Consider the following 72,089-nt stretch of genomic DNA (forward strand, 5'->3'; position numbering starts at 1 on the left):
TCAAAAGGAGAATGGTTCCTTTTGCTTCAACAACTTCCCATTAATTTTTTTTCCTTGATTTTTAAATTCTTTTTAAAAAGTTCCAGTAGAAAATGCTTACAGCTCTTTTTTTGTGGGTTGTAATTGCTCTGTTTAAAATATAAAATGAAGAGGCAAGAGGAACTACTTAAGAAATCAACAACTTTTTTCCAAATAAATCTGCATAGAAAAATGAATATAAAATGTTCTAAGCATAATGTAAAATATTTGTTAGAACAAAACTTCTTTACATTTTTTTTCAAGGGCAGAGAATTTAAAATATGTAGCATAATAGAATTTACTTTAGGAGATTTAACTTTGCTTTTAAGAAACAGAGATTATGTGACATCTTGGAAAGGCCACTAAAATTGTATTCAAAGAAATAGAATTAAAACTTGGATTTGCTACTGATAAATTGTGTGTGAATTTATTATGCAAGTCATTTAAAGCTCTATGCCTAAGTATACTCATTTGTTAAAAAAAAAAAGGACTTCATGAAAAAGTATGACCTCACCAGAATTATAATAATTGATGAGGAGTGTGCCAAAACAAAAGGATTCTATATATTTCTGAATAATGCCAATCAAAAAAGGCAAAATATTTTAGAAAAAAGCACCCAGTATCTGACAGAACCTGACACATCAATCTGCTTGACAAATAGCAAACTTCTCTGTAGTTTGCCAACATACTTATCACTTGACCCAACCAATTATTTGAAAGAATTAAGCTTCTAGACACACTAGGAGAAAAGAAAAGTTTGAGTGAGGAAAATCTGTTGATGCAATTATGACAGTCCCGGGTACCAGATTTTGTTTACTTTTTAGTTGAAATCATTATTTTTCTAATGTAAAAAGTATTTTTCTCTAATGTTAAGAGAGCCACTGTTAAAATGCACATCACAATATGAATTGAATGCTAGTTATATGAGAAGGCCCACAAAAGTTTATTTAGGACAAAATTTGTATAGTTTGATTTGAAAATATCTCATCCTCTAAGTTCAATAACATTTAAAACTCTTCTTTGTTTTGTGATTCCTTCTACCATTTGTGATTTTATCTCGCAGTATGATTAGAGCAACAACTCTGACACTGTAATTCATATTTTTTATTTTCTCAATCTCAAGAAAGACCTAAGCCATTACAGCTACACTTGACCTCCTTGTGATTTTTCTAAAACAACAACAAAATTCATAGAAAACATGATTTTATATACGTATATATATATGTGTGTGTGTGTGTGTGTGTGTGTGTGTGTGTGTATATATATATATATTACCTGTGCATCTATGTATGTGGGTATATATATATATATATATATATATATGTATATATACATGCATGCATATAATATGAATATATCAGAAACCTTCTTCAAACCAGAACACAAATGTGCTGCCCAAAGTACTTAACAGCATCCCTCTAATTACCTTGGGTTAATTGCTAGAAAGAATAAGTCATTAAAAAAAACAGAGAAGGGACAAAATGTTAAGGACACAAACCTTTTGCTTTTATTTTCTAAATCCTATCTTTGAGCTTTTCACAAGGTTTATTTTTGAATCAAGTTCCAAAAATCTTCCAGCTCTTTCAGGTCCTAGATGGTTACATTTTGCATTATTGGTTTTTCAACTCTATAACCAACTTAAAATATATATATATTTATGTATATATGTATATATATTTATACATTGCAAAGTGACATTTATATTTTTTTATAAAGGCAGAGTGTAAATATGAAAATTTCAAGTTTAAATGTTTAATAATGGAAGGCAGCATATTAATATAATAGCTAAGGAAGGCCTATTTTTTGCTATTTGCTCACAAAATGGATTTCATGCTACTTAGGAAAATGTGATAGCCAAATTCTTGTTGCTTATTTTTTTTAACAAAGATTTTATTTATTTTGAATTTTACAATTTTCCCCCAATCTTGCTTCCCTCCCCCTACCCCCCACAGAAAGCAATCTGTTAGTCTTTACATTGTTTCCATGGTATACATTGATCTAAGTTAAATGTGATGAGAGAGAGCATATCCTTAAGGAAAAAAAAAGTATAGAAGATAGCAATATTATATAATAAGATAATGTTCTTTCTCTGGATACAGATGGTATTCTCCGTCGTAGATATCCCAAAATTGTCCCTGGTTGTTGCACTGATGGAATGAGCAAATCCATTAAGGTTGATCATCTCTTGGTGCTTATTTATATTAATAAATTGATACTAAAATATTAAGTGGTGAAGAAATAGAAAATATGAAATTATAGGGTTTTTTTCTTTACACACACTTTAAAAAGGTCCCTTTAAATAAATTAGGGGAGAGGACTAAGAGAAAGCAAAACAAGATAATTCCCCACTAAATTTCAATTTCTGATTTTTTTCTTCATCTCTTTTAAAGTTTAGAAATGGATTAAACATAAAAAACAGTTGTCAAAATTTTATATAGATATGATAAATATATATGATTATTTAAACTTGAAAGGAAAAAAAACACAATACCTTTTATAAAGCTCATTTTGTCTCTAAGAACTTGAAAGTCTATCACAAACTGATAAACTCTGCTTAAAGAGGATTGACCAGATAGGCAGATTGTATTGTTAAAGTAGGCATTGATAAGACTTATATCCTTTCCTTATGGATTTATCAGATGAAGATTAGCTTTTCTATTTGCAATTCAAGAAACAGAAAATCTGGGGATCATGTATTCTGAAGGTAAGTTTTGAACTTCTCAAGAGAATATTTTGATTGAAATGAATTTGGCTTATATAACCAAATTATTTACAAGATGGTTTTCAGACTTGTTACTAGTTCAATTGACTATTCCTATGTTCTTTCACATTTAGACACTGAATTGCAAATAACCGGGTCATAAACACTGAATTATCATTCATGTATCATTAGAGAAGGGGATCTTAAGCTTTTTGTGGCATGGACCCCTCCTTCCACCTTTGACAGTTTGGTGAAGGCTATGAACCCCTTCTAAGAATAATATTTTTAAATGCATAAAATAAATGGGATTGCAAAGGAAACTAATTATATTGAAATCAAAATGTATTTTTCCAAGTTCAGGAAGATCCTGAAATCTATCTATGAAGCTTTGTGGAAGTCAGGTTAAGAATTCATGCACTAGAGAAGTTCCTCTGAGAATGTAATAAATATCAACAGTATATTTGAATGAATGCTACTCAGTGAACATCAATAACAAGTTCAAAGAAGTTCTATTAAAATGATGATGGCTGGGCTGTGACCTTGGCAAAGCATTATCTCTAACAGATTCCACTAAACTTCAAGTACTGACCAACTGATGGTTTCTTGGGCTGACCTCTCCGGGGTCAGTCAGTTTTCAGTTTTGCTCATCACCAGAAGGATGGCCAAGAGGTGATGACTTTCTTGTCCACAGCAGATCACGAACACTATCAAATGGGGAATGAAGAGTCCTGTTAGTGGAGTCAGTCTTCATCCTTCCATGTTAATGAAATCATGAATTCCTGAGGTGTTTTGCTCACTGTAGATGTTACCACTAAGAGTACTAACTGGATATTAAAAGCACAAGTAGAAGTATATTCTGAGGTTTACAGTAATGTATGAGTTTTACATGAATGATAATGCTGTTTGACTCCCTCACAAAGGAAATAAGTATCCAGTATTCAATCAATATGTAAACTATTTAATAAATTTAAGTTTTATTGATGTTTTAAATCACTTTCACTTTCCAATGACTCCCACAACCCCCATCCAAAAAAAAAACCCAATCCCAATCCTCTAATTTTGTTTTTTAAAAAAAGTCAAACATTGAGGGGCGGCTAGGTGGCACAGTGGATAGAGCACATGCCTGGAGTCAGGAGTACCTGAGTTCAAATCTGGCCTCAGACACTTAATAATTACCTAGCTGTGTGGCCTTGGGCAAGCCACTTAACCCCATTTGCCTTGCAAAAAAAAAAAAAACTAAAAAGAAAAGTCAAACATTGGCCCTCTTTGGCAATTGTTGAACTCATTCTACATCCATAATCTTTCTGTACTCAACCAAGAAAAAGGAGGTATGTTTCACCCCTGGTCATCTGAAGTCAAGAACTATCATATACCAACCAGAGTTCTGATGTTTTTCAACATTATCTTCCTTTAAATTGTGGTGGTCATAGTGGAAATTGTTCCCTTGGCTCCATCACTACCCTCTAATCAAAGGATGATAGATTTAGAAGTAAAAGAGTCCTTAGATGTTATCTGGTCCTACAAGCATATTACAGATACAGAAACTGAGGCTCAAAAAGTTAAATGGTTTGTCCAAGGTCATACATGTAGCAAGTGACAGCCGCATCTGAACTCAGTCCTCTGATTCCAGATTCTGACCCCCTTCCATAGTATCACACCACCTCTAATGTCTCACCTTTCTTTCAAGTAGATATTTCATATGTCCTATTTATCCCTGAAATGTTAGCAGGAGACAAGTGACTTGACCAAAATAGAGCTGAGAAAAAGAGTTCTCATAACACCTTCATCACATCATACTCTGACCCAAAGCATGCTGCTAAAAATTCAAAGAGATTTAAAGAAAAACAAAAATGGAACAAAATAACAAGTACTGCCCATTGCCTAAATCTACCTATTGTCTCTATCATAGCTGGTAATTACTGGACCTGCAATGGTTTGTAGGTACTTAGTGTCCCGAGAGAGTTGGTGCAAATCTTGTGAATGTCCAAGGATACACTTAAAAATAATGGAAGAAAAGTTTTTGCTCAGTAGCCAAGAAACAAAGCACCAAACAAATGACAAGTAAACACTCAGCCACAGGAAGCCATTAACCACAGTGGTCCCTAATTAGGACCCAGCAGGTATTCCAACACCACCCGCTGCTCTGGCCCCGCCCTTCAGGCTTTGACAAGGTCCTCACAAACTCAAGCTTAGGAAACAACAGGCTGTTTCATTTACTCACCAATTTGTAGCCCCAGAATCCTGCTGATAGGCCCATAAACCTGTTTGTAGTCTTTTTCTGTTTCCCTTCAAGTTTGTGTCATTAGAAACTGCAATTACTGTTAACCCAAAAACGTATACTTTAGGGTGAAAGAAAAGAAAATTAGGATTCTGTGATCTCTCTCTTTCATTCTGAACATCTCTGTAGCAATAGAGGAAGGGGGAAAATTTATATTCTGAGAAAAGAAAGAATTTCCCAGTAGCATTACTTTTTCCTAGGATGATAATATTTAATACACAATCTTTTTTCCAAGAATTTTGCTTTGGGTATATCACTCAAAAATAAACCAACAATAAAATATTTCAAAATATTTAAAAAATCAGATAATTGTTAATGTTCTCAGATGACAACTGATTCATCATATATATGTGTGTGTATGTACATACACACACATATATATTTAAAGTTGCAATGCATAGTTTGTTTACTTTTAAATACATGTTTACTGTAATCTGCCTTCATTTGGCTGAGTTCCTTTGGCAACCAGACTAAGATTTGCTTTTCTCCTAGAATCATACAAACATTCTTATTTGTGTATGAAATTCTAATTAAATGTCTTTCATAATTAAGGTCTGGGTGCCTAGTTTCTAATTTAGTGATCTTCAATCAATTGCATTCAATAAAACTCTTTGATGGGCCACACCAAGCACATACAGATGCAGAAGTCTGTGGAGGTGCTCAAGCAACTCCATTTTTTTTTTTACTGCACTGACATCTCGTGGTGACCAAAGGCATAGTCCTGTTCTTTGGATGCAAGGCTGTACCTGAAACTTTGAATAATTCATTCCCTACCCTTCCCTCTCCCAGGCATAGAGCTGGGGCCCACATGAATGAATTCATGATTTCTACATCATTGATTCTAAACTCACTTCATTTCCAATAGTTTTGAAGGCTTGGAGACCCAAAACTTTAACAGTAACCATCTCCTGCTGTGCTTGCAGTTCATGTCGTTCCTAGGATATTTAAGTTATCTATCTCCTTGCATGAAGAGAAGATTAGAATAGGACAATTTGATTATAAACAAATGCATCTATGTGTATTTATACATAGGATCTGCCAAAAAGGCTACGAAATCAGAAAGTTTTAAGTGGCTTCTAGCACAGTGCCATGGCCAAGAGTAGGCACTATAAATATTTGTTGATTGACTGGTTGACTTTATCTCTTATTAAAGGACCAGTCTAGCTCAATTTGAAGAATCTTCTCTATGACTACAAGGCTACAAGATTAGTTTTAGGGGATGATTTTGGGAGTGGGGGTAGGGGAGGGACCGAGATGAGGCAGAAGAAACTGAATCATCAACTTAGCCATCCTCACAGACCACTCTGAGAATCTCTTTCTTTGAGGGTTTCTCTTTATCTCTTTAATGGTTAGTCTTGTCCTTTGGTCACAAATTAGACTTCTCTGTTTGGAGGTGCAGAGAGGGAAGAAGCTAGGTGGTGTAGTAGATAAGAGTTCTGGAGTCTGAGTCAGGAAGATTTGAGTTCAAATCTTACTTAAGACTCTTGTTTTGTGACTATGGACAAGCTAGATGATGATGATGATGATGATGATGATGATTATTATTATCATTATTATTATTATCCTCACACCTCCCCCTAGTTGAGGAAGCTATTTGAAGGCAAGGATTATTTTTGTTTCATGTCTCCACAGAAATGTCAGTGTCTTGCACATAGTAGACAGATTTTTTTTAATGTTATTTGGATTGTATTGGAACTAAGGCATGAAAAGTCTTTTTGTCCATTGAGTATCCATATTGAAAACCTACAGATTTTTACAATATATATCCATGGATTAAGAGGTGAGGGTGTTTTTAATTGTACAATTCTTAACAGGTTTGTCAATGGGAAAGGGACATATATAACAGCCAAAGTGAATACCCTGTCTTATCTTTTGCTTTGTCTATCACTGTCCTCAAGTCTGTCTTTTCAAATGTGGGAAGTAATTAAATTCAAACTTTTTCATGTATATAATCTGAAATCTGGATTTCTTCACCATGATAGGATCTTCCAGAATTTACAGTGTTTTAACTCAGCAAGTCAAATTCAATAAACATTTAACATGTATTACGTACTAGATTCTAAGGCTACAAAAATAATGAAATAATTCTCACTGTCAAGGAACTTGCATTTTACTTTTGGGTTGGGTTTAAAAACACATCTTATTATTAATATTTGAATTTAGTACCTCTTAATATAGATTTATATAAACTGATTTTTATTCTGAACCCATTTTAATTAATCTGGCGTTAAGTCCCAATAACAATAAAAAGATATGTCATGCTAACAGTACTATTTTACCATTTCCCATTTACTTTTTACTGTTATTATTTGATATCACTTTTAGAGAAGAAACTAAAACTATTTAATTTGAATTCTTCTCCAACATGATCATTACTACAATATCCTCAGTATACTTACTCTCTCCTTATCCTGATGTGTTTTCATAAGAGTTCACCACACTATTTACCTAAATCTAAAGCTGAGTGCCTATCTCTTCCACTTCCTGAAGTCATTAGCATTTCTATAATATTTTTGGTTCTAAGTATATTCTTCTAGTTTCTTTTATATTTCTTCTTTTGTAATTATTTTAGGTTTCCTTATTTGTTAATGTTCTCAATTTTTAAAAATGAATATTTATCTCATTAATACTCTCCTTTTCTATTTTACCAATATGTAGTTCTAGGAAAGTAATTGCATTCTAGGAATCCTAGAAATTTATGTATGTCATTCTATCAATATTATTTTCATATAATTATTTATGATTATTAATTTCATATGGTTATTAATTTCTACAATCTATTCTTTGACCTATTGTTTAGCATTTTGTTAAATCTTCATTTGAATCTGTCTATTTTGTCTATACTCCTGTTAGTAATAACTATTTTTACTTTACTATGACCTGTAAGGGAGATGTTTACCTTTTCTGACTTTATATTTTCTTGCAATGTCACTGGACCCTAAACCATGGTCAAGTTTTTTTTTAATTTTAAAGTTCCATATGGTACTGAGGAATATGTATATTCTTCAGCATTCCATTTCAGATATGCCATATTTCTTTCAACTCTAGTTTATTTAACAATTTATTAAATTCTGTTTTCCTTCTTTTATTTCTATTATATTTCTCAAAAAAGGAGATAAAAATTTCCTTTTGCTCTTGTATTACTATGTTATACAATTCATTTATCTTTTTCTTTAAAAATATTGATGCTAAGCCATTTGAAACATTTAAGTTTAATATTAATATTAGCTTCCTGTCTTGATTCCTTTCAGCATTAGTTTCCTTATTTATCCTTTTTTTAATGTTATGAAGATTTAGTTTTTATTTTGTCCTAACATTCATTTTTTTAGGGTTTTTTTTTGCAAGGCAATGGGGTTAAGTGGCTTGCCCAAGGCCACACAGCTAGGTAATTATGAAGTGTCTGAGGCTGAATTTGAACTCAGGTACTCCTGACTCCAGGGCCAGTACTCTATTCACTGCACCACCTATTCACCTGCACCACCACCCCACCTAACATTCATTTTTATCGCATCGTTTTCTTTTAAGTATATTTCTTATAAGCAACAGATCATGAGACTTTGTTTTCTTATCCAATCAATCTCCTTTTTAATTTTTTTTTTGGGGGGGGGAATTGTTCAATTCATTTAAATTTAAAGTTAAGAGTTAGGTTTAGATTTTTTCCTCTACTTTGTCTCTTTTTTCCTGAAATAGTAATTTTCCCCTTTCTTCTCAAAATACTTTGTTTATTCAATTTTGTTATTCAATTTACTTTAAGGCAGCCCTAATCCCAACAGTTTTTCTCCCTCATCCTTAATTTTTTCCCTCCTCAGTTCTATAACCTTTTTCATTAGTTTTGGAGTGTTGCTTAACTTATTAATTCCTTTTCCTTTCTTCCTTCTATCTAGTTATCTAATTCTTTCTTTTCTTTCAGTTAAATAGTCAGGTAAAATTTCTCTTTCCTCACCCTGTTGAGCAGATCAGTTTTCTTTTTTTAATTTTCTTTTTTTCACTTTTCTCAAAAATAAAAATTGTTCTAATAATTTTCTATCCATTTGAGACTTTCATTATATGATTCATGGTCTTTCATTCCACATTTCTCATGAAATCAAATTTCTAAGGTACCTATTTTGAATTCACACTACCAAAAAGCTTGTTATGGTTATCTTGTCCCCTACATACTATTTTCCTGCTACATCCATCATACTCTTTAAAATATCGATTCTTGAAGGAGATAGAATTATTGTCCCATGGTAAAAAGTTTCCTATGGCCTTGATTGTGGAGTCATTCATTTTTCACCATTTACCATCAAATCTTCATTCTTGGTCCATCTCCTTCATAGAATATTGTAATTCAGTTATAATCATAGAATAATCAGTTTTAATAAGTCAGTTTTTTCCAGAAATGTATCTTCCATATAAGATGACCTATGATGGTTTGGATTCATAGGATTAAGGGACCAAAGAGTTTCTCTAATCTTCATCTCTATAATAAATGAAATCACAAATCTAATTCATTTCTGGTCCTCTGCTGCCAAAAGATAAAATGTTACTGTAAGGATTTTTTTCTTTCTATCTTTGATCTCATTGGAGTATGTACATAGCGGTGGAGTTTCTTGGTCATAAGCTTTGTTGAGTCCACTGTTCTTTCCCCTACAAACTGTATCATGTGATGAATGGGAGCAGCTATTATAGAAGTCATATAGTTGCCTGATTCTGTTACAAATAGGGACAACTAGGTAATGTGGTAGATAGAGCCTTTGGGCTAGAGTCAGGAAGACCTGAGTTCAAATACAGCCTCAGACACTTTCTAGCTGTGTAACCCTAGGCAAGTCACTCAACCTTTTTTCATGATGCAGAATTTCAATATACACATAAATAAATTCATAGCTTGATAAAGCCAAATAAATTTTCACCTATATTGGATGGATCAGCTTCTCCATACTTAGTTACATCTGACTTTAGAGATCCGACAAAGCTTGTGACCGAAACTATATCTTCAGCCTTTTCAGTTCAATAGAACATGCCAGAATTTGTTCATCAGCATAACCTCTGAAGAGTCAAGATCCTCTCCACATTCTTGTGAGACATCAGGCAAGGACTTATGTGAAGGCAATAATAAATAATGCACTTAAAAGGGTCTCATCATATTAATAACAATATTTAAATTTGATTTCGTATGATGTCAAAATGTTTTCACATACATAATTATATTTGTTTAATAGAATAGTAGAAAGGGGAAACATTTAGCCTTAATATTTTTTCAAAAAAATTTTGGTAAATCTGAATGGAAAAAATGAAACAAGGGGGGGACATACTATTTCCCATTTGAGCTATTGTACAGACTTAAAGTTATTTTTACTTAAAAACCTTAAAACTGAAACTTAACATTTAGCAACAAGAATTTGGCAGAAGTAGATACAGTAGTGTGAATAGACTTGTAGGACTTGTAGTTAGGAAGGACTGCATTCAAATCCTGTGCTGGACATAAATTTAGAACCTGTGTTGCTAGGGGCAAATCACCTAAGTCATGTCAAAATAATTGTTCATTTGTTACACAGACAAAGCTCATGCCAACCCATACCACACCTACTGTGTGTGGAACATTCTACTTAACTAAATGAGATAGGAGATTGTAATTGTTTAAACATATCTGAATCCAAACAAATCTGTAGTAGCTCTTCACTGACTTATCCCATCACAATATCTACTATATTTCACTTTATTATACATTTAGGGAACTTAGAGTGCCCCTAGACCAAGATCACAAAATTTAACTGATAATGGCAATAAAAGATGCCTCCATAAATATCAAAATGTGTCAAATACATTCACCACATAAATCATTTGCCATTCTAGTTCCTATGAAACTCTCCCATCCTTTGTCTTAAGGGAGTCTTTAACTTGGCATAATTGGCAAATTTGTGATCATACAAGTTTAAAGTTTGCAATCCACTAAACTACGCAAGAGCTGGAAGAATGTATTAAAAATCATACCTATACAATAGTTACAAAGTTGGCCAAGATTAATTTTTTGCACTATTCAAGTTTTACAAATGTAGGATTTTGAACTAGGATAGGCACACTGGAAAATGCTAGAGAAAGAAAGATTGCAATCTAGTGATTTTTTTTTAAATTAAAGCTCTGATCATGCCATGTCCTATGCAATATTACTCTAAAACTAAATAAAAAGAAGTATAGCATTGCATAACATCTAGATCTGTTTCTGACGGCAGATGCCTTTCTAGGTCAACTTTTCCTAAAATAATAATGCTCTGCAATTTAACTAGACTCTTTCATCTTAGAATCTTGATGTACTTCACAAACAAACCTTAGCAACTCTCTTTTATGTATGAGAAAAAAACAAATAGCCCAAATGGTAGAAAAGAAACAATTACATTGTTTGCATAATGGTTCATATAAAATACATTAGCCAGGCCTGATTTTGAACCATCTGCTATGATTCACTTTGGGAAGGATTGGGGGAAGAGATAGAGGGGTGGTGATTAAGAGGTAGAATAAAACTGGGGGGTGATCATTTTTTATCTTGCTTTTAGGGTTTTATGATTCTACAGAGCTACCATTCTTTATATGTAATGAAGTTTTTGAATTTATGTTAACATTTAACAAGTTAATTACATCTAACATCTTTACTGTGATAGTTCCAAATTTTATTTGTTACTTAAATTGATTATTATAGATAGAATCTAAATACTAAATCTAAATGAATTAATGAGTAAAATACATAAATACAACAAAATAGTTGAAGTGGTTTTAAAAAATCCAGAATTATAAAGCAATGGAAAATACAGACAATAAGTTGGAAGGGATGAGATTTTTAGATTAGTCAGTTCTAACATTTGGAACTTGATTTTGTAAATAATGAGCATCAAAACTGATTTTTAAAAATCCAGAATTATGATTTTAAAGCATATAAATATTTCAATAGTTCTGTAACCTTATAGAAGTGGACATTCCCTCCAATAGTCTGGATCATAATACATCCAAACTTTTTTCATCCTGGGCTATTCTTGTATATATATACATATATATGTATATATATACATACACACACATATAAGTATATATATATATATGTATATATATATATATATACATATATATATATATATATATAAATTCCCATAAATCTTCTACAGGTTCTCCACCTACAATTATGAAAATCTTCCTCTAGATTATTTGATGCCTTTGGATTATGTGGATTGTTTATTATGCATCCTTCAAATTATTTCATGACCACTCCAGCACTTTTTCTTTCTCTCTGTCTCTGTCTCTCTGTCTGACTCTGTCTCTGTCTCTGTCTCTGTCTCTGTCTCTATCTCTCTCTGTCTCTCTCTATCTCTATCTCTATCTCTATCTCTCTCCCTCCCTCCCTCCCTTCCTCCCCCCCTGCATCTTTTATGCTTCCTCTTCTGAAAGCAATTCTTAACTGCATAAAAGAAGTTGTTCAAACTACCTATGAAAAAAACAAGTATATGAAAAATACTGTTGTACAGACTGGATAAACAAATGATAGAGAGCTGGATCATCAGTACATCTATCATTAGACAGTCACAATGGAGGGACAATAAATTGGGTCCAAAATAGGAGGAAGTAAATGGACTCTCCTCACCAGAAAAAATGAATATATGGAAAATACCTTTTGTCTTGACTGTATGGGCAACTCATAAAGTTGATCCATTAGTTTATACACACACACACACAGAGAGAGAGAGAGAGAGAGAGAGAGAGAGAGAGAGACAGAGAGAGGAGAGACAAACATACAGACAGACAGACAAACTGGATTGTCTTTGAAAAATCAATAGTACCTTTTTTGACCTCAAACTTCTCCCCAAAACAAAGGTTCATATTTTAACATCAATATTATTCCAGTGAAGCTATTTGTCTGTGAGTCTTGGAATACCAGTCTCTAAAGACTTAAAAATTATATGTTCCTCGAAGGGACAATAGAGGGATATATGTTGGACATGAGTAATCTGTAACTTGTTATCACCAAAGAATGCAATCATATTTAATGTTTTTAAAATGAATATAAAATGAATAGTTGAGTTCCAACTCACTATATAAAGAACTTCTTTAATAGAGATCCTGGAAGAATTTTCCTCTAATGCTTCACTCTGTCATAGAGGTAGCCTTGGGTTCTAGATTTCTAAATAAAGTTTGAGTATTATTCATATGAAAGATTAAACTTGTTTTCTGAGGAGTCAACTACATAGAGAAGCTCATGAGTTAAAAGTTGACCAGTGGATGATACATTTTATGATCCAAATGCCCAATAAAACAAATAATTTTGAAATCTACTTTTAAAACTGAATCCACAAATATTAGCTGAATGCTTAAATAAACCTTTTTATTTATCAAATTTATATCTGAACATAAAAAATAGAAAAAAATTTAACCCACAAAAATTCTCAATGTTAGAAATATCATATGTGCAAATGAATACTAGTATTTTCTAATGAAATAGCTACAAAATTGCTATTGTTCTTCATCTTAAAATTTTCTGTGTATATGTCTTATCTGAGGCAACTTGACGTATGGAGATGTCAAACATTCCAACCCCAATTCTATTGAGTTTTTTACCACTGGTGTAGTGAATAGTGTTGTTTTAAATTCAGACTCTCCTCTGGTTAGATGATCCTCAGGCAAGTCACCAATCCTCTTAGTACTGCACTCAACTGAGAATATAAATGATAAATTGGGTACTAAATGAAGAACTTCCTTCACCAGGAGTACAAAATGCCAATGAAATCACAGGTCTTGTTTACAAAAAGAGGAAAAATAATCCGCCACCAAATAAATTGGTCAAATCCTGGAGCAATTTTTTTCTATTTCTTATATCTATATAAGTACCTGGCACAGGGTATTACATAATACATAGATACTCAATAAATATTTGTCATTTTTGGTAGTTATGATAATAATAAGTACTTCTGAGTTGATTTTTGCTATATTAACAGTTTCACCTTTTTGAGTTTGAATGAATGCTTAAATAATTTTGTAGTTTCTAAAGCACTTTGCTTACATGCATCCCAAGCATCAGACAACAAGTTCAAATCACTAAGCCCAAATGAACTATATATATATATATATATATATATATATATATATATATATATATATATATATATATATATATATATGATCCCAGGGTACTAAAAGCATACATGGATGTGATCTTTGAAAGATCCTAGAGAACTAGAAGTGCTGTAAAACTAGAGATGAACAAATATTCTCTTAATTTTAAGAATAACAGGAAAGAGAATTGAAAAAATCAAAGATAATTCTAGATCATATTATTAGAGGGATGATTTGGGAATGTCCACAAAGGGAAATTCTAATATCTAAGAGATACAACAGCTCATGCCGGAGTAACTGAAGGAACATTTTTAATACATTTACTTGGCTAGTAGATACAGAAGTATAGTTTATCTAGATTTCAGCAAAGCATTTGATAAATACTACCCTTATTGACTTAGAAGAAATAGTTATTAAACAGTAGCACAAGAGGGTGGATTTAGATTTTGTTGAATGACCCAAAATTAAAATTTCCTTATCCACATAAAGAGAAATCCCAAAGAAAGAACCCCAAGGGTTCTATTTAACATTTATATCAATGTTTTTCATTAAGGTATAGATGGCACATTTATCAAATTTACAAATAACAAAAATCTGGGAGAAATAACTAACATGGATGATGAGAGAATCAGATTCAAAAAAATCATGAAAGGATAGAATAATGGGTCAAATTTAATAAAGATAAATATAAATTCCTGTTTGTTTTTATTGGTGTTCAGTTGTGTCTAACTCTCCTTAGCCCCATTTGGTGTTGTCTTGGAAAAGATACTGGAGTGATTGGAAATTTCCTTCTATGGTTCATTTTACAGATGAGGAAAAGTGGCAAAGAGGGAGAAGTGATTTACCCAGAATCACACAGTTACTAAGTGTTTGAGACTGGATTTAATCAGGTCTTCCTGACTCCACACCCAGTATGGATGATGAGGAAGCAGAGTTAGACAACAATTTATGAGGAAAGTATCTGGGAATTTTACAAACACTAAGAATGAATCAAAAGCATTATATGGCAGCAGCCAAAAAAAAAGTAACATCTTCCAGACTGCATTAAGAAAAGACAATGTTAAGAGACATAATACCTACTACTTGGCCTGGTAGTAGGTAGTGGAGAGTGACAGACCCCCCATACATTTCCATGGAAAGACCACATTTGGAGTTCTGAGTTCTGTTTTCTACATTTAGGAAGTACTCTGACAAACTGGAAAATTTCCAGAGAAAGGAGCCTCAAAAATTATGCAATACAAAGACTTGTGGAAGAAACTAGAGATAGTTGAAGCAAAGATCATCATGCATTACTAGGTCTACCTGTATCCAAAGGAACAAAGAAAAGGTCCGTTATGTACAAACAGACTTAGAGCTCTTATATTGTGGTGGCAAAAAACAAAATAATAACTGGAGACTAATCTCTCCAATGTTCAACATTTGAGGACTGGATGAATAAGGTGGTATATGAATGAGATGGAGTACTACTGGGCTGAGAGAAATGAGGAAATAAATTATTTCAAAAAGATGTAGAAAGATTTGTATATTCTGAGGCAATCAAGTGAGCAGAATGAGAACAATTTATATTATAACATCAGTATTACAGAAATGAATAATTGAAGACTTTTATACAAAGATGTGTAGCTCCATTAGATTGTGAGTTCCTTAAGAGCAGGAATTATCTTTAGCTTTTATTCTTAGCACCATACCTAGTATATAGTAGGTTAATACTGACTGATGAAAAAGGAAATGAACAGATAAAAAACAATTTTTACAAGAACAGCAACACTGCAAGAAAAAAAACACTTTGATAGTTGTAAGAACTCTGATCACTCTTGCAAAAGGATAACTGTTAACTTTCTTTGCATGTAATTGGGTGGGGGAAATGTTTGGAGTCATTAAAATAAATAAATAAACTATGATCAATACAATGACAATAATTCCAGAGGACTTATGAAACATGGTGTCTATATCAGAGATATATGACATATTTTGGGTACAGAATGAAACATAAACATTTTTATAAGAAGCCAGAATTTGATTTTACTATAAATTTGTTATAAATATTATGTATTTTTATTACAAAATTACTTTTTCTCTAATAGATTGGGGAGATGGGTGAGAGAAAATTAATTTCTGTTAAATCTTTAAAAAATAGGGTGAGGTGCTATACATTTTTAAGATAGGATTACTACATTATTAGTTTTACCTTACAATTTTACTAATTGGTAATATTGTAAATGTTTGTAATGTTCAAAACAAAGTACATCAATAAAGATGCCAGGTCTGGAGTCAGGAATATTTATCTTACTGAGTTCAAATCTGACCTTAGACCCTCACTAGATGTGTAACCACAAACAAGTCACTTAATCTCAAATTCCTCATCTATAAAATGAGTTGGAGAAGTAAATGGCAAATCACTTGCCAAGAAAAATCTCAAATGGGGTCAAAAAGACTTGGACACAACTGAAAAGACTAAAGAACGGTAACAACAAACAGAGTTATGATAGCTATCATCAAGTAAGGTAAGGGCTATTGAGAGGCAGGGGGATTAATCATTTGGTTGAATCTACATGGAAGAATAGGGAGTCACAAATGGTTCTTTGATATTCTAAAGGTAGATTTAGGCCTAAGTAAGGAAAAAGCTTCTTAATATAAAAGCTATCTAAAAGTAAGGTTATACTTGCATTCTTCCTTACTAGAAAGAAATAAGAAGGATGCATAGACCACTACTTCTTACTGATATTGTACAGGATTCTCTAAAGGATAATTGTGTGTGTGTGTGTGTGTGTGTGTGTGTGTGTGTGTGTGTGTGTGTGTGTAGTAAAAGAGAGAGACAGAGAGACAGAGAGGTATCTTTCACAGATATGGCTAGGGGAAATGATCCCAACCAAATGAGTTAGTTATAGAGGTGTTTACAAAAGATAAGGTAAATAAATTTAACCACATGAAATTGAAAAGCTTTTTCACACATTAAAAAAGTCAATTTTAATTAGGATGAGAAGAGAGCTATTGATTGGGAGAAAAAAATTTATATCACACATCTTCGATAAGGGTCTTAAAAATAAGGTATATAAGAAACATATATATATATATATATATATATATATATATATATATATATATATATATATATATATGAAACTAAGAGCTATTTCCCAATTGGTAAGTGGTCAAAGAACATGAACACAGAATTCTCAAAATAACTTCAAACTGGTAACAATAATAAGAAAAATTGCTCCAAATCACTAATAATAATAATTGTAAATCAAAACAACCCCCAAGATTTTACTTCCTATCCAGAAAGTTGGCAAAAATGAGATTTTGCTCATATTTCAAAAATTGAGAAAAAGGAAAAGTATGAAGAGTTAATATTATAAGGATATAGGATAATCATCACATGACATATATTATTGGAAGAGCTCCAAATTTATTGATCCAACCCTCCTGAAAAGCAATTTGAAATTATGATAATAATGACAGCTGACATTTAAATAATGCTTTAAAGTTCGCAAAGAACTTTTTATCTATTATCTCATTTGACCATCATAATGACATAGACAAGACAGGAAAAAGCTCAGGTCTTCCACACTCCAATTTTGGCTCTCTAAGATTGTTAGAGGTTTTAGACCATTGCTAAAGAAATGACTACAATTCCCACACTCTTTGATCCAGAGATATTAATGCTAGGCATATACCCCTAATGAGTTTAAAAAACAAAGAAGATCATATATAATAAAACATTAATAACAGTGGTTTTGCCATAAACAAAATAAGTGATTGCCTGGTAATAGCTAAACAAATTGTAGAATATGAATGTAATGAGATATTACAGCACTGTAAAAAACCATGAAAAAGGAAGAATAGAAAGAAGAATGAAAAAATATATATGCACTGATGCAGAATAAAAAATAATTGAAACTGAAAACAATATACATGCAACCCAGTTTCCACTCAAGGCTTGGAATGGGGTAAAGGGAAGGAAGTTGTGTGCTATTATATATGCAGAGGGAAATATAACTTCTAATTGACAAAAGTAATGCTGATAGTTAAATTGGTTCTGGTGTTTGGGAGACACATGGAGAAAGGGAAGCAATTAAGAGGAAAAGTACTACAGACCTTCAAGAGGCATATGTGGCTTCCATCATATTAATAATTATCAAGGTCTGACTTCTAGAGAATGCTAAAAGAGAACATTCCCTCAGTAAGATCATTTTCTTTCTCATAGTTTGAACTGAGGTTTCATCTTGATTCGAACTAAAGAGTCATTTATTCTTGTGTTTTACCTGATATAGTCTAATCTGGAGAAATTCTTTAATTTCTATTTGCTATTTTTCATGGATAAATGGGTTTCTGTATTATCTACTATTTGTGATATATGGCAATAACACTATTTGTGATTATATTCTTTTATGTAACTAGTATTTGGTGGAGAGGAACTAAGCTAACTAGGGTAAAACTACCATCTCAAAAAGAATAATAAAGGAAATCTTTTCCTTTTCAAGCCAGGTTTATATCTCTGGACCAGAGATGAATATAATTTTAGCTAGATACTCCTCTTGAAGGCTGAAAGAAAAACTGCCTAGCCTCAGGGAGTCATAGATTTTCCTGTCTCTCCTCTTGCCCAGGTATATAGGCACCTAATTTAGGCACAACCCTTTTCCCACTCTACAATGAAGCACTATTTACCCATACCATCCTTGAGTCACATCTATACATTTCGGAAATTGACTTACATCTTACACATAGGAACATCTTGAATATATCACTTTTACAGCAATGTAGATATAAAAATGATAATGAAACAATGCTGTATAATTGTAATAACCAAGTTGGGCTGCAAAGGGAGGAGAAAATGGACCCCTCTCCCTTCTCTGAAAAGGTAAGGGACTATGAATATGAATCACAGCATTTGCTGCCACTCATATGCTATATTGCTTAGTTTTGCTGAACTGCTTTTTTATTTTCTTTTTTATTCTTGAATATGGGCTAAGAAAAAGGAAAGAATATATTTGGAAATTGAATGTAATAATAATAAAAAATAAAAATTATCAATAATTTTTTAAAATTCTGTTAATATCTTATAAACTGCCAAACACCATGGTGTGAGAAGTGATCCTTCCATATTTCATGGGATTTAGAGCTAGAAAGTACTACAATGATTGGAATAGGGTCAAAAGGGTTAAGTGGTTTACCTAAGAAAAGAAATATTGTGGTGGCATGGATAAAGGTTCCAAGTTTGGAATCAAAAAGTCCTGGATTCAAGTCCTACTTTTGACATACTCTCTATGTGTTCAAGGGAAAACCAATAAACCTCTTAATGCCTTATATAACTTTTTAAAACAATATATTACAAACAAATTGCTTATTTGCTATGGTGGCCTGAGATTTCACACTTTATTAAGCCCTAAGTTCCCTCTATTCATGAAATCTCACACCTGGACAAAAGCAACAAAACCATGTGGTTCATAGCAGGGCTGAAATCTGAAATTCTCTCCATTATCCCACACATTAGCTCCAACTTTTACTATTTCAAATAATGGTTTGACAATCAAATATGCTTTTCCCATTCTGGGAGAAATTAGCTTTAGGTCAATACATACTACACTCCACAATACATTCTAAATGGGTACGTGACCTTTATATTAAAGAACAGATTTTTTTTTTAATTAGAAGAGAAGCAGGGGTGGCTAGGTGATGCAGTGGATAGAGCACCGACCTTGGAGTCAGGAGGATTTGAGTTCAAAGTCAGTTAATCCCATTGCCTTGCAACCACCCCCCCCCCCAAAAAAAAGAGAAGCAGATTATATATTTCTGACATATTTAAGTAGGAGACAGAGACAATTGTTCAGTTGTTTCAGTTGTGACTGACTCTTCATTATCCCATTTGGCACCACAAAGATATTAGAGCAGTTTATTATTTCCTTCTCCAGATCATTTTGCAATGATGAAACTGAGGCAAAAAGGGTTAAATGACTTGCTCAGGGACACACAGCTAGTAAAAATCTGAGGAAGCGCAGCTGGGTGGCACACTGGCCTTGAATCAGAAGGACTGAAATTTAAATACAGCCTCAAACACCAGACACTTACTAGCTGTATGACCTTGGACAAGTCATTTAACCCTGACCTCCTCTCATCCAGGGCCATCTCCAGTCATCCTGATTCATATCTGGTCACTGGACCTGGATGGGGCTCTGGAGGAAAAAGTGAGTCTGGTGACTTAGCACAGCCTCTCCCTTCCCTCATTCAAATCTAATTCACTTGCTTGACAGGCATCACTTTCCTGATGTCAGGGTCTTCTTCTTTGAGGACAAAGGACAAACATCAAATACCTGAGGCTGGATTTGAACTCAGATCTTCCAGACCGTAGGTGCTCTATTTAGCTGGATATAAAGCCAATTTCAAAAAGTAAAATGGATTGTTTTGTTTATATGAAACTGAAAACCTTCTGCACAAAAGTAATGCACCTAGGATGAGAAGAGAAGTGTTTGAATAAGGAAAATATCTTTTCTTCAAATTTTTCTGACAAGGATTCCATAGTCAAAAAATATTTATGTGGCTTATAGCCATTCCTCAATAAACAAATTGTCCAAGTATATGAACAAACAGGTTCCAAAAGAAAATTGCAAAGTATTCACAACACTAGGAAAGGATGCTCTGAATCACCAATAAGAGAAATGGAGGTCAAAATAACTCTGAGATTTTACCTCACAATCTGAAAATCATCAGATGACAAAAAAAATGGTACAACTTAATGTTGGAGAGGTTGTGGAATAACAGGCACACTAACAAATGTTGATGGAGCTATGAAATGGTATAACCATTTTCAAAAGCAATTTGGAATTGTACAATTAAGGTAAATAAGATTTTCATATCCTTTGAACCAGAGATTCCATTAGTGAGTTTATATCCTAAGATATCCATCAATAAGAAAGTTCCCATACACACCAAATTATTAACAGAAGCACTTTCTGTGATAACAAAGAATTGAAAATGAGGTAGATTCCCATCAAAAGATGGTGGTGGGGGTAGTTAGGTGGTGCAGTGGATAGAGCACCGATCCTGGAGTCAGGAGTACCTGAGTTCAAATCCAGCCTCAGACACTTTATAATTATCTAGCTGTGTGGCCTTGGGCAAGTCACTTAACTCCATTTGCCTTGCAAAAACCTAAAAAAAAGATGGTGGTAGTGGTTCATGGAGTCATTAAGAGCTGGATGCAGCTAAATGACTGAATAACAACATCTATAAAAACGATATATATGAAAGCTGAAACCTATGAACTGATAAAGAATGAAATAAGCATAGGTAAGGGAAAAATACATACAAAATTACTATAATATAAATGGAAGGAAAAACCACACACCAGAAAAATCAAGTAAATTACAAAGACCAAGCATGATTCAAATGAAGAGACATGAGGAGACATTCTTAACTCACCCCTTCATCAAGGGTGGAGGTCCACGGATATTGCACATTGCATACATTTTTGGACTTTTTCAATGTGTCATTCAGTTCTGCTGAGTTTTTTTAATACTGTTTGTTCTTTAGAATGGATCTTTGTGAGGAAGAGAGAAATATTACTAGAGATCACTATGATAATATAAGAAACAAAATATCAGTAAAAGTTTATTTTAAACAAAGCATAATGGCTTTCCATATGGAGCACAATGAACAGAAAGTAATAATGTCATGTTCCTATTTCTACACTATAGAAACTCATGTAAACCTTTATTGGCAATTCATCTTTATTCTATCAGTTGGTGATGATGATGATGATGATGATGATGATGATGATGATGATGATGATGATGGTGATGTTTGTCCTTCATTCTCATGACATCAGGAAGGTAATACTATGACAAGAACATGAATTGGATTTGAGTGAGGATAGGCTACGCTAAGTCACCAGCCTCACTTTCTCCTCCTGAGCCATCTGGGTCCAGTGCCGGATATGAAACAGGATAATTAGAAATGATTCTGGATGCAAGGCAATCAAAGTTAAATGATTTATCAATGCCACACTGCTAAGTAAGTGTCTGAGGACAGAGTCAGTGACTTCAGGGTCAGAACTCTACCCACTGCTCCTTCTATCTATCCTACATCATGCTTGGGGGAGAGTATTGACTGACTTTAGTGTCTGAAGCCCTGTATTCAAATTCTGTGTCTGGTACTTACCATCTGTATGATCTTATTTGTCACCTAACCTCCCTTGGCCTCAATCACTTTTAAAATGAGGAGATCTACAAGCTGGCCTATGAGCACCCTTACAGCTTTAGACCCATGACCCTTCAAACTATAAGAACACAAAGCACACGTTTACCAAAAATAAATTTTATCACAAGTCTACCTTTTCTGAATACTTATATCACTTTGCTCCTATTTTGCTTATAACACTCAGCAGGTTCAACTTCCTTTTTTGCTTACACAATATCACTTAACAGGTTCAACCTTTTTAATAAGTTTCTGGGGGTAGCTAGGTGGCGTAGTGGATAAAGCACCGGTCCTGGAGTCAAGAGTACCTGGGTTCAAATCCACTCTCAGACACTTAATAATTACCTAGCTGTGTGACCTTGGGCAAGCCACTTAACCCCATTTGTCTTGCAAAAACCTAAAAAAAAATAAGTTTCTGTTCAATTGTCTTCATTTTCTAGTAGATTAAATCTACTTCCTAAATATAGAGACCATAACTTACTCCTAATAAACCCCAATAAATATTTGATGGATTAATGAATGAATGAATGTACAACAATCTAAGGATCTTTAGAGATTCAAATTAATTATTTCTGAAGGATGATAAATAGTAGAAAGATCAATGGACTTTAAATCAAGATTCTTAAGTTCTGTTATGGTTTTGTCATTAACCAGTCATATGCCATTGAGCAAAACACATTATCTCACTTGGCCTCAGTTCCTGCATTTGTAAGATGAAAGGTTTGCACAAGACCACCTCTAAGATTTTATGATTCTGGGAGAAAGTGGGGAATCATGAGTCTATAAGACAGGACTCATTAATCCAATCAACCCTGGAGAATAGAGTGATTCCTATGAAGAAGACTGTTTGAGTTCCTACTCAGAGGTACTAAAAAGCTAACTGCCAGTAACAATGATTAAAATTAACTGAAAAATAACATTATCTGCAATCCTTGCGTTGGAAGTTTATGATTTTCTTACTTGTACTTTTGGTGTTGGTTTTTGTGCTTTCTGGACTATTTCAAAGGTGTACAATGCTTTGGGTGACAAATAAAATATTTAATGTCAGTTAGATCTCTTTTTCACTAGATCTCAAAACCAAGTAAGTAAACTCAAACTTTAAGTCTGACATGAAATTAATCTGAGTGGTTTTAGTTAACCATTTTACTCACAAATACAATATTTATATTAATTTCATATAAATTTCTTTTCAAAAGTTTTCAAAAGAGACTCACCTAAGAGATTAGAGAGGCCAAGAAAACCAACCAAGACCTCTAATTTCAGAGTAACTTTCAGGATTCAAGCAGGGAAGAAGGGGGCAATTGTCCTGCTAAATAGGGAGAGAAGTTTCTTTTAAAAGAGGAAATTCCTTAAGGAAGCTGTTTTAAGACAAATACATGTTCAGGATGAAACCAGCAAAAGGTGTGAAGGATTTCCCTTTGATTTCTCAGTTTGTGTATTTGGGCTCAGACTCAGACAACATTTTATGCACATACGAATAGAATGCTAATAAGTCTCCTGAGACAACAGTGGTATTTGACACTGAGTATTGTAAACAGAAAGATTTTTGTTGTTGTTTTTCTTTTTTTGGGGGGGGGTGGTCTTTTCTATCAAGGCAGGGAATACCTGGGAAAAAAGTCTAAGGATTAACATTTTTGCCTTTTAAAGAGGCCAAGTCTAATTGTTGGAAGGGCTTACATTTTCATATCTACATCAAAATTATTTTAATATTTTCATGGCATTGTTATCTAATTTAGTTCTTTTAAAGAATAAACCAATTTATCATAGATATTAATAATTCAAAATATTTGCATGGTTCCAGAAATCTCCAGAGAATTGTGTTATGGTATAGAAAATTAGTCAATGCACTAAGGCACATTACCATAGCTATTCTTGGGACAAGAGTCTTCAAGAACATCTAAAACCATGAAGAAAAGATGGTACCTCAGCTTATCAAGTTATTTGGGGAGCATATTAAAAAAAGAAATCATTCTCCCCATTGCTCCTGTGAGATATGAATCTCACTCACACAGGGGAAAATTATTACCTTTTTAAATCCTGAGGACATAAATATTTGATTGTTTTTCTCATTTCTTATACAGTGCTCCATTGTAGACAGGAAAAGAAATGATTTAATTAGTATATTTGTAACTGGTTAATTTAGAGCTACTTACAATAATTTATAGCAACTACAGCTAAAATAATTTTCCTTACTTTTTTATGATTCTCTTAGACAAGCATCCTTAGTTTTCAAGACCAATTTGAAATTGTATTCTACCTTATAATCAACTGTCAGATTCACAAGAGAAATCCACAACATGTGATAAAGATAAACCTTCTCTGATGAATAAGAGAGTTAGTGATAAACCTTATCATGCAACTCTTTGCCCTTACCATGCAAATCTCAGAGGCTGCCCCATCACTGCACTAAATAGAATCTTTTTTTTCCTTGCACGTTATAAACAACTTTTAAAATTCCTGCATTTGTTTAATACTATTGTAAATCTCAGACTGCATCATTGCCTGGGGGGCAGGGGTCTTAATCTGAATTGCTTTGCTTAGCACCAAGTCATTGAAAAAAAAGGCACTTTAAATTCTCATTTTGTTGATTGAGAAAATAGCATAATTCTCTTGCAATTTGATGATTTTTGCACATTCTTCAGAACATGAGGTCTACTACATGCCCACATAAATCTTAGCATTTTTTTGTAGAAACTTCAGGTAGCAAATAATCTATCAATTCAAAACTTAACATGGTCAATTTATGGGAATATTTAAAGGAAATAAAACTGTATATATTGAGACACATTTTAAATGGCAGATTTCACAAATAATTATGAAATCAAATATCTATAATGAAAAACTGTTAAGACATTTAGAATTTTAGAGAGTCCTCTCTCCCTATATCCTTTCCATAACTCTTTTCAAAAATCTATAGACCTTTTTAACTGGATATTTCAAAGAGTTCCTTCAAATTAAAGTAGAGGAAATTAAACCTATTTCTAAGCATCCTCAAAAAACACTAGAAGAATGAGTTCAAATCCCAGATTTGCCAATATTACCACTATAATTTGGGGCAAGTCATTCAATCTTTATATAGTTTCTTTTTTCTGTAAAATGAGAGGAGTGAGTTAGATGACTTGAAAGGTCCCATCCAAAACTAAATCTATGGTCCTCTGAACCCAAAGACCCAACAAGATAATAGAAGCAGCCTTCCAATAGAAAAGTAGAGAGTAGTTTTATTTTTTTTATTTTTTTTTACTTCACAAACATTTGTTGAACCACCACCTGTCTCCTCCAACACACACACACACACACACACACACACACACACACACACACACACACACACACACACACACACACACACACACAGCATAGTCCTGTGTTCTCTGGGGGTCTCAGTCCTTGGTGCCATACCAATTATCAGCAATTGGTTCATTTAAAACAATGCCCTGGAATTCTACATTCCACAGAAGAGGACAGATGGCCAACAGTAATTTATAGATGTAATCCTCACTGGACAGGTGGCTTGACTGGAGGAGGTAAACCTCTCTATAAGATTGTGATCTTCCCCACCCTCTCAATTAGAAGACTCATTTGAACAGTTGCTATCATTTTTAGTTCCCATAAACTGTAGTGCCCATTTTTGCTGTTAGAACTCAACTATCCCTGAGAAAATTTTGAAATGGGAGTTGTATGTATACTTTTTTTCTGGTAAAACTTCTCTAATCTCCTTTCCCTTCTAAATACAGTTTACAATAGCTCTACATGCCTTGCATATGTTCTGGTTGTGCCCATGAAGTTATGAATATTTCATAAATATCATTCAAGAGAACACTCAATATACTAAGTATTAAGCCAGAACCCACACAAGAAAAATGGCTCAAATACTAATTGTTACTACCAGTTATGTAGCTTAGTTTTAATTGTGAGCCCTCTAGCCAAAATCCTGAGAGAAGCTTTCAAACTACAGTCCTCAATAATGTTCTTGACATGCAATGTGAAAAATGAGGTGTATTGGTTGGGGAAGGGGGTGCTGAGTGGCAAACTACAGGAATTGCCCAGTGGATTAAGGTGGAGTTGAGGCTGATCTTACTTTATCGCTTACTAAGATGATTTTTAAAAACTGAGATATGCTCTTGCCCTTTAAAATATCTTCCTCAGAAATCTTGTAATTTTTCACTTTCTCACATTGCTTGAAATTCTACCAATTAGGGATTCATTTGGGTTAACAAACTTCTCTTTTAAAATTCAAATGCTCTTTGGGAGGTTTATGAGTCATTCACACCATAGAGTGAATTCATTTAATTGATACTGGGTACCTGGAGAACATGAAACAGAAGGTTCCAAGTGGTGGGAAAGAGCTATAGAAAGGGACAAGGAAGAACACAGGAGACAAATATCAACTACTTTAATTTTTTTTCCCTAGAGCAGGTCCACCCCAAGTCTGTAGTTTCTTGGGGAAGAGTAGTAGGAAAGGTTTAACTGATTTTGCTTATTCTGAGGAGGAATAATTGTAGGCTTAGAACCATGGTAGATCCTAAACATACTGTACAAAAACAAAGACTAAGGATAAGTCCCTGGTGACTGGACTAATAGGTCACTAAAATCGGCCTGCATCACATTTTTGGAAGGGAATTGGTAAAATTGATAAAAGTTATAGGTTACCAAATCTTATTCTGAATCATTACTCTTTACTTTCTCAAACATAAGAGTATTGTCTGAGTTACTGTGAATCATTATGATTTACTCTCTGAATTGCCTATTCAATGTGCTATATTGACATAGTCCAAAGTGTTTATTCAGGATAATGGAATTCTCAGTACTAAATATTAATCATTTTTCTTTTTTAAGAAAAGGCTAAAATAGAGATATCACTTTCTGAGATATGAAAATTATCTCCCATTCTTTCTTATTCCTGGGAAAATCTTTGAAATTTTGAAAGCTATCAAAGATGAACAAAATCCAGCCTATCATTTATTGAATTTTAGATATACCCTACAATCAAAAACTTATTTTCCAAAACTTCAGAAATGGAAGGACCTTTGAGATGCTCTAATCCACACTTTCAATTTTACTGACTGAGAAACTGAAACCCAAAGAGGTAAACTGACTTATTCAATATGAATTATTATATTGCTGTTACTATTACTAAATTTAAGACTGACTCGCTCAGTGTTGCCCAGGCTATAAGTGCAATGGAATATGGCTTTTGCCAGCTCAATTTCCAATTTGGGCTGGTATATCCCCTTCTTATGATACCTGTTTCCTCTTCTACTCTCACCAAATTGATATAGGACTTAGTATAGACCCCCAATTGATTTTAGCTCTACTGTAGTTCAGAACTCCGAAATTAAAGCAGATAACCAATCTCAATCTTCCCAGTAGCACAGGGTATAGGTGTTCTACCACATTTGGCTCAAGATGATTTTTTTTTTCAAAAAAGTAGACTCCGGATGAAAAAAATTAATTAAAGTGAAGTACTCTCTGTTAAATGATCATGAAGATATAAACAAATTTCTTATTAAATTTATCAATGACTAAGCTAGGAAGAATAGCTAGTTTGTTGAATCAATTAATAAATAAATATTTATTAAGTTCTTATTATGTTCTAGCTCTAGGGTTTAAAAAAGAGGCAAAAATCTCCTCAAGAAGCTTACAGTTTAATAAGTAAGATAACATGCAAGCAAACATATGCAAAGCCAAGCCAGAGAAAGATAAACAGGAAATAATTAATAGATGGGAGGCTCTAGAATTAAGAGTGTTTGGGAAATGTTTCTTGGAAAAGATGGCATTGAATGACAAAACCAAGACACTAAAATATTGTGACAGGTTATAATAAAAATAATCACTTCTAATAACTTGAAATTTAATAGGGATGTGTACATTCCCATACTTGAGTTCTAAAAATTATACAATGGCAGGATGGGGAAGGCACAGCTAAACAACAGTTTTTAATGAAAAAAAGATCTGCAGTTTAGGGGCAAAAATGATCAACTGTGTAAGTATGACAACAAAAACATTATAATATTGGGCAGAATTTAGTAGGAGAATGAAGAAAATGATAGTTCTGTTGTATCTTGCCCTGGTTTCCAGAATACTGTATTCATAGTACCACATTTTTGGAAGGGAATTGGTTAAGCTGGAGGATGTCTGGAGAAAGGTGACTAAGATTGTAAGTAGACCAAAAGCCAAACTATAGATGACAGAACTGGAGATGTTTAGCAGGGATAAGGAAAGACTTAAGATGACACAAAAACTTATTTTCAAACATTAGAAGGGATGTCGTGTGGGAAAAGGCTAAAACTCATTTGATTAGTCCCAGAGAAATAGGTTGGAGTATAGAGGAAGAATGTTGTAACAGTTAGAATTATCTTAGAGTAGAATGGGCTACCTTGGAGATTAAAAGTCATTCTGAGAGAGAGAGAGAGAGAGAGAGAGAGAGAGAGAGAGAGAGAGAGAGAGAGAGAGAAATTAGATAGATAGAAGGATAAATGGACACAGAGATAAAGAGATAAGTTTCTATTCCTGAATGTCCTCATGCAAAGGCAAAATAACATTAAAGGAAGATATCCCATAAATTGTACATATCCTTTGACCTAACAATATTACTGCTAGGCCTATAGGCCAAGGAGATCAAAAAACCCTAGAAAAATGATCCTATATGTACAAAAATATGTTTATCTTCTCTTATTTGTGGTGATAAAGATGCAGAAATTAAGGGCAGTCAATCATGGAGGTTTATGAGAAATAATAAGTCTGACAACTATATGTTTTTAAAATGAAATTAAGTGGAAGTAAAGCAATAACTGCTTGGTGACTCTCAACTGGTTTGTCTCCATTATGCTATTACTGGAGCTTATAAAAACACACAGTTGCACACCTCCCACTTGATCCTTGTAGGGAAAGGTCGTAAGGAAGGGAATTATAACTGTGGCAATCATCACTTCTCATTCTCTTAAAGCCTCTACCACCCTAAAAGTAGATCTCATGATAGTTTGATCTGTCTTTCCAAACTATGAAGAATGACAAATTCTGCATTTTAGAATTTTTAGGGAGGGGTTTTTTTTGGTGGCCTGGCCAGAGGCTTCATATATCATACATCGTGTTTGCACATAGTTGTTTAAATGTTGTCCCCCCACATTAAAATGTAAGTTCCTTGAAGGCTGTCTTGTTTTTCTGCCTTTCTTTTCTCTGTACTTAAGCACCTAGTAGGTACTTAATAAATGAAATTAAACTAAACTTTAAAAATTTAATTAGAGATAGAGATAATGGTGTCTGAATACAGATTGATGCATACTTTTTTTGAAACTGTATTTTTCTTGAGTTTTCTCTTTTCTTGGGCAAGGGTAGGGGTGAAGAGGTTGTGTTTACTCTTACATCATGGAAATGTTTTTCATGACTACACATTTCTAACCTATATCAAATAACTTGTTTCTCAATGAGGGGGATTTGAGATGGGAGGAAAGGAGAGAATTTAAAATCAAGGTTTTAAAAGTAAATGCTGAAACTTGTTTTTGCATGTAACTGGAGAAAATAAAATAAGGGAAAAATTTAATTAAAAAAGAAAATGTACCATTAAAGATATATTTATTATGTACTACCTTTCATTCACTTCTCAGTCATCTTGCCTCAGACTGAAAAGTCTCATGGCATGATTATAAATGTAATGAGACAAATATGAAAGCTAGTTATTATTTTATAGTTATGTTATGACAACCAGAACAAATTGGTTTAGCACAAAATCAATTATAATATAGAACTTAGAATAGTATTTTCCATCCTAAAGATAAATCCTTTAAGTTCCAGAAAAATAAGGGTGGAGAGGGATGGGTGTGGAAATGGAGAGAAGAGATATGATCGGATGTTTGTTCTAAGGATATGACAGTATGATATGATGAATAGAGCACTGGGATTGACCTAGGTGACTTCTAAGGTCCTTTTCAGCTCTAAATCTTTGCTCCTATGATTTTTTTTATATAATTGACACCTCATTGAGTGGGAAAAATAGATTTGAAAGTTGAAAACATTTCCAGGACCCCCAAATCAGGTTTTCTTTTATAGGCAATAAATAAAATCAATTACAAATATCCAAGAAGTCTCTAACAGATTTTAATTCATGTCTTTGTTTAGCTTACAAAAACTTTTGATCAATGTCAAGGCTATGGAGTATAATTGCCTTTTAAATAATATCAAATAAATAGTAAAATGGGGGAGAATATGCTACACACAATGCTTTGGATTCTTACTGATTTTTTTTTTCTTTTTGTTCTTTCTTTCAGGATTAATTGTGATTAATAAGGACCCTTCCCTTAGACAAATGAGAATGACTCGGTGAAGTATATGCATTTAAGTACAATCCTATGAATCACAGTAAGGATTCTCATGGCCTAATAAGCAGCAAACTGAAATTAATAAAGTTTTATATAATTCATTTGGGGGTTTTTTTGAAACTTAGAGGTTTTTGTTAAAGAGTTGGGGGCCATAGCTTCCTACTGATGGAGATTGAGGACTAACCTTAAATTTAGCAATACATTGAAACAGAATCTATAGTGAATTATTTCAATACTGTATCTCTAAGAAGTTGAAATTTCACCAAGAAGGGAAGTAATGTTCCATTGTGTATAGAAAGCCAGCGTTGTGGTTGAGAGAACCTGAATTTCAGATCTATCTATGATATACAGAAACTGTGTGATACTCAACAAGTTACTAAATCTTTCACTGCATCAGCTAATTCTAAGAACATAGAGAGTCTGGTGTCAGACATTATATTAAGGACTTTATAAATATCATTTAATATCCTATAAAGTGGGAGACATCATCACAATTTTGCATTTGGGAAAACTGAGGCAGACAGCAAACTACCTATATTAATGAAATCATAATTTTTGGATCAATCACCAAGTGATTTTATGTATTATTTAATTCATAAAATAAAGCTGTCCTGATATCAAACTGCCCACAGTGATGGCATTCCTCAGAATCCATGACTTTCTCTTGTATTAGAGAAATCTTTAAAATGTTTACATCTGACTCACAACCAAGTAGAGTACAATAGTTCCATTCTGCCATTTTAGTTGTATTGGAAAGAAAACAGCAACAACAAAACAGGCTCTCCTCCTTCCCTCTTCTATGTGTAGGGGAAGGGAAATGATGAGCAATTTAAATAGATGAGATAGATAGAGATAGAGATAGAGATAGAGATAGAGATAGAGATAGAGATAGAGATAGAGATAGAGACAGAGACAGAGACAGAGATGAGAGAGAGAGGGAGAGAGAGAGAGAGAGAGAGAGAGAGAGGTAGAGGTAGACAGAGAGAGAGACAGAGAGAGAGACAGAGACAGAGACACAGAGACAGAGACAGAGACAGAGACAGAGACAGAGACAGAGATAGATAGGCAGGAAAGCCCAGCAGAGAAAAAAATTGTTCTACAGTTAACTTTAAAAATTATTAAAAATGGGGGGCAGCTAGGTGGTACAGTGGATAGAGCACTGGCCCTGGAGTCAGGAGTACCTGAGTTCAAGTCTGGCCTCAGACACTTAATAATTACCTAGCTATGTGGCCTTGGGAAAGCCACTTAACCCCACTGCCTAGCAAAAACCAAAAAAAAAAAGATAATGACTTTAAATCCAAACAGGAAACAAGTATAGAAAGTTAGTAATATAAATATATGAAATGAAAATGATATTGCATTGGGCTTCCAATTCTATTTCTCAGACCTCATTTTTAAAACTAACAGAAATCTGAGAATGTCTGACACACCCTTGCTTAGAATTGTTTTTAGAAAAAAAGGTGTCAAGATTATGGTAGTAGATTTTATTTTTTTATTTTTTTAGGTTTTTGCTAGGCAATGGGGTTAAGTGGCTTGCCCAAGGCCACACAGCTAGGTAATTATTAAGTGTCTGAGGGGAGATCTGAACTCAGGTACTCCTGACCCCAGGACCAGTACTCGATCCACTGAGTCACCTAGCTGCCCCATGGTGGTAGATTTTAAGATATTGATGGTGGTGGTGGTGGTGGTGGTGGCTATGTTTTAAGATTTCCTAACATAGAGTTCAGAGTAAGAAATACATGTTAGAATTTTAGACCTGCAAAAGAGTTTGAAGATCACTTGGTTCAATCCCATCATTTAACAGCAAGGAAAATCTTCTAGAGAATCTAAAGACAAGAAAGCACATACAGAAGCTTATGAAGAAAAGAGAAAATACATAGGACCATGTCTCATCTTTGCAAAAGTAAAAAGCAACATGACCATGAGAAAAAGGTTTTAGGATATTTTACACTTGAATAACCGGGCATGTCAATGATTTCTTTAAATAATTTTATAATTTTGCTATAATTTTTTGTGCAAATATACTTTAAATGAAAATAGTTACAAGCAGATATTCTCATTTTACTTTGAAACAAAAGTTTCAATCCCTCCATTCTTAGTATATACAAAATATAACTGTCAGTTGAGGCAAACTGGTCCTTTGAGATATTCTTAAATTAAAAGATGTACTTTATAAAATAATGATGATGATGATGGTGATGAGTATTTTACATTTGGTGCTGGACCTGGAGTCAGGAGGACATAAATTCAAAAATACCTCAAACAGTTACTGGTTGTATGTTTACTGGATGCAACTAGATGGTGCAGATGGTTAGAGCACTGACCTTGGAGTCAGGAGGACAGAATTTCTAATCCAACCTCAGACTTGCTGTGTGACCCTGGGCAAGTCACTTAGCCCTGATTGCCTTGCATCCAGTGCCAGCTACAGACATCCTGATTCATATCTGACCACTGGACCCAGTTGGCTCTGGAGGAGAAAGTGAGACTGGTGACTTAGCACAGCACTCCCTCACTCAAATCCAAATCATTTGCTTATCATGACATCAGCTCCCTGATGTCATGGTCTTCTTCAAGAATGAAGGACAAACATTATGTTTACCATTTGCTAATGGTGTGACCTCTGGGCAAGAAAATCTCTATCTGCCTCAGTTTCTTCAACTGTAAAACAGCAATAATAATAATATTTACTTCCCAAGTTTGTTGTGAAGATAAATAAGATAACATTTGTAAAATGCCTAACACAGTACCTGCAATATATTTAGTGCTGTTTTAAATGCTAGCTGTTACTATTGCCAACTATTAAATGTTCTGAAACAGGGGGGATAAAGTATTAGATTTCAAGAATGAGTAGCCTAGTGACTTCCTGTTTACCAACACAAGAAAGAAATGATTAGGAAGTTAAATGTTCTAGTCAATCAGATATTCTATTTAACAGAGATATATCATGCATGAAATATGTTAATATTTTTCAAAGAATCAGGTATACAATCTAGCATTAAATTTACCCCAAACTTATTTTGATCTTTAATGATCTAGGACTATCCAGATCATTATTACATTCATCATTTACCACTATAAAATAACAATGTCAGCCATAAGTAAGTGTTTACTAACCCTGGGACAAATCTGGCAGAATGTTTTTTTTTAAATATGACTTGTTTCTATTATGCAAAAGTCAAGGAAAGAATGTATACCTCCAAACTGATTGCTTAGATATTATGATCCCTTCTATTCCCAAAGTCCTATGACTTTTACAGTGGCTCCATGAGCTCATCAGTAGGGGTGGCTCTTGTGCAATGTCAATCACAACTCAACTACCATCTTTGATTTTAGCCAATTTTCAATAAATACTCCATAGAGGTGCAACTTAACATTCTAGAAGCCTTTTTTCAGGTACAATATAAAAGAATACAATTAAAATGTATTAAACTATGAGTCAAGCACTATGCTGAGTGCTAGGGATACATATAAGAAAAAGAAAGATAGTTCCTGGCCTCAAAGAACTTTCAATCTAATGGGGAAATATAATATATAAAAGGAAACTGAAAGTTGCATCTTTTTCTGAACATAACACAATAAAAATTTTGTTCAATAAAAGGTCTTTAAGCATGAATCAAAAATTAACTGGAAACTAAATAACTTAATCCTAAGGAATGGGTAGATGAAAGAACAAATTGTAGAAACAATGAATAATTTCATTAAAGATAATGGCAACAATGAGGCAACATGCAAAAGTTTGTGAAATGTAGCAATACCCAGTTAACTAATAAATAAGATCATTCATGTTTCTAAATACCTCCACCAATGAAAGAGATAAAGAGCTGCTGAAAGAATTGGGTATGCAAATAAAAAAAGAAAAAAGAAACACCTAGAAAACGAACAGATTAAAAACTCCTTAACTACATACTGAAATTAAAATCCTGAAAACCAAAGAAGAAATTAGGAAAATTGTAAGGAAAACTGTCATCAGACTAATAAAAAAGATGTCATTGGATATTTTTTATTTTTAAAAAAGAAAGAAAAAAACAAATTACCAGTATAAAAAATGAAAAAGATAAATTCACAACCAAGGAAGAAGAAATAAAAGCAATTATGAGGAACCACTTTGTCCAACTATATGCCAATAAAACTGATCTAGAATTTCTAGATGCAATGCTTGAATATTTCTTAAACTGCAAACTGCCAGGAATAATAGAATATTAAATATATTAAATAATGCTATAGGAATGCTATAGGAAATGCTATAGGAATGTTATGGGGAAAAAAGTTGAACAAGCCACAAACTAACTCCTGAAAGGGGGGGAGGAACCAAGTGATTTGCTAATAAACAAAAAGGAAAAGAATTAAATGCTGGATTGGATGTGGGGAGAAAATATATATATACATTAATTCATTGTTGGTAGAGCTATGAACTAGCCTGACCACTGTGGAAGCAATTTGGAACCACACCCCAAAAGCTATTAAACTGCATATCCTCTGTCCTAATGATACCACTAAATAGAGTTATACCCCAAAGACATCAAGAAAGAGAAAAAAACCCAACATGTACAAAAATATTTATAGCATCTCTTTTTGTGATGGCAAAGAATTGAAAACTGAGCACATGTCCAACAATTAGAGAATGGCAGATCAAGTTATGACATATGAATGTGATGGAATATTATTGTATGAAGGAATCGATTTCAGAAAAAAATCTCCAGAAGACTTATATGAAGTTATGTAGGGCGAAATAAACAGAACCAGGAGAACAATTTATACACTAATAGCAGTATTATAGAAATAGTTAACTTTGAAAGACTTGGCAACTCTGATCCACAAAATGATTGTAAATTCAAAGAATTCATGATGAAACATGTTATATACCTCCAAGATAATTGCTAATGGTCTCAGAGTGTAGGTTAAAGTACATTTTCTTCTCTTTTTTTCTCTTTTGGACATAGTTAATGAGTTGTTTCACATGACTATATATGTATGTGTGTGTGTATATACACACATATATATGTGTACATACACACACACATATTGCATATTGTATTGAGTTTTGTCTTTTTACCTTTTCAAAAGATGGCAGAGGGAGGGAATCAGGGAACAAAAACATATTCTGACCCACCCCATTTAGGAAATACTATATTGCAGTTCAACCCTTGCTGCCTGTAATACTGATATTACTCTTCTTCATTTTCTGTCTTTAACATATTTTTAGTTATTAGTTATTGTAATTTCTTCATTACAATTAAATTTAACCAAGCTTTTATTAAGGGCATTCCTATATGAAATAATACAAACATATACTGTGTGTGTATATATATATATATATATATATATATATATATATATAGTATATGTATATACAATAATACAAAAAACCCAAAACAACAAAATTAGTTCCTGCCCTCAAAGAACTTATGTTTTGAAGTGGGAGGAAGATGGCAATTCAACATTTAAGTAGATAAGAATGAAATAATTTGATATGGAAGGGAAACCTAGCACAGAGGAACACCTGAATTGAGCCTTCTTGGAGGCTGAAGTAGAGGTGAAAAGAATGCATTCCAGGGAAATGGACCATACTGGGGAAAGAACTGTGAACAAAGAATAAGTAGATTTCTTTTCTTTCTTCTTCCTCAGTTCCTCTCCTTCTTCCCTTTTATTTTTCTCAAGCAACTAACTAGAACTGAACATACTTGCAAATTTGGATCCTGGCTGGTCAGAGATTGGCCATATCCTGATAGGCACCTAACTCATCACAGTATTAGAATTTGGTTTTCCTCATCTCTTCTGAGGTGTTGTGTGGGGGCTCTTCAACCAATTGTCACATTCCAGTCCTAGCTTCTGTGATTCTCTGACTTCTTATTTGTTAAATTTATATGGCACTTTGCTATAGAAATGCTAGCTGCTGCTGCTGTTGATAGCGATGAAACCCATCAAGAGGGATTTTCAGTTGCTACAACATAGGACATAAATCAGTTTTTCCTGTAGTAGCTATACTGCCAGAGATCACAGTGCCAGTAAAATTAAAATAGGTGACTTGTACATGTAAATACTCTGCGTAGTCTTGTTTCCTGGAGTCCTAGAGGATTACTGGAAGATGCTCAATGTGACTGGAAATGTAACATATGCAAATAAAATCATGGGGGCATTGTAGTTGCTGGCCCCAAAGTGTCAGCATATGTTAGCATTTTGAGCCAAAAACAACCTGCCAAAAATGAACCTACTAGGGAATGTGGATTGCACACTGAAATTCAATTTCTTTCATTTTTTTTATTTTTTCAAGCTAGGACTGGAGCTGATATTAAAATATATCTACTGCTGATTTCTTGATGGCTAACATTTTTTGAAATTAGTTTCCTTTCTTGATTACTCAAGTTCCAACTTTCTGAGTGACTTCCAGAAGCCCCTTAGAGGTTATATGCTACCTTTTACGTAAATAAAAATAGTCATGCTATAGCTACAAAATAAAGTAAGCAGAGTTGGAAATCATTTCACTGGGTATAATTAACAATATCATCACATGATCATCCAAAGAGCTTCAAAATCATTAAGGAAATCTGCATGAACTGTTTTTTAATCGACTGTCAAAATCTATCAAAGTCCCATGTTGTGTCCTATCTTATGTCAATTCATGTAGAGCCCCAGGACTTCGGGAACCAGCTATAATAATGCTTCTCTTGGTATGATTATTCTTCTCATGTGGGTCTTCATGGCCCACCTTAACCTGGCAAGTTCCATCTCCTAATTGGCTTTGAATTCAATTTCTTTTACATCAATGCAGCTTTTCATATACATAAACATAAGTGAACTGCATGGAGTGCTGATTTTGCAGCCAGAAAGACCTGTATTTGTTCCCCACCTCAGATCCCTACTAGTCAACTAACCCCTCTGTAAAATTGGGATAATCACAGCACCTACTTTATAGGATTGTTGTCCAGATCAAAAGAAATAAGGTATGCAAAGTACTTTACCAACTTTAGCCTTTTATAAATAGGAGCTGGTGCTAATGATCACTAGAGTCAAGTATTTTCCTGGTTCATTTTGAGGTAGAATATTTTTAGGAATTTAGCAATTTTATTTTTAGGATCTGAAGCATAAAGTTGGAAAACCTAAAACAAAATGAAACCACCACTTAAGAATGTATGGAGCACAAACCCCAAAAAGTAATGCTTTAGTTCATAAGGATCATTGAATCAATCACCAACTGATTCGCCAACAATCTGGCAAAAAGAATACTAGAACAGTAACAAAGATGATGCCAAGATAATACCATCAAATCTCCTACCATGCTAGTCAGTAGGCATTATACTGGTCTCCAAATTCAACGTGCTACTGTTTTTAAGTAGCAGATGGAAGGGAAATCTCTAAAAACAAAACCTGGTTGTAGCTTCTGAGTAGGATTTCCCTTAAAGTAGAAACAGGGTTCTTTCCCTTAAAGATATGAAATGTTCAATATGGAATCAGATATAGGAAAGTTTTTCATTTCCTTCACCCCAGAAAGTACATAACCTGAAAAGAACTTAATGAAGATGGGAAAGAAGTTACTAAAATACTCAATTTCACTTCTTTTTTGAGGTACTACAAGACAAAAATTTCTCGTTCACCTCTGACCCACACTCACAATAACATCATGCAGAACTAGGGGAAGAGAATAAGCAATTATATATATATATATATACATATATATATATATATTCTAGGCATTAAACATTATCCCATTTGATCCTTACAACAAAATCTGAGAGATAGATGGAATTATCCCCATTTTTCAGATGAGTGACTTCTCTTTAGAGCCCTTTGGAGATGACATACTACCTTTTACTTAAAAATATTCATGCTGTTGCTACAAAATAAAGACAGCAGAGTTGTAAATCACTTTACTGAGGCAGATAGAGAGGTTAAGTGACTTTCCCAAGGTCACATAGCTAGGAAGTGTCTGATATTAGATTTGAATTCAGCTCCTTCTGACCCCAGACCCACCACTCTATCTAGTGTGCCACCTAGTTATGTCTATTTGGCAATGTCCAAACCTGTATTCATTGCATGGCTTTAGTTCTCTAGCTTCAGAGTGACCCTGGTGCATTCCCTCTCTCCATGGAGCATTCTGTGAAGGAAATATTCTCACTCTGAGCAGTCAAAGCCTGACTCAGGAACTCTCAAAATTAAAATTACATATGTGATGTAAATGTTCTCTTGGTTCTGCTCATTTCATTCTTCATTATGTCATGTAAGTCTTTCCATGGTTTTTCTAAAATCTCCAACCTCACCATTTTTATTATATAGTAGTGTTCTGTCATAATCATATACCACAACTTATTCAGCCATTCCTTAATTGATAGACATCCCAGAAATTTCCAGTTCTTTGCCACCACAAACTGATTTGCTATAGACATTTGAGAACACATAGTTCTTTTGCTTTACCCTAATCATGTTTGGAAGATGACCTTGTAGTGGTATTGATAATGAGTTCTCTCACTTATGAGTGGGCTGGTAATTTGTCTGGACTTCAGAAGAGCTTTATTATTCATGTGGATGTTGAACTAGCTAAACTCTGAAGTCTCTACTCTGGAAAACTGAGTCTCTCCCTCTGATTCCTTTTGCCTTTCTACCCAGGGAAGGGTTCATTTGTCAGCCTCTTTTTCCTCTAACCACCAAAAAGCACCACCAAAAACTAGCTCCAAGGAGACAGTCCTACAAATTAAACCCTGGTTCATATATATTATTTTGTAGTCTTCAAATTCTAAAAACATCTTCAAGAATAATGTCATTTTTAAACTGAGGATAAATTCCCATCTCTCTACCACATCCCTGGAAATGGACTGGCAGGCAGTCACACAAATACGTGGTGTGACTGCAAAGGACATGGTTGATCTTCATGCCTGCCTTATGCAAAACACTCTTAATTTATTCTGATAAACCCCTATCCTTGAGACTGAATGTTCAAAACAAAGTCCTGTTGAATAGGAATTTCATTTTAGACTATCCCCAAATGCTAGAAAAAATCATCAATGAATATAGGGACAATCTATATTTTTACAGAGTTAATTTTTTGACCTTCCAATGTTGATTAAAAATACGATGGTTGGTGGATGTGCATGCTGAGAAGTTACCCAACAGATGGAGCTGTTGTCTGTTGTCCAACCTTATATTTAAATGAGATGTATTCAAAGGACACATGCCCTTTATAATTTCAAAAGAGAGTCCAAATTCTCCTCTCCAGTATTCAAATTTACACAAGCTGAAGGTAACAAGGATAATTCCAAACCCACCTCAATACCCATTAAAATTACACAAAAAAGTTAAGATTTCTAGTCAACAATTTATTAAGTCATTCAGTGCTGGAGCATGTTAAGTTGAAAAAAAACACATTTTTTTCTACCAGTTTTATACTATTTAGTAATTTTAGGTGCATTTTTAAGGTAGTTGGGAAGAAACTAACACAAATTGCAACTATAATTGATTCCTTGTGAAATTTGTATTTTGACCCAAATATTCAGCACTGAGATGAAAGGGAAAAAAATTTTTTTTCAGTACTGAACAAGTTAGTGTTCCAAGAACTGTGCTAGAAGCTTGGAATGCAAATACAAATCTGGAAACAATTTTTGTTCTCAATGACCTTAAGTTCTATCAGGAGATACAAGTACATATATAAGTATATGCAGGAGCAGCTAGGTAGCACAGTGGATAGAGCACCAACCCTGGAGTCAGGAGTACCTGAGTTCAAATTTGGCCTCAGACACTTAATAATTACCCAGCTGTGTGGCCTTGGGCAAGCTGTTTAACCCCATTCATGGCCTTGCAAAAAAACGTAAAAAAAATAAGTACATGCAAAATAAATATAAAGAAAAAAATACAGTTAAATAGAAGACAGTTAAATACAAGGTAAATAAGAAGGGTGGGTACTAGCAATGGGGGAGGTGGAAGAACACCAAAAAGAAACACTTTAGGCAGAAGATAGTAAGCTGCATCTTTCTGTATAAAAAATTTTGTCAGAAAATATTTTCAAAGTTTTTTCCCCCCAAGGATACTGTTTTGTTTTTCTCCTTTCAGCTTTATTGATATGTTTGGTTTTTACAGCACATTTATAGATTACTCTTGCAACAAAATAAAACAGTTAAATAAAACTAATAATACAGGGCCTATTATGAAAGTGCATCTAATATTTTACATCTGTAGCAACAACAGCTCTCTCTAGCATCTATATTAAAAAATAAGAATGGAAATCTTTTTTCTTTCCCTCTCACTCCATTTTTCACTGAGAAAAGTTTAAAAAATAGATTAACAAATATGCTTAGTCAAGGAAAACAAACTCACCCATATGCATGTATATGTGTTTATTTATACAAACATATATATGCTTATATGTGTTTATACATATAAATAAGTATGTGTAGGCACATGATATGTTGATATAGATATATGCCTCATTTTACACTCAAAAATGAGGCTGTAACAAATAGCATGTTCCATTACCAGTCTTCTGGAATCATGAATGATCATTGTATTGATCATAATTGTATAACTTTTAAAGTTGCTTGCTTTTACAGTGTTATTATTATATAAATAATTTTACTAGTTTTGTTCATTTCATTTTTCATCAGTTTATATTTGCAAACTGTTCATTTTTTAAATATTGCTGTTGAAGGATAAATTATTCTTCTGGTACTGCTCACTCCAGTCTACATCAGTTCATTTGAATCAGTCTTTCCTTGCCTATTTGAAATCATCTAATTTACTTCTTCATTTCTTATTGCAGTGATATTACATAATATTCAACATTTATTTAGCCATTCCACAATTGATGGACAACCTCTTAGTTCCTAGGTTTTTTGCTAGCATACATACACAAAAGAAAAACGATCATAATTATCTGGTAGTTAAAGAATCTTTTCCTCTCCTTTTGATTTCTTTTGGGTAAAAGTCTAACAGTGCTATGGCTAGGTCAAAGGACACACACTATTTAGTAATTTTGGGTTATAATTCCAATTTGCTTTGCAGAATAGTTATCTTCATTCATAGGTTCATCAACAGAATATCAGTTTGCCTATTTCCTCACATTCTCTCCAACATTTATCATTTTTCATTTTTGGCAATGTTCCCACTGATCAGTATAGGGTGGAATTATAGAATTTTTAAAAATTTCTCTTATTAGTAGTGATTCCAAAAAAAATTCATATGTTTATAAATAGCCTGGGTCCCTTTCCTTGAGGGCAATCAGTTCATATTCTTAGATTTTATAACTCTTTGGGCATAATTCTTGATTATTCTCCTAAATTGAATCAGATCATAGTTCCACCAACGGTGTATTAAGGTCTTAACTCTTCTACATACATTCCAACATTTGTCATTTTCCCCTTCTATCATTTTAGTCAATCTGATAGCTGTGAGATATGTCAAAGTTGCTTTAACTTGCATTTTTCTAATCAACAATGATTTAAATATTTTTTTCATATAATTATATATATAGTGCTCAATGTGATACTGTTTAAGAAATAGATCAATTAGGGGAACAGATTAGGTACAAAACATACAGAAGGAAATGCCTCATAAGGAGCTAATGAATACAAAGACCCTAGCTACTGGGATAAGGATCACAATTGACATAAACTGTAGGAAAATTGAACAGTATAGAAGAAAATATACTTAGACCAACATTTTACATCTCATACAAAGGTGAATTCTAAATGAATATATGAGCTTTATATGAAAGTTTACATCATAAATTAGAAAAACATGAAAAAATTATCTATCATATCTATGGATAGGAGAAAAGTTTGTGACCAAACAAGAAATAGAATCACAAAAGATAAATGGAGGATTTTGATTACATAAAGTTAAAATAGTTTTACACATAAAAGTCTACTAATGTTAAGAATAAAGTAGAAACAAATAATTAAGGGGAAAACATTTTGCAGCAAATTTCTCTGACAAAGATCATATTCCTGAGATATATAAGTAACTGATTTAAATTTATAAGAAAAATTCCATTCTTCAATTTATAAATAATCTAAGGGTATGACTAGACAGTTCTCAAGGGAAGGGACCCAAACATGAAAAAAATGTGTGAAATTATGCCTTATTAGAGAAACAAATTCTGGAGTGAAAAAATCCACAAAATTTTCCAGCCTACCACAGATTAGGTATGGGAGAAAGGTTTTTTGCACTGGGATGGAAGTATGGTTCAGCATAAGCCCATGTCCAACAAATCAGCAAAAGGTCTTGAGGGCAATTGAATTATCTGTGGAAGTAGCTCCTTTCTGAACTCTCAGCCCACAGATGGCAAATGGGTCTGACAACTGATCAGAAGGAAATTACAGGGTTTCCTTTGCTGGATCTGTGGCAAAATTCTATTGTACTGCCCATACTTGGGCCTTAGTAGCAATCCTGAGTCTTAGACCCAGGGGAAGAGGAGGAGAAAAGCACACCAGAGTTTGCAGCCAGTGGAGAGTGTGGATGTTAGTTAAATTCCAGGGCAGAAACTGGTGCTTTTAATTACTCACATATCAGAGCAAAAGCCAGAAGTGTAGTAAATGCAACTTTCTTTAAATCATACTACTTTGAAATAATTAAAAATTTACAGACACCCAGAACTAGTTTTGAAAGCACCTGCACACAAAAGAACTGAAATTTGTGAAAGTGCCTCTTCTAAAAAGGTACCTTTAATAGTTAAAAGTCAAGGAGTAGTCTAGGGAATTGAGCAAACAACAACAACAAAAGATCCTGATCTTTGAATATTACTATAGCAATAGGGAAGATCATAACACAAACTTAGAAGAAGACAACATAGTCAAAAGAGCTCAAAGTTTCAAAGAAAAATGTGATTTGGTATCAGACCAAAAAGAATTCTTAGAAAAGCTCAAAAATAATTTCAAAAATCAAATAAGAAATGTGGAAATGAAATTGGGAAAACAAATGAGAGTGATCCAAGAAAAACATGAAAAAACAAATAAAAAAGGAGGCACAAAAAATATTGGAGCAAATGACATCTTAAAAAGCAGAACAGGCCAAATGAAAAAAGTGACACAAAAATCCTAATAAGAACTCTCAAAAAGCAGAATTGTCCAAATTGGAAAAGATGTATAAAAATTCACTGAAGAGAAAACCTCCTTCAAAAGCAGAATTGACCAAATAGGGAAAAGAGGCAAAAGACTCAATGAAGAAAATAAATCCTTAAAAACTGAAATTGGGCAAGTAGAAGGCAATAACTACATTAGACATCAAGAAACAATAAAACAAAATCAAAAGAAGAAAAAATAGAAGAAAATATAAAATATCTCTTTAGGAAATAACTGATCTGGAAAATAGGTTGAGAAGAGATCATTTAAAAGTGATTTTACTATGTGAAAGCCATAATCAAAATGAGAATCTAGACAAAATCTTTCAGAAATTATGAAGGAAAAATAGCCCTGATATTCTAGAATCAGACAGTTAAATAGAAATTTAAAAATTCACCCATCACCTCCTAAAAGAGATTCCAAAATGAAAATTCTGAGGAATATTATACATATATTCTAAAACTCCTGGTCAAGGAGAAAATACTGCAAGCAGCCAAAAGAAAATAAAAAGTTCAACAATCCAAATATTGTAAAGCCATAGTCAATATTACACAAGATGTAGCAGTTTCAGCATTAAAGGACTGGAGAGTTTGGAATATTCTGGAGGGCAAAGGAACTAGGACTACAGCCAGGAATCATCTCCCTGGTAAAATTGAGTATAATCCTTCAAGGGCAAAAGGGATGCTCATTGAAAAAGTAAACCTTCCAGTATTCCTAAAGAAATGAGCAGAACTGACTAGAAAATTTGACTTTCTGATACAAAACTCAAGAAAAATATAAAAAGACAAATAGGAAAGAGAAGCCATAAGGGATTAATAAGGTTAAACTGTTTACATTTCTACATGGGAAAATAATTTTATCATTATTAAGGCAGAAGTAGTATATATAGACAAGGATCACAGGTATGAGTTGACTATGATAGGATGATTTATAAAAAATATACTTAAGGGATGATAAAGAGGGGTGTATTGATAGAAGGAGGAAGGGAGAAGTAGAATGGAGGAATTAAGATGTAACAGGATGAGTATATACAGTGAAGGGGGAAATGGTTGGGGAGGTGTCAGTGCTTGAATATCATATACAAATTGACTTAAAAAGAGAAAAAAATACACACTCATTTGGATATAAAAATCTATCAAGAATTGGAGGGCCAAGGAACAATAGAAAGAAAAAGGATGAGGGTCTAGAGGTGGGAAGTAATAGAAGGGAGAATGAAATGAGAGAATCAATAGTAAGAAGCAAAACTTTTGAGGATGGAGAGAATGAAAGGAGAGAAAGAGTAGGATAAAAAGAGGAAAATTGGGTGGAGAGAAATAACTGTGAAAAAAATTTACAGCAAGTTTTTTTCTGATAAAGAACTCATAATTCAAATATAAAGAGAACTGAGTCAAAAAGAGCCATTCTCCAGTGATAAATGATCAAAGGATATGAACAGGGAGTTTTTACATGAAGTAATCAAAACTATCTATAGACATATGGAAAAGTGTTCTACTTAATGATTTATTGGAGAAATGCAAATTAAAACAACTCTGAGGTATGGCCCCATACCAATCAGTTGGCTAATGTGACAAAAAAAGGAAAATGACAAAATATTGGATGAGATGGGGTAAATCGAGGCCTTATGCACTTAGTGGAATTGTAAGGAATGTCCATCAATTGGACATGACTGAATAAGTTGTGGTATATGATTGTGGTAGAATACTATTGTACTATAAGAAATGACAAGTAGGATGTTCTCAGAAAAATCTGGAAATACATGAACTGGTGCAAAGTGAAATGAGCAGAAGCAGGAGAACACTGTACACAGTAATAACAATATCATAAAATGATCAACTATGAATAACTAAAATATTCTCAGCAATACAATGACCCAACACAATTCCAAAGAATTTATGATGAAAAATGCTATCTATTTCCAAAAACAGACCTGATGGAGTCTGAATGCAGAATAGACCTAATGGAGTCTGAATGCAGATAAAGCATAGTTTTTTTTTAAATTTTTTCCTTTTCTTTCTTTTTTAAAAATTTTATTTATTTATTTTTGAATACTACAATTTCCCCCCAAATCTCACTTCCCTCCCTCCACCTCCCACACAAGGCAGCCTGTAAGTCTTTACATTGTTTCCATGCTATACATTGATCTAATTGAATGTGTCAAAAGAGAAATCATATCCTTAAAAAGGGGAATCTAAGATAGCAAGATTATATAATAAGATAAGATAAGATTTTCTTTGTTCGAACTCCACAATTCTTTCTCTGGATACCAATGGTATTCTCCATTGCAGATACTCCAAAATAGTCCTTGATTGTTACACTTATGAGATGAGCAAGTCCATTACAGTTGATCATCAACTCCATGTTGATGGGATTCTGGTTCTGCTCATCTCACTCAGCATCAGTTCATGCAAATCCCTCCAGGCTTCTCTGAATTCCCATCTTTCTTGGTTTCTAATAGAAGAATAGTGTTCCATGTTGTACATATACCACAATTTGTTCAGCCATTCCCCAATTGATAAACATTCACTCAATTTCCAATTCTTTGCTACCTCAAATAGAGCTGCTATGAATATTTTTCTACAAGTGATATTTTTAACTTTTTTCTGATCTCTTCAGAATATAGACCCAATAGTGGTGTTGCAAGATCAAAGGGTATTCACATTTTTATTGCCTTTTGGGTATAATCCCAAATTGCTCTCCAGAAAGGTTGGATGAGTTCACAGCTCCACTAAACATGTATTAGTGTCCCAGATTTCCCACATCCCTTCTAACATTGATCATTGTCCTTTCTGGTCATATTGACCAGTCTGAGAGGTGTGAGGTGGTACCTCAGAGAAGCTTTAATTTGCATTTCTCTAATAAGTAATGGTTTAGAGCAATTTTTCATATGACTATGGATTGCTTTGATTTTTTTTCATCTGTGATTTGCCTCTGCATATCCTTCAACCATTTGTCAATTGGGCAATGGCTTGTTTTTTTTTTTATAAATTTGACTCAGTTCTCTATGTATTTTATAAATGAGTCCTTTGTCAGAAATGCTAGTTGTAAAAATTGTAAAAATTGTAAAAAATTCACAATTTACTACACTTCTTTTGATCTTGGTTACAATGGGTTTTGTCTATAAAAAAGTTTTTTAATTTAATGTAATCAAAATTATCTAGTTTGCTTTTAATAATGTTCTCCATCTCTTCCTTGGTCACAAACTGCTTCCCTTTCCATAGATCTGACAGGTAAACTACTCCTTGATCTGCTAGTTTGCGTATAATTTTTTTTATGTCTTAATCATGTACCCATTTTGATCTTATCTTGGCATAGGGTGTGAAGTGTTGGTCTAATCCAAGTTTCTGCCATACTAACTTTCAATTTTCCCAATAGTTTTTTTATTTTATACTTATTTATTCTCTTTTTGTACAAATAATGTTTTTTAGAATTAATAAAATATTCTTGGTTAAGAGTAAACAGAATACCCCTCCCCCCACAAAATTTAGACTCACTTGAGTGATAAAGTAAAGGGGAGAGAAAAACTTAAAATTAAAAAAATAATAGTAATAATTGTAGGTATGGCCAGGTGGTGCAATGGACAGAGCCCTAGCTCTGGAGCCAGGAGTACCCGAGCCCATATCCGGCCCCATACACCCAACAATCACCCAGCCATATGTCATGCAAGCCACCCTAACTGCAATGCTCTGCAAAAACCAAAAAAAAAAAAAAGACCCAAAATAAAATAAAATAGTAATAATAGTAGGGGTGTCTGGGTGGCAGACAGAGCATTGGCCCTTGAGCCAGGAGCACCCGGGTCCAATTCCGGCCTCAGACACCCAAAGATCACCCGGCTATGTGGCTCCAGGCAGGCCACCCAGCCCCATTTGCCCCCCCAAAATAATAATAATAAAAAATGTGCTTCAGTCTTTGTTACAATACCAACAACTCTGTCGTGGGTGGATCACATTCTTTATGATAAGTCCATCGCAAAAATTACTTCCATATTTTTCCACCAATGCCATTGCTGATTGCAACTCCTTCCTTTCATATTTCTCCAGTACCATTTACTATATCTTCTCTCTCCTTTCACTCTGATTCTGCTGTAGGGTAGCTGAGTGGTACAGCAGACAGATCCCTGGCCCTGGGGCCAAGAGGCCCTGAGTCCCCCTACCACCCCTTAGGCCAAGCATCCACCTGGCCCTATGGTCCCGGACAGGCCATCCAATCCCAACCCCTTGCTAGAAGTAAAAAAGGAAGATGTGTTATATCTGACCACTCTCCCCATGCCCCCGTGGTCCATCCTCTCCTCCATCACTCACATCCCCCCTTTCCCCCTGTCCCTCCCCTTTTCTTCTTACTCCAGATATCTATACCCCATTGAGTATATATGCTGTTTCTTCTCTCCTAGCCACCTCTGATGAGAGCAAAGATTCCCTCATTCCCCCTTGCCTTCCCGCCTTCCATATCATTGTAATAGCTCATTGTAATAAAGAAAAAACTTATTATATGAGATATCTTGGCCTATTCCCCCTCTCCTTTTTCTTTCTCACATCACATTTCCCTTTTTTTCTATTGACTCCATTTTTACACCATATTTTATCTTCAAATTCAGCTTTCTCCTGTGCTTCAACTATAAAAGCTCCCTCTACCTGCTCTATTAACTGAGAAGGTTCATATGAGTATTACCAGTGTCATTTTTCTATGCAGGAATACATGCAGTTCATCATCATTACGTCCCTCATATTTTCCCCCTCTCCTCCAATCTCCATGCTTCACCTGAGTCCTGTATCTGAAGATCAAACCTTCTGTTCAGCTCTGGCCATTCCAACAGGAACATTTGAAATGCCCCTGGTTCATTGAAAGTACATCTTTTTTCCTGGAAGAGGACATTCAGCCTTGCTGGGTAGTTGATTCTTGGTTGCATTCTAAGCTCTTTTGCCTTTTGGTATATTATATTCCAAGCCTTACAGGCTTCCAATGTAGTTGCTGCTAAGTCCTGTGTGATCCTGACTGCAGTTCCATGATATTTGAATTGTGTCCTTCTGGCTGCTTGTAATATTTTCTCTTTGACTCGGGAGTTATGGAACTTGGCTATAATATTCCTAGGGGTTGGATTTTTGGGGATCTCTTTCTTGAGGGGATAGGTGGATTCTCTCCATTTCTATTTTGACCTCTGCTTCTAGAATATCAGGGCAATTTTCCTGTAGTAATTCTTTGAAAATGATGTCAAGGCTCTTTTCCTGATCATGAATTTCCGGTATTCCAATAATTTTTAAACTATCTTTCCTAAGTCTGTTTTCCATATCAGTTGTTTTTTCAATGAGATGTTTCACATTTTCTTCTAATTTTTCATTTTTTTGGTTTTGAAGTAATGAAACCTGGTTTCTTGTAAATTCATCAATCTCCCTGAGTTCTATTCTTTGTCTGAAGGATTTGTTCTCCTCAGAGAATTTTCTTATCTCTTTTTCCATCTGGCCAATTCTGCTTTTTAAAGCATTCTTCTCCTCAATAACTTTTTGAACTGTTTTATTCATTTGACCTAAGCTGGTTTTTAGCATGCTATTTTCTTCAGCATTTTTTTTGGATTTCCTTGACTAAGCTGCTGACTTCATTTTCATGTTTTTCCTGCATCTCTCATTTCTTTTCCCAGTTTTTCTTCTAACTCCCTCATTTGATTTTCAAAGTCTTTTTGAGCTCTGTCCTAGCCTGAGCCCAATTTCTGTTTTTCTTGGAGTCTTTAAATTCAGGAGCTTGTGCTTCCTTATCTTCAGACTGAGTATTTTGATCCTTCTTGGGCTCATATGCAAAATATTTCTCAATGGTGTTCCTCTTTATTCTCTGCTTGCTCATTTTCCCAGCCTAAACCTGTTTTGGGGGTGATTCCTGAGCTTTTGGGACACTCCCACAAGGATTTCAGTGTGTGAGGCTCTGTCACAGGGCTGAGGTGGGGGGGGGGGGGCTGATGTTCTATGGGGGGCCTAGACTGGGATCAGGATCTGAATGTGGTCAGAGCCCCAGAGTCCTGTTCCAGGGACAGAGGACAGAGCTCTGCAGTCTCTCTCTTCACTCCCCTCCCTAGGTTCAATGGGCTCATGCCCTGGGGGCTCCTGCTTAAGGGCTCCACCTGCTTCTGTTTCCAGACCTGGACTGCTGAAAGACTAAGTTGCTAGCTGTGTGCCCTGAGGGATGGGCTTCACATGCTCACTCTGGCAGAGGTCCCAGCTGTTCCCCCAATTTGTGCCCGGTGCTCCCTGGGGCATAGCTCAGGAAACTCCCCCGCTGCTGTGAGCCACGGCTCCTAGGGCTGCCTGTGGGAGGCTGAAGTTCTTTTGCTCTGGCGGGCCACCCCTCTGGCAGGGCGCCTCTCTGACCCCGGGGAGCAGAGCCTTTCTGCTCTTTTCCAGGTTACCTTGAGTAGGAGAACTGCCTCCCTGGGTCCCTCTGTGGGTTCTGTCTCTCGAAAGTTTAGTTAGAGTCCTTAGTTTCGAAGTTTTATGAGAGAGCTTCTAAGAGAAGTTGCTCTCTTGTTGACATCTTGGTTCTGCCCCCTTCCCAATAGGTTTTATCAAAGAGAGAGTTTTTATCCCAAAAGCTGGACTCTGGGTTTTTTTCATGGTCTGTGTTTTCTTTCACAATATGGATAATATGGAATTATATTTTACATGACTGAACATGTATAACCTATATTAAATTGCTTGCCTTCTCAATGAGGGACAAAGGGAGAGAGACAGAATAAGGGAGAGAATTTAGAACTCAAAACTTTTTTAAAAAATGATAAAAATGGTTTTACATAAAAAATAAAATATTTTTAAATTTGATTTTTTAAAAAAGTCACAGATTTGTACCACGTCTTCCTATTAAAATCTTAGAAATTCATAATAAAAAAATACCTTCTACTAATTTCTTCAATTACAAGTCCCTCAAAATTATTGCTAAAAACTGTACAAGATAAAATGTATAAATTTATCTCCCTTTTAAAAGTTTGTAATTATACACTGAGTAATTTTAGAAGAGGACTTCCTCCATCTTAACAGAAAAACAGAATTTTGGCAGAGAGGTTTATAACTACAATAAAATACATCCATAGTAGAGAGCTTAATTCCTTTATTGTAGAAACTATACCATGAGCAGAATATGCAATGAAGCCATCAGAAAGAGAAATATGAAAATGATGCCTCAAGTTTAGGATGTGAACAATGATGCAAAGATTGAAAAATCTGCTCTAGTTAGGAGTGTATCATTAGCTTTTCTTGTTAAACTTAAGTTTTGTTACTGAGTTTTTTGGTAACACATGTTGGCTATTATTTCCAAAACTGTGTTATCCTTGATAGCACATCCCAACTCCCCCAAGAATAAAGAAAAAGAAAAAACAGAAAGATGTCAAATTTTGTGTCATTATACTAATGGCTAAACTTATGTTTTCACTTTAAATATTTATACATTTTTCATTTATTTATTTTATTATTTATTTCATTTATTTAGTTTATAAAATATTTTATTACTCTGAATCAAGAATCAATCATCAGAAGAGTTACTGTTACCTTTTGTTCCTCAGTAGTTCTCTCATCCCCTCTTATCCCCTCCCCATACAGACACACAAATACTCTCCATAATGGCAGGCAATAGAACATTCAGTTTTCCAGGTACTAAAATCAATAGATTATTCCTATTTCCCAACATATAATTTTAAGAAAATATTTAAGCTTTATTCTTTGGTAAAAGGAATGAAGGACTTTAATAGCATGCTAGTGGTATTGTGGGTAGAATATTAGTCTTAGAGTCAGGAAGATATGGGTTCAAGTTGTACCTCTAACAAATACTGACTGTGTGACCCTAGAAAAGTCACTTAAGGCTTTCCATGCAGGAGCATCTTATATTGAAAAAATACATGTTTTCTGCGAATTTTACTTGTTATTTGTGTGGGGTTCATTTATAGAAAAGTCAGGAAGAAACTAACAAACTGAAATGAATTTGGCACAAAATATTCAGCACTGGGGTGAGAAAGAAAAATTTTTCTTTCAGCACTAAAAGTTAAACTCCAATAATGCAGGCAATTCTCTCAGATCATAAATTGCTAATCAAGTAAATAATCACTTATTAATCACCTCTGCTTAATAGTCACTGTTCTCTAGGAGTTCCCAGTCTATCAGAGAAGACAACATGCAAACAACTAATACAAACAAGAGATAGAATAAATTGGAGATAATCAGAAAGGTAGAGAGAATTTCTTCATGAGGTTTTTCCCTACCTAACTGTAAACATTCATTTGGACTATAAAACAAAGGAAGTGAAGCAGCCAAAGCAGTTGTTTGCTATAGTTGCTTTTGTTCAATGTCAGTAATGTCCAACTCTTCATGACCCACTTTTGGGAGAAGGCAATTGGTTTTTGACAAAGATGCTGGAATGGTTTGCCATTTCCTATGTCAGCTTATTTTACAGATGAGGAAATTGAGGCAAACGGTTCCCAAGATCACAAAGCTAGCATTTGAGATAAGATTTGAATTCAGGTCTTCCTAACTCCAGACCTGGTACCCTGTCCACTCTGCCACCTAGCTGCCCAGGAAGCAACCTATTATCGTGGAAAAAGGATTAACTGGAGAATCAGAGAACCTAATTTCAAATCCTACCTCTGCTTTTATTACCTGTGTGACCTTGTATAAATTATTTAACTAACTGTAGCTTGTGTATTGAAAGTTAGATTAAACAACTTCTGACATCCCTTCCAGTTCTCAAGTTATAATTATTATGAGAAACCAAAAAAAATGGCACAGGTAGAGTGGGACTAAGGTATCTGTACAGCCAGAATGAGTTTTGGATTAGAATGAACAGAGAGAGAGAAAATGGGCAAGACCACACATGGCCAGTAATGGAAATATGTCGTCCCCACAATAGATGACACCAGGGCAACCAAATTCCTAACAAAATGGAAGGTTTAATCAACTAGAAAATAGGCTAATGGTTCCTGGGTGACAGAAATTCTCTGCATATTTTCCCTCCACCAGCCTAGAAGTTGTTTCCAAGCTCAAGAAGAAACTAATCCAAACGTTATTCCCCCACCCCCTTTCTTGGAACAGCTCTCCTGCCAGCAGTAACCTGGCAACTCCTGTTGGAGGGGCTGCATAGGGAGGAGGGCTAGAAGAAAATCTGTCGTTCCATTCAGAGAGAGAGAACTTCTCAAAATGTCCCACATGAGTACAATTGGATGAATGACGATTCAGAATTTCTACAGGGCAGTCCCCCTAAAGGCGTCCTGGGTGTAGAGGAGTTAGAAATCATTTAGCTACGCCACTTTTTCCATTTCCCTTTTTCTTATTTACTAGAACTTCAGTAATGCCATCCAAATTGGCATTTCTGATAACAACAGACAATATTTGGTAGTTTTAGGTCAGGAAAGTGAATTCTTCCTCTGAATACAACCATCCATCCATCTCACATTTCTCAGACAGTTGGGAACCATGAGAGGGCAGCTATGTAGTACAGTGGGTAAGAGCACTAAATTTGGGGGGGCAGCTAGGTGGTATAGTGGATAAAGCACCAGCCTTGGAGTCAGGAGTACCTGGGTTCAAATCTGGTCTCAGACACCTAGCTGTATGGCCTTGGGCAAGCCACTTAACCCCGTTTGCCTTGCAAAAACCTAAAAAACAAAACAAAACAAGACCACTAAATTTGGGATCAAGAAGACCTGAATTCAAATCCTGCCCCAGACACTTACTGATGGTGTCATCCTAAGTTAATCACAACCTTTTTTAGTTTCTATTTCCTCAACTATAAAATCAAGAAGATGATGATAATAATAACCGTTATCTCACAGGGTTATTGTAAGGATTAAATAAGATAATATTTATTAAAGCCTGGCACATAAATGGCACATGATAAATACTTATTCCCTTCCCTAACCATCTTTTAGCCTTGTCTCTTCATTTGTCAAATGAAGATAATAATAGCACCTACCTCATAGGGTTATTGTGATCAGTTATAGGGTTGTTGAAGAATAAATGAGGTGACATTACAGCACTGTCCTTTGCAAATAAAGCTTTATACAAATGCTAGCTATTATCATCATTATCATTTTTATTATCTGAAACATTTTCATTAGTATAGTTTTCAAACTTTCCCTATATTATCTCATCATGGAGGAGAATGGAGATGACTACTCCGTTCTTTAAGGCTATGCTAGTGGAATATAAATTTTGATAGGTCTTAAAAGTCTTCACCACAGTTTTAGAAATGAATTTTATGTCTGTCATCTCCAGACAAAATTGCCTAAAATGGAGCTATCACCAGAAGGATGACCACCTTCCATATGAAGGCTTCCCTAATACCCTTAGGATTAGAGCTCTGAACCTGGAATCAGGAAGATTTGCATGCTAATCCATCTTCAGATTCTCCCTAGTTCTGTGACACTGGGCAAATAACTTAATCACTCTTTGCTCCATCTGTAAAATCTCCCAAGATTATTGTGAGAATCAATTAAAATAATAATTTTTTAGCACAGTGCCTAGCTCATGGTATTATATGTTTGTTATTATTATCATGGTCATTGTTAGTGTCTTCCCTCTGTTGATTATTTCTTCTTTATCCCATCTTTATCCCACTTCTCATTTGTACATGGAGTTTGCATGTCATCTCGTCCATTAATCTGTGAGCAAATTGAGAGCAAAGGATTGACTTTTGCCTTTTTTTGTATCCCAAGCAGAGATGTAGAGTCTAATAATATACAGTCTAATATAGACAATAAATTATTATTACCTGACTGAGTAGGTAATGCATTTTGGGGGCTTAAAAACAATAGTCTAGGAAGACAGAGGCAGAGAGGGAGGAGAGCAAATTGTGGTTTCCCTCAGTGGAACAATTAGTGGCAATAATAAAAGCAGGGAACCTGTAATAAACAAAAATACTTTCACAGAGGTGTGAAAAAATTAATTTTCATCAGTACTTATGTTCATTTCAGAGAGGAATCTGTTTTCAGATTAACAAAAGGGTAGATTTGATGAATTGAACTGAATTTTTCAACGAGTTGAACTGAATTTTTTTTCTGACTTGAAGGACATGATTGAGAATGATGTGTGTGTCTTTTAGTTTAGGAATATTCAGAGTATACAGTTGATAAGGGAAGAATCTGACCCAATTTGTGCTAATGTTTTCAAAATAATGTCCTAAAAAGGAAAATTGAAAAAAAAGTCTGCATTATCCCCTTGTCCATGTGGGTGCAGAAATGGGGAACCCTTCTGAAAAGAGAATCTTGAAATTTGAGTCTGACTTTCCATTTGATTGAATGTTATCCTACAATTCTGAAGTTCATTACATCTCTATTAGTTTACCAATTTTCTGTAGATGTATTCTTTAGACTTCTTCCATATGACTTTGATTAGATTTTAAGCTGCTTGTAGGATATGATATTATCCACCATCATCTTTACATCTCACAGTACCTGCCTCATCACTACTAGAGTTTGACTCTATTTAACTTAGTATGATTGTCAAGGCCTCCCAGCCCAAAAGAAATTAGACTAGGCCTATATGAAACCTGGAGGGAAAATGAGAGTTTTTGTGAAAATTTCATTATTTTCATGCTCACTGGCATCAGAAGTCATAAAGCTATTATACTTGAAAGCATGAGAAAAAGAAATGGAACATTTATGAGCATCTAGGTTATGATGATACAAAGACAAACTTTGAGACTAGTTCCCTGAAGTTAGGGACTATCTTCATTCTTGCCTTAATATAGTGAAGTGCTGGGCTTATATGGAGTATAATTACTCAATTAAATAATCAATCAATAATCATCTATATGAGAAGTTAAATATTGAGAATAAAAAGAAAAAATGAAATATGCCTTGCCTATAAGAGGTTTTTAGAGCTGTATTACTTCAAAGTCAATATATGGCAAAAGAAATTCAAAATTCATTGATTAAACATATTAAGTAGTTCTAAAATGTTCTAAATTCCAAAGCCACCACTTTTACTTGAAAGGAGTGATTATTTTAGTAGTGATATAAGTTTTAGGCCCAAATAAGTATAATTAAAAAGAGAATATTAGTCCACAAGAAAGGTACCCTAAAAGAAGGTCATAATGATAGATCCATGGAAGAAGTGATTACTTTGGACTAAGGGGATCAACTTCACATAAAATTTGACATTGGTTCTAGGTCTTGAAAAATGGGGGAGAAGAACCAGAGGAATGTCATTTATATATAAGAGATGATGTGAAGTAGGAAATATGGGGATGTGTTCCAGCATGGTGAGTTATTTCCTCTTTTACTGACTGTCATTAGGAGTTACATTTTGGGAAATTCTGTATAAAAATATTTTTTTGAGTTTCAAAAAGAAATAATAAAGTTGATTTCCTATCATTTTAACTTTATTATCTCTATATTTTTAAATCAGTCCTCCAGAATACTTAAGCTCTCAGCAAATCTCTTCCTAACAACTCTTCAACTTTTCCATGGTAACAGAATCAGGGGGATTTTGAAAAAGAAAAATTGAGACCAAAAGCAGAAGGGAAATGTCACACTTGTTAAAAAGAAAATACACGAACACTCTATTTAAGGTGCAATGATGCATTAAATGGAGTCACAGGCAGCTAAAAACTAATCATCACATTTCACCAAAATGTTTCTTTCAAAACATGACATCAAAACACAGTGGTGTAACAGGCTAACATAGCACTGAGTCACTCAAAGACGTTGTCCCAGGGTCACCACAGCCCTCAGAAAGCCCACTCCTAACAAAGATTTTCATCTTCCAGAATTGTAGGATAACATTCAATCAAATGGAAAGTCAGACTCAAATTTCAAGATTCTCTTTTCAGAAGGGTTCCCCATTTCTGCACCCACATGGACAAGGGGATAATGCAGACTTTTTTTTCAATTTTCCTTTTTAGGACATTATTTTGAAAACATTAGCACAAATTGGGTCAGATTCTTCCCTTATCAACTGTATACTCTGAATATTCCTAAACTAAAAGATACACACATCATTCTCAATCATGTCCTTCAAGTCAGAAAAAAAATTCAGTTCAACTCGTTGAAAAATTCAGTTCAATTCATCAAATCTACCCTTTTGTTAATCTGAAAACAGATTCCTCTCTGAAATTCCCCTTGATGAGAAAAAAAAAAGTTGTTAACCTGGGGCATAGGAAACTTTTAAAAACATACTCCCCCCCCAAAAAAATAAAAAAATAAATTAAAAAAACACTTCCCTATGTATCTTACTGAACACAATTAATACCATTATTTATATTGTATTGAACTACCAAAGGAGTTTATCACACACACACACACACACACACACACACACACACACACACACACACACACACAAAAACACGGTTTAAAAACACTTGTCATTGATAATTTTAGTATTTGTTTGTTTCTTCTTATCTTAATTTCTTATTTCTTTTTTTCTTTTCCTTTATTCTCTCTCTCTCTCTCTCTCTCTCTCTCTCTCTCTCTCTCTCTCTCTCTCTCTCTCTCTCTCTCTCTCTCTCTGTCTCTCTCTCTCTCTCTCTCCTCTCCCCCCATCTCTGTTTTTCTATCACTGTCTCTCTCTCTCTCTCTGTCTTGTCTTCTCTGTCTCTCACTGGATCAATCTCTCTCTGAGAGCAGGCAACCCTATCTTGTACAGAGCATTCATGGGTCCTATCCCACTAGTGATCAGCATGAAATCTTTGTCCTGTTCCATTTCCATCTTGGGACTGTTCACCCCTTCCTATATAATCTTGTGGTTCCCTGGTCCTAGGAGCTGACTATATTGGTACTGTTTTGTTTGGGGTTTTTTTTTTTTGGAGGAATAAGGCAATAGGGTTAAATGACTTGGCTCAAGTAACAGCTAAGTAAGTATTAAATGTGTGTCTGAACTCATGTCCTCCTGATTCCAGGGTTGGTGTTCTATCCACGGCACCACCTAGTTACTCCCTTATTGGGACTATTCTTAAGACATCTGATCATCTTTATCTCCTCTGAGGCTCAGTTTGGACTCAAGGAATCTAGTAGCTTCATTGAAGTTCTCCCCATTGCAGGAATTACAGGTATATATCACTATACTCAGCTTCTTAGATAATTTTTAAAAATGTACTCCAGGGCGACTAGGTGGCACAGTGAATAGAGCACCGGCCTTGGAGTCAGGAATACCTGGGTTCAAATCCGACCTGAGACATTTAATAATTACCTAGCTGTGTGGCCTTGGGCAAGCCACTTAACCCCATTGCCTTGAAAAATCTTAAAAAAAGTGTACTCCAGAAATTCAGCCCCATTTTCCTGTAATTCCTAAAAATCTAGGAAAAAACTTTAAAACCATCAGGCTAGATCTATGGACTATCCAGGCCTATATTCCATCATTGATAATAGCTACAAAAGCACATAGTTGTCCTTTACAACATCAATTTTCAAAGGTAATGAGTAACTTCCAAATGACTTCCTTTCCTTCCCCCTAATTGCATTATGACTTATCATCCATAAATTTATGACCTCTTCCCTTCCCTTATGTCATTTTACTTTCTGTAATTAAGATTGGGAGAATTAGCTAAGTTCACTGTCTGAAAAATAAATTAATACATCCCATTATTAGTTCTAAACTCCTTCAACAGGTGCCTTCTTCAACACCCTTAGTCCTATGATGTCAGGACATGGCGAATTTAGTCCAAGTTCATCCTATGGATTCCTTTCATGATAGGACTGTCAGATGAATACACAACTGGTTAACTAACCATATCCAAAAGTGTTGATTAATGGCCACATGTCAACTTAGGGAATAGCTCATTTATGGAGCAAAATAGCTTTGTCCTATCCTATTCAGCATTTTTAATCAATGGCTTGAGTACAAAGATCACAAGAGAAAATTACTAAATTGTATTTTGCACAGAATTTCAGAGATAAACAATCCTTTGAAATTCATTGAGAAAAAATTCCTATTGAAAAAAAGTATTCTTATATGAAAAAATAAGATCCAGAATGATGAAGTGATTTTCCCAAGGTCATAAAAATTGGTAATAACAGGGATAGGACTAGAATTAGGCTTCTTAATTTCCAAAACAATGGTCTTTCAATACACATAAATGGCTCCTTTATCATTATAACACATGACATGAAAGGAGCTAACATATTAGACATCAGAAACCAAAATCTAAGGGTTCGAATTGAAAATTATTCAGTTACCCTAGTTATGTACACAAATTGCTCAGTGACTGGACCACATTAATGGTTTCTGGAACCACTAGGTCAACTATATCTTTCTCCTCCAAAACTGAACTCTTATTATTACAAAAATAATATTGAGGGGAAGATACAATATTCATATTCAGATAGTTAAAGGATTAGAAGGTAAAAGAGTTAATTGATTTTATTCATGACAGAACTAAAATTAATAAGTAGAAGTTAAATAAATTTAGATTTCATCTCAACATAAGAAAGAATGTTTTAGCAAAGAGATATTCAAAAATGGAACATGCTGTCTCAGTGGTGAGTTTCTGATTACTGAAGTTAATCAAGCAGAAAGACCACCTTTGAGAGATGACCTATAGGAGATCCCAGAATTGGATGAAAGGTTATGCTAGCTAAATTCTAAAGTCCTTTCAAACTCTAATATCTTCATTTTGTTATCTTTGATCATATCCCATTTCAACCTCTATCTTTTTAGACTAAAGAGTCATAATGTTTTTAAACTGTACCTTCTTTCCCATTAATCATTTTAGTTGTCATCCTCTTTAATTGACCTTTTTTTGGTCCTTTTATACATTTATTGCTGTAGTGATCCTAAATACCCACATTATGATAAGTACATGCACATAATATGATAATAATTTCTGAGGTAAGATACAGAAAAGTTCTAGGATATGCCCAAAATTAACAAATTATGCTCATTTTATTTCCCATAATGTTTTTCATCTTTGAAAAAAGCATTCCTGTAATCATTGACCTTTTTTATCTTGCTTCACAGCTCTCAAATTCTAAATCCTAACGGGACTCTTAATATCATCTTTTATCATTTTAGAAGAAATTCTACTGACTATAAAATACTTATTGAACATCCCTTTCTTGTTCTTATTCCAACATATTGGTTACCCTTATGCTTCCCTGGTAATGTATGTTCATGAAGAAGCATATTACTATAGTAATAGTTGTCAAAAAATTTCATAGGGCAACCTAAAGGAATGATTTAGGTCCTGAACATAAATCTAGGTCCAAGAATCATAAGATTGTAAAATATTAGAGCCAAAGAGACCTTAGTTATCATGTAATGCAGAAGAATAAAGAGTAGAAGCATGCAATACAAGAAAATAGAGAGTAGATAAAGAGATAGGACTAAATACAAAATAGTCACAAGTGAAAGATTCACCGGTTATTTCATTTCTCTGATGTGATGACCCTGATATTAAATGAAATGTTTTGGAAAAGCATTGGTCATCAAAGTGTTGCTCCTAGCCCTTATATGACAGGTCAGATCTAGAGAACGGGGTCTTGATTGAAACAGCCTGGGGCAAGGGCTAGTTCCAGTGAACCAGTTTTATCAATTAGAAGATCAGAATTCAGGTGTTTTATGCTTCTATTCTATTCTCCATCTACTATAGTACTCAGAATTCTAGAGCAATTGTATAATTTAGAGATTTTGAATATATTAATATGATGATATGGTTAAAATGCCAGTGGGTTAGACATCAGGAAACCAGAGTTAGCTATGTTACTTCAACAAAATCTCAAACTCTTTGGGCTCAAAATGGGCAATTGGAAGACTACTGAGGTCCTTTCTAGCCTTAAGATTCTTTTGACTTAATGATGCTACCAATTTACCATTAGTAGAAAAACAGAAAAAAAATGTTGTTTCTCAATTCATCAAATATAAATTATAATCAATTTTATATGACAAGATTTAATATTATTTCTAAAATGTGATGTTTTTGCTATTGCTATTTTAAATAAATGAATGACTAGATGGATGAATAGATATCATTCTAAAGTCTAACTCCCTAATTGAAAAACCAACCCATCCTCCATGGTAAGGGAAATGGAGGTAGACAGGAAAATAAAGGAATGACAATAAAGATGACATATATCAAGTTGACATATATGGAATCTGTGATAGCTATGAAGGAATCCTGAAATGTAACCCAGTTTCTGATAGGCACAGTGCCCTGGCCCATATAACATGCTTAGTAGAGAGGGGGGAAAGAATTGTGCAAATCACTTTTATAAATATTATCTCATTTGATCTTCACATAAAAACCCTGAGAGGTAGGTGCTATTATTATGTACATTTTTTACAGTTGAGGAAACTAAAGCTAGCAGAGGTTGTTATTTACCCAGCATCACACAGCTACTAAGTGTCTGAGAAATGATTTGAATTCAGGTATTCCTGACTCGAGGACTACCTAATTGTCCCTCCTTATGTCATTATTAGTTTATGTAATTATGTCATTATTAGTTTATGTAATTTCTATGAAATTCCTTTATCAGATCACAATCACTCCTCTATTTTGGAACACAAAACTCTATTTTTCATGCTCCCTATGTCCTCCAAATCCTAAAACCCTATGTTCTTTCCCAGACCATTACCTTTGCACTATCTATACTCTCCTCCCTTACCCAACTTGACCCTTTGCTGAATCACTATACTATCTTCTCTCAAAATGTTTTGCCCCTCCTATTGTCAATCTTGCCCTGCCAATCCACAGTCTTAGATTACTCCTACCATCTGTTGCTTTCATTTCTGCTCAGATGCTATTGAATAAGCTGGAGAAAATCATGAAATCATGTTGACTGAATGCACTACAGATTTGTTATAGAATCTCAACTGGGCCATAATTGCCACAAAACAATTCTTTTATACTTTCCTAACTGAATTCCACTGAATACAGTAGTTTTTCCAAACCCATTCATCCTTCCTCAAACCTAATCCCACCCCATGAGCTGATAACTTTGCCTCATATTTCACTGAAAAAAATGATTACTTATCAAGAGCTCCCTTTTCTCCTCATTCCCTATAAGGCAGATGCTTCTGCCACTATCTCCTCCTTCGTTTATGTCACATGAAGATATAGCCCTTCTCCTTGTCAAGGAAACTTTTCTACAGTACAAGTGAATAGATTTTATCCCCTCTTCTCCAACATAATGCTCCCTCTACCATATCTCCTCTCTCACTTATTTTCAATTTTTCCCTGTCTAATGATTTTTTTAATGCCTACAAAATATGGTCATGTCTCCACCACTTTCAAAAACAACTTGATTCATCAAGTAGTTCTCCATTTGGTGGCTTAACTCTTTGAGAAAGTCATCTACAATCAATGCTTCCACTTCCTTCCTTTTTACTCTCTTCTTTGCTTTTTGCCATTTAGTTTCCAACCCCACTTTTCAACTCTCTGAAGTTACCAGTGATCTCTTAATTGCCAAATCCAATGGACTTTTAAAAAGTCTTCTCCTTCTTGATTCCTCCATCTTCTAACACTGTTAATATCTCTTTTTTCCTACCCTCTAGATTTTTCTCCCACTACTATATCCTGGATGTGTTCTTACATGTCTGACCACTCCTCAATCTTCCTTGCTTGATCTCAGTCCAGATCACACGTAGCAGTTATCCCAGAGGTTTCTGTATTGAACCCTCTTCTCTTTTTTTAGGTTTTTGCAAGACAAACAGGGTTAAATGGCTTTCCCAAGGCCACACAGCTAGATAATTATTGTGTCTGAGGCCAGAATTGAACTCAGGTACTACTAATAATAAACATTCTAAATTGGATGTTCAACTGATATCTTAAACTCAGCATACCCAAAACTGAACCCATTAGCTTTCCCCAAAGATTTTCCCTTCTATGTTACTATTCCCTCCATTACTTTTAAGGGCACAAGAATCCTTCCTTACAACTTTGGTTTCATCTTTGACTTCTCACTCTCTCTTGCCACCCATATCCAATCTATTATGAGGGTAGGAAATGGTAGTTGCTTCTCCTATCATCATGTCTCCTTGTCTCTTTTGTCACTGCCACCACCTTGGTGATGTCCCTTATCAACTCACTGGAGACTGCTACAATAGCCAACTAAATGATCTCCTTGCCTTAAGTCTTTTACACTGCCATCCCATCCTCCACTTAGAAGTCAAATTTTTCTTACTAAAGTACCTAGCCAGGTTATCCCTGATTCAATAAACTTTAGGTCCTTCCTATCATCTCCAAGATTAAATAGGAAATCATTTCTTAGACTTTTAAAGCCCTTTACAATCTGAACCCCAACCATCCTTCCTGTCTTATAACTTGTTTACCTTCCACATACTTTATAATTCATGACATAAGCCTCTTTGCTATTCTTTGTTCAAGATATTCTATTCAATACATTAGCATTGTCTGTCCCTTATTCCTGAAATACTGTCCTTCCTCATCTCTGCTTCCTGGCTTCTCTGGTTTCCTTCAAGTACCAGCTAAAATTTCATCATTATAAAAGAAGCATTTCTTCATCTCCCTTAATTCTAGTGCCTTCCCTCTATTGATTATCTTCAACTTATTCTATCTCTATCTTATTTGCATGCAATTGTTTTCATGTTTACTCCCTCATTAGAAGAAAGAACTATCTCTTGCCTTTCCTAGCCCTTAATATATAGTATCTGGTACTTAATACATATTTACTCACTGACTGACTCCAGAAGTGCTCCCAAATGATGAAATGAATGGCAAAAATAATGCTCATTTCATGAATGATTTTGAAGAGGAGATGGGAAACTGAAAATGAAATTTTGGAAAGTCCATTTTTAGTTTTGTGGCATGATTCCCATTCATAGATATTAGTAGGCCTACTATACCAAGACATAGTAATTTTAAAAAGCTATTATCTGGAATAACTATAATAAACAAAAGTATTTTCCCACAATATGTACCTATCCAGTTCCTGAAATTTTTTCAAATATTAGTCAATGTGTGGCCTTGGGAAAGCCACTTAATCCCATTTGCCTTGCAAAAAAAACCCTAAAATCAAATATTAGTCAAGTTTTATAGGAGGATGCCATAATAAGAACCAGAGGTACCAAGGTAGAACTACAAAGGGATAATTCCAAAAAGAGGCATAAAATACCACCTTGGCATAAACAGCTTTATTGCATACTTGTAAAAAAATTATAAGATTATATCAATGTAATTACTTAAAAGTAATTATATCAATATCTAAAGAGGAATAGAGACAGAAAACAAAGGGTGTCAAAATTCTTGATAGCCTTAATCAATAATTAAAAGTGAAAGTAAAAAATGTAAAGGCAATACCAAAAAAAAACCTTAAAGTGGCACATTAATTCAAAACTATAGCAAACAGATGTGAGAAATAAGTCAATGGGATGAAAGAACACCCTAGAATAAGGAAGTTGCAGGGAATGCTTTGCCTCTTTCTTAGAAGAAGTCTAACTCAGCAAAAAGTTCAGGTTTTCACTTGTGAAACATAAAGCTTGTGCACCATTAATTATAAGCCAAGCTCCAAAACCCATTAGTATGGGACTTTCACATTATTTGTGGAGATCAATGTCCCACACTGGTGTAAGGGGAAGGATGAAATTATTAAGGAGAGAGAAGAATTCTTCCTTCTTGATTCTTCAAGTTTCCCTGAGTTCTTCTGATTTTGAATTTTGAATGAAAAGATTGCAATGCCAACCTCTTTTCAGATTGCTGAGAGGAGAGAAAAAACTTGGGGAAAGTCAACAGGAGAGAAGCTATCAAATTCCTATCCTCAACTTGCTATACTAGAGACTTGGGAAAGTTTTTCCCATGAATTTCTTTGCTATTTGCATTCACAGTGAAACTGACATTTGAAGGGAAGAAAGTCAAGTCTGAATATAAAGCATGGTTCCTCCTTTCCCCTATTAAGAAATAGTGACCAGGATAACTTCAAACTTAAATTTACTTCTCCTTGGCTAACAATATTTAAGGGATCAGATACATAGGATTATAGACCAGTCCTATCTCTAAGAGAGCAGAGTGGCCAACTTCTGGCCCCAACATCCTGCTTCCTTCTTATCACCTAAGAAAACAAATGAGTTCTCTTGAAGAATGTTAGGATGAGATGTTAGAAATGTCTATTCTCACCTCCCTGTAAATCACATCTCAACAGAAATTCTACATAATGAATGACAGAATGGCTATTTTAAGGGAGGCCAGAGTTTTTCTACAAAAATGGAAAATAGTAATTCTGAAAAATATGCATAATTGTTAATTCAAATGCCTCACAGTGGCACATAAGTTTCTAGCAACATAAATCACTGGTCTGATTTCATTTCAAAGAATGGGAATTCCAGTGACCTCTCCAAATATAGGCCTCCAAATATGTTTATAAATTTTACATAAAGCTTTTCAGCCTTTATCACTTTCAAAAAAACACCATAGAAACCTACAAAATATACAGTGAGTGGAAAAAAAATGTTAGTCAAAAAGTCTATAGGGTTTAAAATTCAACACATTATCACTGTGAGGAGAAATTCTTAGAAGTCCAAAGTAAGGTGGAACCAAGATGGTGATATGAAGGCAGGAATTCCCAAAACCTCTTCCCCAGAAAACCCTAAATACCATAAAACTATAACCAACTAAATTCTAGAGTGGCAGAACCCACAGAAAGACTGAGTGAAACAATTTTCCAGACCAAGACAACTTGGTAGATAACAACTCAAAAGCTTGGACAGAACCCCCAAACCAGGGCACAGGCTGGGGAAATGAGTAAACAGAAAAAAAAAGGAACCTGACCATAGACAATTACTTTGCTCCCATGGAGAATCAAAACACACACTCAGAAGATGAGAAAGTCCAAGCTTCTGTTTCCGAAGCCTCCAAGAAAAATAGGAGTTGGGTTCAGGAGATGGCAGAACTCAAAAAAAGATTTTGAAAATCAAGAAAGGGAGGTAGAGGGAAAATTGGGGGAAAAAATGAAAGCAATGCAAGAAAAACATGAAAACTAACTCAGCAGTTTAGTTAAAGAGATATTTTTTAAAATGCTGAAGAAAATAACGACAGTTTAGAATGCCTTTAAAAAGCAGAACTGGCCAGATGGAAAATGAGATACAAAAGCTCTCTGAAGAAAATAACTCCTTCAGATGTAGAATGGAGCTAAGGGAAGCTGATTACTTTGTCAGAAGTCAAGAAACAATAAAAAAATAAAAAGAATGAAAAACTAGAAGAAAGCATGAAATATTTTATTGGAAAAACAACTGACCTAGAAAAAATCCAGGAGATAATTTAAAAATGATTGGTTTACCTATTAGTCATGACCAGGAAAACAGCCTAGATATCATTTTTCAAGAAATAATTCAGCAACATTGCCTCGATATCCTAGAAGCAGAGGGTAAAACAGAAACTGAGGGAATCCACTAATCACTGAAATCCTAAAAGAGATCCACCCCAAAAAACTCCCAGGAATATTATAGCCAAATTCCAAAACTCCCAAGTCAAAGAGAAAAATATTACAGACAGGAAAAAACAATTCAATTATTATGGCACTACACAGGATTTGGCAGAGTCTCCATTAAAGGCTTGTAGGGTTTAGAATATGACATTCCAAAAGGCAAATGACTTGGATTACAACTGAGAATCAACTACCCAGCAAAACTGAACATTCTCTTTCAGGGGAAAAGATGGATATTTAATAAAATAGAGGACTTTCAAACTTTCCAGTTGAAATGACCAAAGCTGAACAGGAAGTTTTATCTTCAAGTATAGGACTCAGGTGAAGCATAGAGAGGATGAACAGGAAGGACTAATTATAAGAGATTCAATGATGTTGAATTCTGTGTATTCCTTAATGGGAAAAAGATACTGATAGCTCCTATGAACCTTCTCGTTTATTAGAGCAATTAGAAGAAGCATATATAGACAAGGCATAGGAAGGAATATAATTATAAATATGGAGTCAATGGTGAAAAAGGAATGTACTGGGAGAAAGGAAAAGCAGAAGTATAATGGGTTAAGAGAGTCAAGAAAAAGCTTTTGCAATGGAGTGGAAGGGGGGAGGTGAGGGGGAGAATGAGTGAGCCTTCATTCTCATCAGAAATGGTTCAGAGAAGATATAGGATATAGGATATAGAAATCTATCTTACCCTAGAGGGGAAAGGAGAGGAAAGGGATGGGAGAAAGAGGACAGGGTGAGGAGAGGGGTAGATGAGAGAAAAGAGGGAAGATCGTGGGAAAGGAGAGTCAGATATAACACACTTATGAGGAGGGATAGGGAGACAGGAGAGAGAAAATAGAATAAATGAGAATGAGAATGAATAGAAGGGAGGGAAATGCTGTTAACAATAACAACTGTGAGAAAAAATATAGAAGAAATTTCTCTGATGGATTTATGATAAAGAATGCTAACCATCCCAAAGAGAGAAAGAATGGTATCTAAACACAGACTGAAAAACAATTTTTTTTCTCTCACTTTATTTCTCTTTAGGTTTCTCTGGTTTTATTTGGGGGGGAGAAGTTATGTTTACTTTCACAACAAGATTGTTATATCAATGTGAAAATAAATAAATCATAAAAAAATAACTCCAAAGCAATTCTTTTTTTATAATTTATTTTTTATTCTCATTTTGTACAAATGTATTTTTACATTAATAAAATATACTTGTTTACAAGTAAACAAAATACCCCTCCCCCCATGAATATAGATAGACTTGCTTGGGCGAAAAAGTAAAGGGGAGAGAAAAAAAAATTAAAATTAAAAAAATAATAGTAATAATTGTAGGTATGGCCAGGTGGCGCAATGGATGAAGCACAAGCCCTGGAGCCAGGAGCATCCAAGTCCATATCCAGCCTCATAAACCCAATAATCACCCAGCCATGTGACATGCAAGCCACCCCATCCCCACTGTCCTGCAAAAACCAAAAAGAAGAAAAAAAAAGACCCAAAATAAAATAAAATAGTAATAATAGTAGGGGTGGCTGGGTGGCAGATGGAGCATTGGCTCTTGAGCCAGGAGCACCTGGGTCCGAATCCGGCCCCAGACACCCAAAGATCACCCTGCTATGTGGCCCCAGGCAGGCCACCCAGCCCCACTTGCCCTGCACCCTCCCCCAAATGATAATAACAAAAAATGTGCTTCAGTCTTTGTTCCAACACCATCAACTCTGTCGTGAGTGGATCACGTTCTTTATGATAAGTCCATCACAAAAGTTACTTCCATATTTTTCCAACGTTGCCATTGCTGATCGCAACTCCCTCCTTTCTTATTTCTCCACTACCATGTACTATATTTTTTCTCTTCTTTCACTCTGACTCTGCTGTAGGGTCCCTGAGTGGGGCAGCAGACAGATCCCTGGTCTTGGGGCCAAGAAGCCCTGAGCCCCCATACCACCCCTTAGGCCCGGAATCCACCTGGCCCTATGGTCTTGGGCAGGCCTTCTAATTCCAGCCCCTTGCAAGAAGTAAAAAAGAAAATGTGTTATATCTGACCACTGTCCCCCCATGGTCCATCCTCTCCTCCTTTATTCACATCCCCACCCCTTCCCCCTGCTCCCCCCTCCTTCTTACTCCAGATGTCTATACCCCATTGAGTATATTTGCTGTTTCCTCTCCTAGCCATCTCTGATGAGAGCAAAGGTTCCCTCATTCCCCCTTGCCTCCCCCTTCCATATCATTGCAATAGCTCATTGTAATAAAAAAAAATCTTATTATGTGAAATATCTTGGACTATTCCCCCTCTCCTTTTTTTTCTCCCATTCCATTTCCCTTTTTTTTCCTATTGACTCCATTTTTACACCATATTTTATCTTCGAATTCAGCTTTCTCCTGTGCTTCAACTATAAAAGCTCCCTCTACCTGCTCTATTAACTGATATGGTTCATATGAATATTATCAGTATCATTTTTCTATACATGCAGTTCATCCTCATTAAGTCCCTCATATTTCCCCCCTCTCCTCCAATCTCCATGCTTCACCTGAGTCCTGTATCTGAAGATCAAACCTTCTGTTCAGCTCTGGCCATTCCAAAAGGAACCTTTGAAATTCCCCTGGTTCATTGAAAGTCCATCTTTTTCCCTGGAAGAGGACATTCAGCCTTGATGGGTAGTTCATTCTTGGCTGCATTCTAAGCTCTTTTGCCTTCCAGTATATTATTTTCCAAGCCCTACGAGCTTCCAATGTAGTTGCTGCTAAGTCCTGTGTGATCCTGACTGCAGCTCCACGATATTTGAACTATGTCCTTCTGGCTGCTTGTAATATTTTCTCTTTGACTTGGGAGTTATGGAACTTGGCTATAATATTCCTGGGGGTTGGTTTTTTGGGATCTCTTTCTCGGAGGGATAGGTGGATTCTCTCCATTTCTATTTTGACCTCTGCTTCTAGGATATCAGGGCAATTTTCCTGTAGTAATTCTTTGAAAATGATGTCAAGGCTCTTTTCCTGATCATGACTTTCAGGTATTCCAATAATTTTCAAATTATCTTTCCTAAGTCTGTTTTCCATATCAGTTGTTTTTTCAATGAGATATTTCACATTTTCTTCTAATTTTTCATTTCTTTGGTTTTGAAGTATTGATTCTTGATTTCTGGTAAATTCATCAATCTCCCTGAATTCTATTCTTTCTCTGAAGAATTTGTTCTCCTCAGAGAGTTTTCTTATCTCTTTTTCCATCTAGCCAATTTTGCTTTTTAAAGCATTCTTCTCCTCAATAACTTTTTGAACCGTTTTATCCATTTGACCTACGCTGTTTTTTAGCATGCTATTTTCTTCAGCATTTTTTTGGATTTCCTTGACTAAGCTGCTGACTTCTTTTTCATGTTTTTCCTGCATCTCTCTCCTTTCTTTTCCCAATTTTTCTTCCAACTCCCTCATTTGATTTTTCAAAGTCTTTTTTGAGCTCTATCATAGCCTGAGCCCAATTTCTGTTTTTCTTGGAGTCTTTAGATACAGGAGCTTGTGCTTCCTCATCTTCAGACTGAGTATTTTGATCCTTCTTGGGCTCATTTGAAAAATATTTCTCAATGGTCTTCCTCTTGTTTCTTTGCTTGTTCATTTTCCCAGCCTAAGCCTGTTTTTTGGGGGTGCCTCCCGAGCTTTTGGGACACTCCCACAAGGGTCTCAGTGTGTGAGGTTCTGTCCTTCCTCCAGGTCTGTGAATGACCATATGAGCCCCCCTCTGCCATGGGGCAGAGGTGGTGGGGCCCTGTTGTTCTATTGGGGGGGGGCCTTAGACTGGGATCAGGATCTGAATGTGGTCAGAGCCCCAGAGTCCTGTTCCTGGGGCTGAGGACAGAGCTGGGCAGTCTCTCTCTCTTCACTCCCCTCCCTCAGCTCAATGGGCTCATGCCCTGGGGGCTCCTGCTTACCGGCTCTGCCTGCTTCTGTTTCTGTATCTGGGCTGTGGAAAGACCAAGCTGCTGGCTGTGTGCTCTGAGGGCTGGGCTACAGGTGCTCGCTCTGGCAGAGGTTCCCCACTGTTCCCCCACTTTGTGCCTGGTGCTCCCCGGGGTGCAGCTCAGGAGACTCCCCTGCTGCTGTGAGCCTCAGCTCCCAGTGCCCTTGGGCTGCCTCCGGGAGGCTGAAGTTCTTTCCCTCTGGCGGGCCACCCCTCTGGCAGGCCGCCCCTCTGACCCCGGGGAGCAGAACCTTTCTGCTCTTTTCCAGGTTACCTTGAGTAGGAGAACTGCCTCACTGGGTCCTTTTGTGGGTTCTGTCTCTCAAAAGTTTAGTTAGAGTCCTTAGTTTATGAGTTTTTATCAGAGAGCTCCTAAGAATCGATCCCTTCATGTCGCCATCTTGGCTCCGCCCAAAGCAATTCTTAAGGGGTAGTCACATTGCTACTAAGGACAATACAGACATTCATTACTTATGAACAAATTACCTGAAAGTTCCATTACATTAATACCACATTTATTGATTATTACAAACCCTTTGGTTCAGTCCCATATTCATAGTTTAGTACTGCAATTCTATACTATGCTACAAATCTATAAAAATGTTTTTTAGAAATAATGCTGTTAATTCCACTAATGAAATAATATAAGTAACAATTATTAAAAATTATGTAATTTTCCATGAGGATAACAAAGACCACTCTGATTCAGCCTAATTTTAAGCCCATTACCACCACTCCTGAATAGATTGGCTTTCATGTCAAAAAGGCAGTCATAGGAAAACATCATATTAATCACTTGATGTACTTGAATGACAAGTTAAGAATATTCCACTGAAAAATATGTTACTTCCGTTCATCAAAACTTTCCCCAATAATAACAACATGTTCTTTGGATTTCATAAGTGTCAAATTTTAATGTTCACCAGGGAATAATGGGGACTGCAGACTCTGAGTTTGAATCCAGAGGTCAAACTGTACCAATGTATGAAGGTGATGCTAAAAGATACTGGTATTTTCCAGGCATGTCACATCAAACAAAGAAATCAGAGAGAAATCTGAGGTAGTGTATCTTAAAGTAATGATTTGTATCTTGAAATCAGAAGTTAATGGTAAAAACACTGTTAAATCAATTTACCTGCAATTCCTTTATTAACATATACTACTGGCATAGTAAAATAGAGAATGAACCTAGCAGTTGTCCAACACAATCACTGTACAATCTTAATAAAATGTAGAGATTATCTGAAGATAACTTTTGAAGATTTAACTTTCTTATTATAAAAAAGGAAGAGTATTCCCAATGTTCTCAGAACACCCAGTAAGTTAGCATATATAGAAATATTTTGAAAATAGAATGACCCATTTCACAGATCATCAAGACAGATAAAAGATATATGCCTGGTCAGGGGGAATTACCAAAGTCCTATCCATAGTTTGAAAGAAAAAAAACACCCTCTCATCACAGAATAAATAAGGGAGTTATGAAAATGTATAACAGTTCATCCAGTTCAGAATATTGTAACATGGTTCCACTGCTAGAACACACATAATTGCTATCCAAAGCTCAGACAGAACATTGATACACAAAAAAAGAATAAGAATGAGACTTTGACAGACCTTGCCAAACTGAATACTCCTAGTCCCCGAACTACTTGCAATTAGAAAGTTTCCAAATATAGAGACTTGGAAGAAGAAATCAAAGCTATATAGGAATATTTTTATTCTATTCTTAAATATTCTATTGTTAAATAAATAAATATTTATTTATTCTATTGTTCTTATTCAGTTAAAAAATATTCACTTTATCTGTTTGTGCTTCACTCTGCTAAAAATTTAATATAATGAGTAATAGCAGGATAGGGATTCTTCTCTTCTTTCCCTCTCTTTCTTTAAGTCTACAAAAGGTGACTTTCATTCAACTGCAAAAAAGCAATTCTACAAATACTTATTAATAACATGGTGACCTTTTTCCTGAGACCATTTCTATTTGAATTCCATCAGATACAATAAGATAATTATTCTACACTAATAATAAGTACTTTAAAGTCAAAGTCACTGGACTTGTGATTTCATTACAGGAAACCAATGGATGAGTAAACTCCCTCTATTAAATGCAGATTGGTACCTTTTCTGCAATTTATGGTTTTAAAGATTTTTCCTATACATTCAGAAGTTGAGTGATTTGCTAAAGGTCAGGACCAG

The 72,089-nt window shown here is 34.8% G+C and overlaps 1 long non-coding RNA gene across 1 annotated transcript; it reads left to right on the forward strand.

The window, feature by feature from the left end:
• The first annotated feature begins 25,721 nt into the window (after nt 1-25,721).
• On the forward strand, nt 25,722-30,640 carry LOC141489987 (uncharacterized). The gene is made up of 3 exons (XR_012469042.1): nt 25,722-25,786; nt 27,236-27,348; nt 30,527-30,640. It is a non-coding gene; the product is annotated as an uncharacterized LOC141489987 (long non-coding RNA).
• The last annotated feature ends 41,449 nt before the right edge of the window (nt 30,641-72,089 follow it).

Source organism: Macrotis lagotis, chromosome 5, assembly GCF_037893015.1.
Source record: "Macrotis lagotis isolate mMagLag1 chromosome 5, bilby.v1.9.chrom.fasta, whole genome shotgun sequence".
NCBI lineage: Eukaryota > Metazoa > Chordata > Mammalia > Peramelemorphia > Peramelidae > Macrotis > Macrotis lagotis.